The 65,180-nt window shown below is 51.9% G+C and overlaps 1 protein-coding gene and 1 pseudogene across 2 annotated transcripts; both read left to right on the plus strand.

The window, feature by feature from the left end:
- Positions 1–10,242: 10,242 nt before the first annotated feature.
- On the plus strand, positions 10,243–60,405 carry SLC12A3 (solute carrier family 12 member 3). 2 transcript variants are annotated; one of them, XM_024233020.2, is made up of 26 exons: positions 10,243–11,387; positions 12,931–13,074; positions 14,139–14,214; positions 15,536–15,631; positions 15,903–16,042; positions 16,432–16,542; positions 18,180–18,291; positions 18,485–18,615; positions 23,887–23,971; positions 24,873–25,027; positions 25,342–25,449; positions 25,929–26,052; positions 28,189–28,290; positions 29,841–29,996; positions 31,058–31,157; positions 32,157–32,268; positions 32,744–32,884; positions 33,842–33,948; positions 35,866–35,948; positions 37,690–37,767; positions 38,560–38,661; positions 40,109–40,220; positions 45,512–45,598; positions 48,352–48,487; positions 50,374–50,441; positions 59,150–59,291. In XM_024233020.2, the coding sequence occupies exons 1-26, from the start codon at positions 10,947–10,949 to the stop codon at positions 59,289–59,291; spliced, it is 3,249 nt and encodes a 1,082-aa protein (XP_024088788.2). In that variant the 5' UTR covers positions 10,243–10,946.
- Positions 51,880–52,930, plus strand: LOC103892681 (small ribosomal subunit protein eS24-like; annotated as a pseudogene).
- Positions 60,406–65,180: the final 4,775 nt, after the last annotated feature.

Consider the following 65,180-nt stretch of genomic DNA (forward strand, 5'->3'; position numbering starts at 1 on the left):
GGTAGCCAGTTTATGTATTCCCGTATCTAACCAGGAGAGAAAAAGCTCTTTAAAAAAGCCTTTTACAACATGAAAGCTAACTTTTTAAAAAAAACTTGAGATCAGCAATCCCTTTATCAAGAAGAGCCAGATTCTGTGCTGCACACAGCTTTAGTTAACGTCTTCTTTCCTCTAGCTCACAGCGCCAGCCCTGCAATTCACAGCCCTGGCTTAATCTTAGAATCACCCAAGGAGTTCTTGCCGCTACTGATTTCCTAGCCCCTGCCCCCTGAGCTTCCCACTTAACTGGCCTGGGGAGGGGCCGAGGCACTGATTCTTGTTTTTTAGAAGTTTCCCAAGTGATTTTCATGCCCTGCTAGGGTCAGGAACCATTGCTGTGACTGAAGCAGGGAGTGATGAAGTAGGCCTGTGGATCTTTCTAAATGTGGAAATCCCCCAAATCCCTTCCCCAACACAGATTTTCATACAATGTCTGAGATGTACTAAATAAAAAGATACAAATTCTATCTGGTTAGGGAAAAACATGCACCACCCCAAGTCCCATTGGGTCAGCTTGCCAACTCTATACCCATCAAGGTCAAAGCCAGCCTAGCCGTCCAACATGGTTTTTAATGTTGGGAAGTTAACCGTTAAAAATGGCATCAGAGGCCAGGCGCAGTGGCTCACGCCTGTAATCCCAGCACTTTGGGAGGCCTAGGCAGGTGGATCACTTGAGGTCAGGAGATCGAGGCCAGCCCGGCCAACATGGTGAAACCTCGTCTCTACCAAAATACAAAAAAATTAGCCGGATGTGGTGGCACGCGCCTGTAATCTCAGCTACTCGGGAGGCTGAGACAGGAGAATGGCTTTAGAGGTTGCAGTGAGCCAAGATTGCACCACTGCACTCCAGCCTGGGCAACAGAGTGAGACTCCCTCTCAAAAAAAAAAAAAAAAAAAAAAAACACATTAAAGAGCATCATTGTGTGTGAGGGGCTCAGGGAGCACATTTTTCAGGAGATCACAAGTGAATGAGCACTTGACAGCTCTGGTTGGAGCCCGGGGACCCTGATCAAAGATGCTCTTTCCCAGTGTCCGGCTGCCCCTGGCCTTCCTGCATTCACCACTGGCAGGCACGTGCCCTGAATGGGCTTGTCCCGAGCCTCTTCAGCGCACAGTGCTGCCGCTAACTGCAAGCTCCTTCGGGGTAAGGAGCCGACTTCTGTTCTCCAGACCACCCCTCAAACTTCCCGCTGTGGGGCTCCATACCCTGCAGGACCTGCACCGAGCCAGAGCATGAAGGTCCACCGTGGCCCCAGCCTGGAGTGCAGACTCCCCTTGGAGGCCAGCCCCAGTGTCTTCTTACATCTGAACCCTGGGGTGCTGGGTGACCACTGGCAGAAGATCCTTTACAGCTCTGCTGGGGGATGGTAAGGAAGTCAGCCGCTTATTTCAGGTATCTGGCGGAGAGTCAACCAGATGATGTTGGAGAGCCTCTGGACACTGAGCTTCTAGGACGCTGAACGTTCTCTGCTTTTACATGCATGCAATGCCTGTCAAGGCCTGGGCTCTGATGACTCTAAAAGCCAACTCTCTGCGTTTCTGCTTTTGGACCTGAGCTCCTCCTCTTCCCACTCCTCCCTCTGCCTCAACTTTTAAAATTAAAAACAAACCAACAAATAAAAACATGTAGCAGCTGCCCTTACCAAAGAGCACTGCCTTAAACAAGTAGAGGATGAGTACATTTTCTCCCACCTTTCTTTTCTGGTAGCTTAAGGGCTAGAACCAAAAAAAACCAAAAAGTTTACATTTGCAGAGCATTATTAATATCCTCCAAAATGCTGCTTTCACAGATCACCTCTTAATATCATCGGAAAACCCATGGCTGGGTAGAATTATCTCCATTTGACAAACGGTGACCTAAAAGCACCAGGTCAGAAAGCAGGTGTACAGATCTCAGCCAGGCCTCTCGGCTCACATTCTTCCTCACTCCCTGAACTGGGCCTGGCTTGAGGGAGTGGGTCGGGGAGCTTAGCTTTCAAACGCAGCTCTGAGATTCTAGGCCTCCTGGTTCTGGTCGCAGGAGCAAGTCATAGGCCCCTAGACTCCAAAAATATCCATTAAAGAGTGTTCTGATTAGAAGTCTACCTGTGGAATTCAAAATGGAACAGAATGATCATGTTTCCCCTATTGCTTTCAAGAAAAAAAGAAAAGGTTTCCAATGAAATTTGAAAATGAAAGGCTGGCCAGGCACGGTGGCTCACGCCTGTAATCCCAGCACTTTGGGAGGCCAAGGCAGGTAAATAACTTGAGCTCAGGAGTTCGAAACCAGCCTGGGCAACAAGAACCTGTCTCTACAAAAAATGTTTAAAAAATTAGTTGGGTGTAGTGTAGTCACAGCCTGTAGTCCCAGCTGCTTGGGAGGCTGAAATGGAAGGATCGCTTGAGCCTGGGAGGTGAGGCTGTGGTGAGCTGTAATCGCGCCACTGCACTCCAGCCTGGGTGACAGAGTGAGACCCTGTCTCAGAAAAAAGAAAGGTCAAAGATAGTGAAGACAATGGGTTCGAGTCCTTGGTTTCTTGGAGAGCACGTTGGCAGAGTCATCAGGGTGGAGGAACATATGCTTGTGTCTGTTATTACAGGACTGAATTTTTATTAGAATTACTGCTCCAGTTCATGTTGATGCAGCAGGGCTGAGCACCAGCTAAACCTGCATGGACAGATAAAGAGTTGATGGAGATTTATTTATTTATTTATTTATTTATTTATTTATTTATTTATTTATTTTTAACGAGAAGAGGAAGAAGGGAAGAAAGTAAATCTCATTCTTTCATCAGGTAGTGACTGCTGATCATGATTGTGCTTTCTGCCTTGGCTGCCACGAAGCTCCAGGCTAACATTGGACTTTGTCCTTCTTAAATAATTGCTTATCTTTTTGCTTTCTGTGTCATCTACCTCACTCTACCCTGGTACAAGCCAGAGGAAATCATCCTCTCTCTGAACCCGTGTAGCATTTTATCCAGGGATTTATGTCTTCCTGCCTCGCCTTGTGGCTATTTGTTGGCTTTACCTCCTCTGATGAACTGTATGCTCCTGAGGATGATGACCATGCCTTATCCTTCTGTGTGTCCTTCAAAATAGCCAGATTGTGTTTAATGCATTATTAATATCTACAAGTGTGGAATGAATGTTGGCTAAATAGGGTTTTGTTTTGTTTTTTTTTAGTCTGTCCATGAAGAAAAAGGAACTAGGAGTACTCCTTTCTGTTTTTGTTTTTTGTTTGTTTGTTTTTTTTTTTTTGAGACAAGATCTCAGATTGGAGCCAGGCAAACACAGTTCACTGCAGCCTCAACCTCCTGGGCTCAAGTGGTCTTCCCACTTCAGCCTCCCAAGTAGCTGGAAACACAGGTGTGCACCACCATGCCTGGCTAATTTTTAAAATTTTTTTGTAGAGACGGGATCTCTCTATGTTGCCCACGCTGATCTTGAACTTCTGGGCTCAAGCAATCCTCCCGCCTCAGCCTCCCAAAGCACTGGGATTACAGGCGTGAGCCACCACACCTGGCTGGGAGTCCTTCCTTTAACAATGAAAATGTCTTAACTCATCATATATGTTTCCTTTTTTGCTTTAGCTATCAATAGCTTCAAGTACCTTAGTGTCCAACTGCTATAACATTGTCCAGGTAGAGGACCAGGACTGCAATAGACACACCTGTGTGCTCCTCAAGGCTCAATTTCTTTCTTTTTTTTTTTTTTGAGACAAAGTCTCACTCTGTCGCCCAGGCTGGAGTGCAGTGACGCAATCTTGGCTCACTGCAACCTCCACCTCCTGGGTTCAAGCGATTCTCCTGCCTCAGCCTCCTGAGTAGCTGGCATTACAGGTACCTGCCACTGCGCCTGGCTACTTTTGGTATTTTTAGTAGAGACGAGGTTTCATCATCTTGGCCAGGCTGGTCTTGATCTCCTGACCTCATGATCCACCCGCCTCAGCCTCCCAAAGTGTTGGGATTACAGGCGTGAGCCCCTGCACCTGTCCTCAAGGCTCAATTTCTTGGTCCTGGTTGCTGGAGAGGTTGCAGTCCAGCCTCTGGCTTCCCAGGCCTTCCCAGTGCTCAGTACCTCCATTGTTTCTCTGCACCCCCTGCATTGTACAGGTTTTTTTAAATGTCTGTTCCCCTCTTCCCCATGAACATCAAGTCTGTGAGCCCCTTGCGGGCAGGGACCCAGATTCCACCATATACACCCCTGAGCCCTGGTGCCATACTGGCCTGGGGCAGCCATTGGTTGGGGAAGATGTTGTATGGGTTCATCACTGTTTCAAAACCGGAGGAGCCACAGCCTAGAGGAAGCCGGCGGAGTTCTGGTATCGTTGCTGCAGCTGGTGTTGTGAATCAGGCCGACGAGCAGCGCATCCTCTTACCCGGCTATTTCACGACACCAGGGTTGCATCATACCCATCCTCTCCAGGCGAGCCTCGTGGGACCGGGCCGGACACAAGGACCTGGGGATGGGGTTGGGGTGGGAGTCTGTGTGTGAAAGCTTGTCCTCTGTAGCTCACTGGATCTCAGCCCAGACTGCTCAGAAGCACCTGGCAGCTTTCAAAAAACTCTGATGTCTGCCCCTCACCTCCTCTTGCCCAGGTCCACAGAATCTCCAGGGTGGGGCCCTGGAATCAGCATTTGTTAGAGGTTCCAGTGTGATGCCGAAGTCTGTGAGTAGTCAAGAGTGGGCCCTGGAACTCATAGCCAGGGTCATTGTCTGTTCCAGCCTGACTGTTGCCATAGCCTTCACCTGGCCCTCCCTGGCCCCATTTCTTGTACTGTTCACCACACCACTGCTGCCCTGGGCCGGCTTTTCAGAAACAGATGGGGCCTGAGACCCCAGGACAAAGGCCAGGCTTCTTACCCTGGCCTTCAAGGCCTTCCCATCAGGGTTCTCTACTTGGAAACAATACAATAATTTCCCCCATGGAGCTCTCCCGGGTCCCCCCTTCCTTTGAACCCTGCCCCACACAAATCCATGTGCTGGTTCTGTTGGCTCTGCCTTCAGAATCTATCTCAGCTCCCAACCCTTCTCACCATCCTGCCATCCCACAGCCATTCCCCAAGTCTGGCCATCACTGTCCTGTACCTGCAATGGCCCCTGACTAGTTTTTTTTTTTTTTTTTTTTTTTTTTTTTTGAGACTGTGTCTTACTCTGTCACCCAGGCTGGAGTGCAATGGGGAGATCTCGGCTCACTGCAACCTCTGCCTCCCGGGTTCAAGCAATTGTCCCACCTCAGCCTCCTGAGTAGCTGGGATTAAAAGCACCTGCCATCATGCCCAGCTAATGTTTGTATTTTTGTAGAGACGGGGTTTCATTGTGTTGGTCAAGCTGGTCTTGAACTCCTGACTTCAGGTGATCTGCTTGCCTCAGCCTCCCAAAGTGCTGGGATTACAGGTGTGAGCCACCATGCCCACTGACTAGTCTTACCTAGCCCTTCTCCCTCAGCCCATTCTCCAGACAACAGCCAAAATAAGCTTGTAAAAATAAACCTGACCATTGTAGAACAGAATAGGACACTTCTAACCCTGGCCTATAAGGCTAGATGTTCCCTTTTACATGTCTCGAATGCCAACAGCTTGGTCCCTCTGCTCTAGCCACACAGGCCTCTTTGCCAGTCTCGAAGCCCATACCACAGTCCTGCCACAGGGCCTTTGCACATGCTTTGCCCTCATCTGGAACCCCTGTGCTCATACCTGCTCACATGTGGGTGGCTCCTTCTCATTGTTGGAGCTTGGCTCGAATTTCTCAAAGAGGCCTAATGTACTCTTCCTAAGAAAAAAAAATTTGTTTTCTTAACAGCACTTATCACTAAATGTATTCTAATACTTGCTTGTTTATTTACTGTCTCTCCCATTAGAACGTGAGCTCTAGGAGGGCAGGGTCTCTGTCTTGTTCCCTGTGGTGCCTCCCTGGCCTAGCACAGGGCATGGTATGCAGTGGGCACTCAATAAATGCAGTGGAATGAAGAAACAATTGGATCCCTTTTAGCCTCATCTCCCACTATTTCTTCCCTCCTTTCCCCACCCCACAGCACTATGTGGGCCTCAGTCCCACTGCCTCTCCTCCTGCACTGACCACACCCCTCCTGAGCTCCTTTCCCTCCTCTTCCCTGTCCTCATCTCCCCTCCATCCTCACCCACATACCTCCCTTCCTCTTTCCCCTCTCCTTCCTCTGGACAGCCTTCCTCCTTTGCTGTAAAGTTGCATGATCTCCTTGCTGGTCTGTCTGCCAAGTTAGGCTGTGAGGTCCAGTGCTTGGTACACAGGAGGAGCACAATAAATGCTGAGTTGCCTCTGTAGCCGCAAAGACAGGAGGCCCTAAGATTCTGAGGTTGCAGCAGGGCCTTCTGTCCTCACCATTTCAGGACCTGCATCTGGGGTTTCTGCTTCTCTGGGGTTTCCGCATCTCTGGTTTCCTGACGGCTGAAAGTTTCAGTTTCTTCACTGCTCCTGTTCTGTCTGAGAGCCAGGAGATCCGAGGGGCCCACTGCACTCAGCCAGGGATGAGGGATGCCTGGTAGAAGTGTCGTTTGCATTTTGCTGCTGCAAAGCCGATGTTCACCCAGGTCAGTTTCACGCTCAAAGTCATACAGAAACGGCCAGAACTGAGACTCTCTGCGGCCCAATCAAGGACTTTGCTCCAGCTACATAGAACCTCAGATCAGAAAGGCCTGGCCCATGGGTTCTCCTGGAAGCTAGAGTCCTGAAAGGCAGGGACTGTGTGTGACCTAGCACTGTGTCCCCACCAACCATCAAAAAGAGTGCCTCTGTAAACATTTCTGAAATTGATTAAATTCCATCCAAATGCAGGCTTCCCCTGCTTGGGGGTCTGTGCTTTGGGACAAGGTGTCTGACAGTCTCTTGGCATGTCCTGTTGATGAGTCCTTCCAGGGACCTGCTAAAACCCTCTCTTACCACATAGAGAGGCAGAGGGGCAGAAGAGATTTCTTGAAGCAGCAAATGTACCCCTCCAGAGCAGAAAGGGACTTTGGAGCTGACCAGGCCAGGGTTTTCTGGAGGGAGGAGCAAGTGACTTGCCCAAGGTCACCCTTGGCAAGCACAGTCAGGGCCCCTCACTCTGCCCAGGACCACAGCGCTGCTGGAAACCAGCCCAGGCCCCTTCAGGCTCCTTCAGGCTCCTTCCTCTGTGAGATCTTAATCAAGAATTTTCCACAGCTGCCCAGGGACAGGGTGTGTAGGAATGGTGTGAGCAGATAAAGGGCAGCTGTGATTTTCGCCAGTCAAATGGCAGTTTAAGAGGGAGACCAGTGATAAGATCTGCCCCGAGGGCCCAATGGGAGGTAATGAGCAGAGAGAGGCCTGCACAAATCCTCTCCCCTAACAAAGCCAGGGTGGGGCCCTAAAGCCTTCAGCCCCACTGGCAGATGCCTCTCTGAGGAGGGGCTGGGAATCCAGGGAAGTGGGTAGGGAGGCCTGTGGGTCATTAAGAGGCACCCCGAGAAGATTTAAAAATTAACACATATGGTAAATGTATAAGCTTTGCAAAAAAAAAAAAGTGCACAGTGATCGTAACCTTTAGGGTTTGTCATTGAGGTCCTGTTATCCTCAGCTCACCTCTAGATGCGAAACTAGAGGCCGAATGCTGAGCTGGGAGGGCCTGTGGAGTGGCCACTTTCATCAGCCCCGCTTGGGGACATTCTGTCAGCCAAGGATTTCCATGGAACCACCCTTTGCCCTCTTTGCTTCTGCGTCCCCTTCATAATTCAACAAGCGTTTGTTGAATACCCACTCTGTACTATTTTGTTGCTTGGGATTATCATCACTGAACAAAACAGGGTCAGATCCCTGCCCTTGTGAGTCTAACAAGGTGGATGAAATTTCTGTCTCCTCCCTAGAAAAGTGCACTGACGTATGAAAACCTCTCCATGATTTTGTGGGACTCATAGACCCTCATTTTGAGGTGGATTCCCCAACAGTGTTTGCTGCCCTAACACAGGCTGAGCATTTCATCTACCCCTTCTGCCTGGCCCTACAGCTGGGTGGGTACACCTGTCCCCAGCACCTCTGGACGAGGAGTAAGAGGTTAGCAAGAGGGACAGAGTGAGCCCGCCAGGCCTTCCTGTGAGTTCTCAATCATCCAGTGCTGACTTGCTGTTGGGGGTCATGGAGCCCTAAGGATTTCGAGCACCATGGAGCCAGTCCTCTGGGGGACCTGTGTGAACTCTGTGAGCCCAAGCCTGAGAGGCAGGGCTAGGGAGGGAGAGGAAGTTTGTCCCTCCATGTCCCTCCCAAGGATGACCAGAGCTAGAGCATAAGCCAAGCTCAGATGTCTAGAGCTGGCGATAGCCTTTCTATCCCCTGCCTCCAGGAAGAGCAACTTATTCTCTAAGAATCAGGTCAGGGTCCCCTCCTCCAGAAGCCTTCCCTGGTTGTCCCTGACCCTCCTCCAGGGACATCTCTCCTATTGCTACCCTCACTACACAGCTGGGCTGATCTGTTTCCACGCTGATTTCCCAAATGAACTCAGCAGCATCGTGAGCACAGACACAGTACCTACCATGTGTGTCCTTGGCTCCTATCGCCACCTATGGCGTGGTGGGTGGTCAGTAAAAGTTTGTTGGGTGAATGGCTGCAAGATGGAGAACTCAGCAGAGGTGACAAAGAGATCAGTGATTTTTCTGGTCAGCTGCTAGATCACCCCACTCCTGAGTAGCAGACTCCAAGAATAAGGGAGTGTGTGCAGGGCATTCAACAGGGGCCTCTTGTGGTCAATACTTGTGGGTAGAAGGGAAGGAAGCAGAGCTGGGCAGAGGGAGAAGTGAGCTTCGGTGTATACCCAAAGCCTCAGCTAGGGCAGGGTGTCAGCTCTTTATACCCACATCCATCAGTCATTGAATGCTAGCCTCTTGGAGGAAAGGTGACAACAGGTGAGGCCAGCACCATAGGGGCTGACACTGAGAGCCCTCACAACAGCTGGGAAAATACGCCCTCCATTTCTGGTGACACATCAAGTGTGCACCCACTAACTCATCTCTCCAGACCCTAACTCACCTCTTTCATCCCCTGACAGCTCAAATTTCAACCACTGCCTCCCTGCAATGGCTTAGGCACCTCTGGTAACAAGAGTGCTGCTCCCATGCCACCTGCATGCAAGGTGTGGCCTCAGAGTGCTGGCAAAATCGGGTCCTGATCTGGTCCAGCACTGGTAGGGTGACTGCTCCTATGGGAGCTGGGGTGCCTTGTCTGGGATGGCTTCAGGAGCCAGGAAAGGCGCTGGCTCCCCAAGCTTTATAACCCAATGGCCCTGCAGGCAGGGCCCAGGGAAACATGGCCCACACTTTGGGTGATGCCTAGGGGCCCTGGAGGCCACCAGCTGGTCCCAAGCCCCAGGGCTTGTCAGTCTATTGGTGGATATGGATTGCAATTCTGATCTGCTGAGCTCTGGTTTGGAGTTATTTGTAGATGTCTCTGGAGGGACACATAGACATTGGGAGACAGGTTGGAGCTAGAGAGACTAACTTGTGTGTGTGTGTGTGAGAGTGTGTGTGTGTGTGTGTGTGTATATATATATATATATATATATATATATATATATATATATACATCTTTTTAAATGTTATACCAGCTAAGCGCAGTGGCTCACGCCTGCAATCCCAACACTTTGGGAGGTGGGAGGCTGAGGTAGGAGACTTACTTGAGTCCAGGAGTTTGAGACCAGCCTGGGCAACCAGGGTCAGGTGGCTGGGGTGACTTGAGACCCCATCTCTACAAAAAGTAAAAACAAATTAGCCAAACATGATGGTGTATGCCTGTGGCCCCAGCTACTTGGGAGGCTGAGGTGGGAGGATTCTTGAACTCTGGTGGTTGAGGCTTCAGTGAGCTGTGATTGTGCCACTGCACTCCAGCCTTGGTGACAGAGCAAGAACCTGTCTCAAAAAAAAAAAAAATTATATAATTCATCTATTCAAAACTACTAAATAATTTTTTTTTTTTTTTTTTTGGAGACAGAGTCTCACTCTGTTGCCCAGGCTGGAGTACAATGGCGCGATCTGGGCTCACTGCAACCTCTGCCTCCTGGGTTCAAGCAATTCTCCTGCCCGGCCTCCCAAGTAGCTGGGACTACAGGTGCGCACCACCATGCCCAGCTAATTTTTGTATTTGTAGTAGAGACGGGGTTTCACCATGTTGGCCAGGCTGGTGATCTATCCACCTCAGCCTCCCAATACTAAATAAATTTTTTAAAACCAAATACTAATATGAGAGGTTTTTGAACTCTCATAGAGTAGGACCCAGAGTGTGTCCTCAGGCTAAGGGAGGAGACCACCCCTCATATTGCCTTATGCCCAATTTCTGCCTCCAAAGAAAGAAAGAGTAAAAACTAAAAGGCAGAAATGAAATCCACAAGCAGACAGCCCGGCACCACACCCTGGGCCTGGTAGTTAAAGATCGACCCCTGACCTAATCGGTTATGTTATCTATAGATTACAGACATTTTATAGAAATGCACTGTGAAAATCCCTGTCCTGTTTTGTTCCGATCTAATTACCGGTGCATGCAGCCCCCAGTCACATACCCCCTGCTTGCTCAATCGATCACGACCCTCTCACATGCACCCCCTTAGAGTTGTGAGCCCTTAAAAGGGACAGAAGTTGCTCACTCGGGGAGCTCGGCTCTTGAGACAGGAGTCTTGCCGATGCCCCCCGGCCGAATAAACCCCTTCCTTCTTTGACTCAGTGTCTGAGGAGTTTTGTCTGCGGCTGGTCCTGCTACAAGGCCACCAGGCTATCTCTAGGATCCCTTATAGGGCCCCTCAGGGTCCTCTCTGACAACTCCTTCTTGGGTCCTAGCTGAAGATCTCTGCTGCCCCGAGGCTCAGAAGAGCCACTCCAGGACTCAGGGAGTGGCAGGCTTTGGGCCAGCCCAGCCCTCCAGATCCAAGGCTGGTCTCCTATCTCCACAATCAAATGGTGTTCTCTGCCTCCCGCCCTGTCCGGGGATCCTGCTCACCAGCCACGGGCGGTTTAGGCCAACCTCCCTGCCTCCTCCCCAGTGCAGACGCAGCCTATAAAACCACCCAGTGTGTCCTTGCCGACCCTGGCCCCTCCCTGGACACCCAGGCGACAATGGCAGAACTGCCCACAACAGAGACGCCTGGGGACGCCACTTTGTGCAGCGGGCGCTTCACCATCAGCACACTGCTGAGCAGTGATGAGCCCTCTCCACCAGCTGCCTATGACAGCAGCCACCCCAGCCACCTGACCCACGGCAGCACCTTCTGCATGCGCACCTTTGGCTACAACACGATCGATGTGGTGCCCGCATATGAGCACTATGCCAACAGCACCCAGCCTGGTGAGCCCCGGAAGGTCCGGCCCACACTGGCCGACCTGCACTCCTTCCTCAAGGTAAGTGCTGTCTCAGAAGACTGGCCACTTCCCTGCTGTGTGACCTCGACCCAGCTACCTAACCTCTCTGAGCCTCAGTTCTGTCATCTGTACCATGGGGATGGAGGAGCGTCTTCTTCCTGCGTTGAGAGGCCCTAGTGAAATAGTGGAGCTGCAGAAGTCTGGGCACATGTTGGAATGTATATTAGCCAATCACTAGCAACCCAAAGCTAGAGTGGGAAGCCTAGAGAGGTAATGAGCTTCCAGTGAGTAGAAGCATGCAAGCAGGTTGCACACCCCTGAAAGAGAGAGGGAAAGAAGGGCCTGGGAAGGTTCACCTCAGAGAAGGGGCTCGCCGGGTTTGCTGCCCGGGAGGCTGGACTGTGAAGAGTGGAAGGTGGATTGTCATGACTCCTGTCTGGCCTCACTTTTCCCGTATGACAATTGGGCCGAATTGTTCTTTTTTCTTTTCTCTTTTCTTTTCTTTTTTTTTTTGAGACGGAGTCTGGCTCTGTCGCCCAGGCTGGAGTGCAGTGGTGTGATCTCGGCTCACTGCAACCTCCACCTCCTGGGTTCAAGTGATTCTCCTGCCTCAGCCTCCTGAGTAGCTGGGATTACAGGAGCGCACCACCACACCCAGCTGATTTTTGTATTTTTAGTGGAGACAGGGTTTTGCCATGTTGGCCAGGCTGCTCTTGAACTCCTGACCTCAAAGGATCCACCCACCTTGGCCTCCCAATGTGCTGGAATTACAGGCATGAGCCACCACGCCCAGCCCAGAATTGTTCTTGATTCTGAGGCTAAGACTTACTAAATTCGCAGGACTTTTCTCCACCCCAGAGCAAACCAAGACATGGCCCTTGGCTCCATACTGAGATGAAGTGCCAGAAAGAAAGCCCCAGAGGAGGGCATCAGTCACTTGGGGCACAAACCAGGAGACCTCCCAGTGCCCCAGAGGTAGAGGCCTGGTTTCAAGACCCAGCCCTCCAGGGACCAACTATGTGGCCTTGGACAAGCTTTCACCTCTCCAGGGTGATAATAATCCTATCCCCCGTTACGAGGCTGGGCAACTGCCTAATCACTTCTAAGGCCACTGCTCTCCCAGGGGGAGGACGTGTTATGAGCAGGAGCGCCCAGGACTCCCAGTCTCCCATGGCATCTGATCTTAGATCACTGCAACCTCCACCTTCTGGCTTCAAGAGATCCTCCTATGTCAGCCTCCTGAGTAGCTGGGACTACAGGTGCACGCCACCATGCCCAGCTAATTTTTGTATTTCTTAGTAGAGACAGGGTTTTACCTTGTTGCCCAGGCCGGTCTTGAACTCCTGAGCTCAAGCAATCCACTCACCTTGGCCTCCCAAAGTGCTTTTACTACAGGCGTGAGCCACCGCTCCTGGCCTAGGGAGCATTTTAAAAGTCCCTCAAGCAGCTCAACACCCAGTGGGCTGAGGGGTCGGGTTGTGCTCGGTATGGGGCGCAGTGGTGCAGGTCAGTGGGCTGGATGCAAAGACGCCGTCCCTAGCACCCCTACCTGCCTGACTTGTGGTCTCTGGGCTGCCAGCAGGAAGGCAGACACCTGCATGCTCTGGCCCTTGACAGCCGGCCCAGCCACGAGATGACTGATGGGCTGGTGGAGGACGAGGCAGGCACCAGCAGCGAGAAGAACCCCGAGGAGCCCGTGCGCTTTGGCTGGGTCAAGGGGGTGATGGTGAGTGGGGTGTGGATGGTGCTTGATGTCCAGAAATGGGGATGGGATGGCAGAGCTCCATCCAGGCTCAGCTCTGACTCTCAGGCCCTGGTGGGGCTTCAGTTTCCCCATCTGTACAATGAATTCAATGAGTTAATAGATCAATAGACAATAGATTAATGCCTGCCGGGGAGTAATTAGAAGAAACTGTGTTTCCCTAAAAAGCCACCAGGGGGCTGCACTAAACACACAAATCCGTAAATGTGTTTTTCTCCTCCATGAAGGGAAAGAAAAGGTTTGCTGTAGTGAGGAGCAGGATTAAGTTTCCAGACAGTAGAGAATCAAGTACACTTGGCTTTGGAGACATTATGGGACTTTACAGAGGGGATCTTATGGGATGTAGAAGGCTTTAGCCCTGTTCTGGGAGGCAGGAGGCTGGGGTTCTGATCTTAACGCTGCTAGCTGGCTGTGCCTCCGTTTCTCCATCTGAACCACGGGCCCTCCCCGACCCCCAGATGCTCATATTCAGAGCTGGGATCTCCCTCCTGGGCTGTGTTGCCAGAGCCGGGAACAGCCCTGCAACTCAGTGGAGCCAGCGACCACACCAGCCTTCAGCCTCCATCTTGGCCTCTGGCTTTGCTTTAAATTTGGAAGCTGAAGTCACAGCCACCTGAGCTCTGATATCTGCTCGTACGTGGGGCGCTGGCTCACCTGGCATTTGCTGAGCTCCCTGTAAATGCCAGGCTCTGGATCAACTGCTGACCACTGGGGCCGTGGTCGGGACTGGCAGACACAGGATTCTGGGCTTGGGATGGATACAGGGAGGGGAAACAGTGCTCGTAGCCCAGCGTCAGGCCTCAACGGGAGGGCGGGAAAATAGGTGGGAGGGATAGGTGGGTTTCTGGGTGCCTCTCACCCTCTTGCCCCATAGAACCAGACTCGGAACCTACTGAAGTGGGTGAAGAAGGGACCCAGGTGTCCCCAGGGCCTAGGTGCTCGATACCCTGCCATAGCAAGGGACAGGGACTTGTCATTTGGCCTTGGGATGTCCACCCAGGCGGCCTCTGACCCCCCTGTCCTCCCAGATTCGTTGCATGCTCAACATTTGGGGCGTGATCCTCTACCTGCGGCTGCCCTGGATTACGGCCCAGGCAGGCATCGGTGAGTGCCCCTCTGGGGAAGAGGAGGGAGGGCTTGCCTGAATCCTATTCTTGCCAGGCCCCGAGGTTGCAGGATTAAACTTGAGCTGCAGAGACCAAAGGGCCAGGCCTTCTCCTCCCTGGTTCAGTCTCGGGCCCCTGCAGTGACAGGGGTCAGAGTGGTGTGGCAGAGGCACGCTGGACATGGGGTCAGCAGGCCTAAGGGCTATTTGCCCTCAGTAAGCCACTTAACCTCTCAGAGCCCATTTCTACCTCAAAGCATGCCGGTTAGAAAGCTGCACTCTGGCCGGGAGCAGTGGCTCACGCTTTGGGAGGCTGTAATCCCAGCACTTTAGGAGGCTGAGGCGGGTGGATCATGAGGTCAGGAGTTCAAGACCAGCCTGGCCAACATGGTGAAAGCTTGTCTCTACTAAAAATATAAAAAAATTAGACAGGCGTGGTTGGCAGGTGCCTGTAATCCCAGCTACTCAGGAGGCTGAGTCAGAGAATTGCTTGAACCTGGGAGGCAGAGGTTGCAGTGAGCCGAGATCGTGCCACTGCATTCCAGCCTGGGCGACAGAGCGTGAAATTCCATCTCAAAAAAAAAAAAAAAAAAAGAAAGCTGCACTCTGGACAGAACAGGACTCAGATGCTAGCTCTGTAGCCTGCTATGTGACTTTGGGCAAGTTTCTTAACCTCTCTGAGCCTTGGATTCCTCATTAGGAAAATGAGGGTGATAACAGAACCTACCTCATGGAGCCGTTTTGGGGTTTACAGGATGCAAGTAAAAACACAGCACAGATGTGGCTCCCAGAGGTGATCACAGAGTGGTAACTGCTACTTTATTTTTTATTATTAAACGAGGGTAGCTTCACCTCCATACCTAACAATCCAATAAATGCTGGCTCAAGGGCTCCCTGGCTATTCAGAGTATGGCAGAGACCCTTTTTTTTTTTTTTTTGAGACAAAGTCTCACTCTGTCACCCAGGCTGGAGTGCAGTGGCGTGGTCTTGGCTCACTGCAACGTCCGCCTCCTAGGTTCAAGCGATTCTCCTGCCTCAGCCTCCCAAGTAGCTGGGATTACAGGCATGTGCCAGCATGCCCGACTAATTTTTGTATGTTTAGTAGAGACGGGGTTTCACCATATTGGCCAGGCTGGTCTTGAGCTCCTGACCTTGTGATCTGCCCACCTCGGCCTCCCAAAGTGACAGAGTCCCATTTTTCAGATGAGAAAACTGAAGCTCAGAGAAGGGAGATGAACGTAGGTCACATGGTGAATGAGTAGGCAAACTGGGGTCCTCCCCCGGGAAATGCCCTGCCTAAGCTTTGGGTGCCCCCTGCAGTCCTGACCTGGATCATCATCCTGCTGTCGGTCACGGTGACCTCCATCACAGGCCTCTCCATCTCGGCCATCTCCACCAATGGCAAGGTCAAGTCAGGTGGGCCATCCCCCTTCCCACCAAGGCCCTCCTCTCCTGGGCTCCTAATCCTGGGAACAGGACTCCCAACTTCCCCAACCCCATGGGACACCCAGCCGCTCCTGTGGTTCTGGGAGAGGGCTCTAGGCAGGCTGTCTACACCACCAGATGGCCTCAGCTATCTGCTGCCCCGTGGGTCCCATGGCCACCCTCTCCTGGCCTCTGCCTGCCCTGAGTCCACCCCAGCCAACCGACTCATCTGGTTTCATGGTTCCCGGCTCTGCCCTGATAGGTGGCACCTACTTCCTCATCTCCCGGAGTCTGGGCCCAGAGCTTGGGGGCTCCATCGGCCTCATTTTCGCTTTCGCCAATGCCGTGGGTGTGGCCATGCACACTGTGGGCTTTGCAGAGACCGTCCGGGACCTGCTCCAGGTGAGGCCGGGGGCTGGACCTTGGGTAGAGGGATCAGGGCAGCCCACTGCGCTCTCCTCCGCCCCATCTGGGCTGGGCCCTCCTGCTGCTCTGCCTGACTTCACCCATCAGGAACCACATCCTGATCACTGTGGGTGAGAGTGACAATCTCATCGAATAAAGGCCATTCCTTTCCCACAAGTCCCCTTTGGGAGTGTGTGTGGCCTTTAGGGCCACACTGTCCAGGCCCGTGCAGCAGCTGCTTTGGGGACTCAATGGCAGGAGTGGTGCTTGAGTTAACATCGTCCTAGCGGAGTGCACCCCACAGGAGGTGCCTCCTAGGTGGGTGGAGTCTGGGGGATGGGGAGTTCAGAGGGTGGCTTGCAGCCTGGCCCATTTTCCCTCCCCAGGAGTATGGGGCACCCATCGTGGACCCCATTAACGACATCCGCATCATCGGCGTGGTCTCGGTCACTGTGCTGCTGGCCATCTCCCTGGCTGGCATGGAGTGGGAGTCCAAGGTGAGGAGGCCATGGAGGAGGGGGACATGGAGGTGATCACGTGGAGAAGTGGGGGTAGCCAGGCCTGGGCCCTCCCTGGTCCTCTGCCTTTTCTTTTTCTTTTTCTTTTCTTTTTTCTTTCTTTTTTGAGGCAGAATCTTGCTCGATGTCCATGCTGGAGTGCAGTGGTACCATCTCAGCTCACTGCAACCTCTACCTCCCGGGTTCAAACGATTCTCCTGCCTCAGCCTCCCTAGTAGCTGGGATTACAGGCACCTGCCACCACACCTGGCTAATTTTTGTATTGTTTGTAGAAATGGGGTTTCACCATGTTGGTCAGGCTGGTCTCAAACTCTTGACCTCAAGTGATCTGCCCTCCTTGGCCTCCCAAAGTGCTGGGATTACAGGTGTGAGCCACTGTGCCCTGCTGCTTTGTATCTCTTTTGTGTGACAACCTAGGTCCACATGGCCCAGGGTGGGCATGGTGGCTCCAAGGGGCCAGGCACCCAGACTCCTTCCGTCTTGTGCTCCCTCCATCCCTGCGCCGTGGCCTTTGTCCACCTGGTCCACCATGCCCACATCCCCTCCAGTCAGAGGGAAAGCAAAGAAGGGGGAAATGAAAGGGAGGGAATTCCCTTTTCTCTTTCTTTTTATGGCACCATCTGGAAGTTGCGCTATCGCTGTCACACATGGCTGCGAGGGAGCCTGGGGAGGTGTGGCCTTCAACTGAATCATGGATCTTGCTGGCAGACTCAGCCGGACAGGCCCTAAAGGCAGGGCAGGACCTGGCCCCTGCAGCCTGTCCTCTCCCCGCATTCTCTGACCTGCAGCTGTCAGAGGGTGGCCTCCTCGCTCTTCCTCAGATGCCCTGAGCTGAATTCCCTGGACAGTTCTCTCTGGCTTGTTCGTTCTCCCTCTTAAGATGAATGCCAAACACCTTCTCTCTGGTGACACCGTCCCAGGTCATCCTGCTAAATGAGCTCCACCGAGTCCCCATCACACTCCCTCTTCTTACTTTATTTATTTATTTGTTTATTTATTTATTTTTGAGATGGAGTCTCATTCTGTCGCCTAGGCTGGGGTGCAGAGGCGTGATCTCGGCTCACTGCAACCTCTGCCTCCTGGTCTCAAGCGATTCTCCTGCCTCAGCCTCCCAAGTAGCTGGGATTACAGACACCCACCACCATGCCTGGCTAATTTTTGTATTTTTAGTATAGATGGGGTTTCACCATGTTGGCCAGGCTGATCTCAAACTCCTGACCTCAGGTGATCCGCCCGCCTCGGTCTCCCAAAGTGCTGAGATTACAGGTTTGAGCCACTGTTTCCGGCCTGTATTTTTAGTAGAGACAGGGTTTCCCCATGTTGGCCAGGCTGGTCTCAAACTCCTGACCTCAGGTGATCCGCCCACCTCAGCCTCTCAAACCTCTTCTTACTTTAAATTCATCTTCCTTATTTATCAGCCAAGACAAGAGGCTTTGGCGGTCTTGTTCACTGCTATATTCCCAACTCCTTGAATAGATCCTGCTGCATAATTGGTATTGAATGAATGAGTGAGTGAATAATGGAGAAATGGGCCCTGGGCAAATCATTTTCTGGCGGGGCTTCCCAGAGAGGTAGAACCAGACTATCTGACCTCTGGGGTCCTTTGTTCCCCCCAGGCCCAGGTGCTGTTCTTCCTTGTCATCATGGTCTCCTTTGCCAACTATTTAGTGGGGACGCTGATCCCCCCATCTGAGGACAAAGCCTCCAAAGGCTTCTTCAGCTACCGGGGTATGTGCTGATCGAGGCCCTGACCATGGCTCTGGGGACAGGGACTCTCTACCCAGGAATCTGGCCCATTGTGTGGACACTGGGAGGATGGGATTATCCAATCCCATGGTCAGGGGCTGCCTGCCCAGCAGGTCCCAGTGAGGAGGGTCAAGCCCTCCAGGTGAGCCTTACTCATCAGCCCTTGCTTTTCCAGCGGACATTTTTGTCCAGAACTTGGTGCCCGACTGGCGGGGTCCAGATGGCACCTTCTTCGGAATGTTCTCCATCTTCTTCCCCTCGGCCACAGGCATCCTGGCAGGGGCCAACATATCCGGTGACCTCAAGGTGAGCAGAATACTTGCCCCTCCTGTGTCCTGGCACCGCACAGGGGCTATGAGCAGAATCCTGCTCACTGCTCTAGTGGCATCTGCCGCTGGGCACTGAGACCTGGGAGGCAGGGCTTCTAAAATCCAGTCCAGTCCAACTCAGCTCAGTTCAACCCAATCCAACCAATTCCATTCCATTCTGCGGTTGTTTATGAAGACCAGCTGCGTTCTAGGCTTGAGGGACACCACAGAATGGCTAGGTTCCTCCCTAGTTCCCAGAACTCTCAGCCTTAGGGGAAGACTGGCCCAGCTGTGACCTTAAGAGCTCAGCCTTGCTCATGCACATCTTTGCTGGGCTGACATCCTCCCAGGGCTCCCCACTGCCTTGCTGCAGGCAGGCTTCTTGGCTCGGCATTCAAGTCTCCAGCCCGCCTGTCTAGCCTCATACCTGACCAGTGCCATCCTTCCCATGAGCCTGCTCCAGCCCTGAGGCTCTACTGCTTTGCCCATGTTACCTTGTCCCTTCTCCACACCTTTGCCTGTGCTGCGCTCTCTACCTGCATCTCTGTATGCTTGCTTTTTTACCCTGAAAATCTGTTCTGTTTCTCTTTCTTTCTTTCTTTCTTTCTTTTTTTTTTGAGATGGAGTTTTGCTCTTGTTGCCCAGGCTGGAGTGCAATGGCACGATCTTGGCTCACTGCAACCTCCGCCTCCTGGGTTCAAGCGATTCTCCTGCCTCAGCCTCCTGAGTAGCTGGTATTACAGGTGCTTGCCACCACACCCAGTTAATATTTGTATTTTTTAGTAGAGACGGGGTTTTGCTGTGTTGGCCAGGCTGGTCTCAAACTCCTGACCTCAGGTGATCCACTCGCCTGGGCCTCCCAAAGTGCTAGGATTATAGGGGTGAGCCACCATGCCTAGCCTCTTTTATTTTATTTTATTTTATTTTTTTTGAGATGAAGTCTCGCTCTGTCACCCAGGCTAGAAGGCTGGAGTGCAGTGGCGCAATCTCAGCTCACTGCAACCTCCGCCTCCTGGGTTCAAGTGATTCTCGTGCCTCAGCCTCCAGAGTAGTTGAGACTACAGGCACCTGCCACCACGCCTGACTAATTTTTGTATTTTTAGTAGAGACAGGGTTTCGCCATGTTGGCCAGGCTGGTCTCGATCTCCTGACCTCAAGTGAGCCACCCGATTTGTCTTCCCAAAGTGCTGGGATTACAGGAGTGAGCCACTGCTCCTGGCCTCTTTCTCTTTCAAATACCTCCTTCAACTATCATCTCTCCCAGCCCTTCCATCAGAGTCATGGTTCCCCCAGCATAATGATGTCGGACCAAACGTGTATCTGTTGCCCCAGCATCTGGAGAATGGAGACTTGCCTCTATCTCCCTATCCCCTCCCAGCTCAGAGCCTGGCACATACTAGGTGCTCTGTACATGTTTGTTGACTGAATCATGGTGAAATGCAGTGTTTGAGCAGTAGCACAATGTGCTGCACCATCGGGGAGAAGGAGAGACTAATGTTGGCAGGGGTTCCAGCAGAATTTCTGGGTGCAGGAGGCGCCAGAGCTGGGCTTTGAAAGGTGAGAAGCTGGCGGAGCCTTTGCTCAAAGGAGGTGGCAGGCAAGAGGGGGTGATGAATGGGGAGCTAGCCCCATGCTGGAAATCACAGCTAACCCCTACCCCAAACCTCCAGTCTCATTTGGAAGGTGCTCCTTGATGCATTTTCTTAAGCAAATTAAGAGCTGTGCATTGAGCCAGGCACAGTGGCTCATGCCTGTAATCCCAGCACTTTGGGAGGCCAGAGCAGGTGGATCACTTGAGGTCAGGAGTTTGAGACCAGCCTGGCCAACATGATGAAACTATGTTTTAGTCTCCACTAAAAACATAAAAATTAGCCAGGTGTGGTGGTGGGCTCCTGTAATCCCAGCTACTCGGGAGGCTGAGGCAGAAGAATTGCTAGAACCCGGGAGGCGGAGGTTGCAGTGAGCCAAGATCGCACCACTACACTCCAGCCTGGGTGACAGAGTGGAACTCCATCTCAAAACCCCACCTCCCCAAAAAAAGGACTGTACATGGAGTCGACTGTGAAGCCAGCCTGGCTTTAACCAGCTATGCACCAGGTGGTGTTGGGCAGGGCCTGGAAATTGGAGAACGGCCGTTGGTTTGGCTCCTCTCCTTTGTCTGGGGAATGGCCAGCAGAGGCCTGGTCTGCCTGCCCTGAGGTCCCGCAGAGGTTGGGCCTGTGCTCAGACAGCCTGGATTCCATGCAGCCTCATTAGATTGTTGTCTGGGAATTTATCTCGATGCCTCATCAAGCTTTTTAGGTTACCAACCAGCAGGCGTCAGCTGTCTCGAAGCTGGGTGAGGCGCGGGCGCCTGCACTATGTCCTAAATGCCCTCAAGCTTTAAGGGGCTCTTGGATGGCCTCCACCCATCCTGTGGGACAGCATCCTCAGCAGCAGAGCCACTGTTTGTCGAGCCTTCACTGTGACATTTTGGGCAAGTCCCTTTAAAATTCCCTGGGCCTCAGCTTCCCCAGTTCTAAAATGTGACGAGTACAGCCCCCACCTTGCAGGGCAGTGGGGAGGACTCCATGTGCTAATTCATGTAAAGTGCTTAGAATAGTGCCTGGCTCAGAGCAGGAGCTAAGAGCTTCTTGTCATCATTGTCATTTTTACCATTATATAGACAAGCAAGCCAAGGTCAGAGAGGTTCGGGGCCTGCCCAGGACTACACAGGTGGCAGAGGAGCCAGAATGCCAGTTCCTAAAACAGAGAGGCCTCAACTACATCATGATTTCATCATCCAACAAATATGTTTTGTGCTGCCTCAGGGCATGCCCCTGTGCACAATCCTGCCCCCACCCCAACAGCTCACATTTATGGGTACTTGTCACCTGCCAAGTTACTTTCTGATTTCACAGATGGGGAAACTGAGGCTCAGGGTTGTTAAGGGGCTTCTCCCAGTGCACATAGCAGGGAAGAGGTGGGCTGAGATGTGGACCTGGATGTGCCTAACTTTGTTAAATCCCCAGGCAACAATCTCAAAGTTAGGCACATCCAGGTCCACATCTCAGCCCACCTCTACCCAGCTCACCTCTTCTCTGCCTGCCTCTTCCCAGCACATCCAGGGGCTGAGATCTCAGATCTAGATGCAGGAGGCAGGATGGGGGTTGATGGCTGGCGTATTTGTGTTTTCACCACAAATTGGGTGGCTTAAAAACAGACCTATATTCCCTCCCAGTTCAGGAGGCTAAAAGTCCGGGATCCAGGTGTCAGGAGGACCAAGCTCCCCCTGAAAACCCAGGGGAGAATCCTGCCTTGCCTCTTCCTAATTTCTGGTGGCTGCTGACAGTGACTTTCCTTGGCTGGCAACTGCATCACTCCAATCTCTGTCCCTGTGTCACGTGGCCTTCTTTCATCTGTGAGTCCTTTCCTTGTAAGGACACCAGTCATTGCATTTGGGGCCCACCCTAATCCAGTATGACCTCATCTTCACTAACTGCACCTGCAAAGACCCTGTTTCCAAATAAGGCCACATTCTGAGGTTCTGGGTGGATGTGAATTTTGGGGGACACTATTCAATCCACTAGAGGCAGGGTGGGAGGCTGGCGTGTTCTGTTGGCTTTGGGGCTGGGAACCCCATGTGCATGGCTCAGTTGAGTCAAACAGGTTTGCCGGGCAGGGCTGGCAAGTCCATGCCTGCAGGGGCCCCGCAGAGCCCTGGGGTGGAGACTCCACCCAAAGCCCTGGGAGACCGAGGCAGAGCGAAGAAATTCAACAGCTCCACGTCTGGGCCACAGAGGGCACTTGGTCAAGGCTTGGAGATCCCAGCACACCTGGGCTCCAGAGACTCCAGCTCTACACCTCTGTTCCCATTTTTCTCAGGCCTGCCACATCCTCCCTCCCACCTCCTCCTGGCAGCCCTCCAACACACTTTGATTTGCTCCTAATCTGTGGTACCATCTGCTAACTGGATGGTGAGCAGAACAGCCCAGGGAAGGCTGGGGGGTTTTATAAATTGACTTCCCGTGGCAGGCCTGGCCTTTGCCTCCAGGTTGGGTTCTGTGTCTGGAGGGTGAGCAGGTCTTGGGTCTTGAACTTACTGTAAAAATCCCAGCCTGTGTTGCTGCACCCAGGATCAGTCCTTGGAGCCCGAGGCTGTTGACCTTGGTGTGGTCAGGCCCAGATCTAGGTCCTCCTCACAGCTCTCTGCCCTCAGTTTCCCCACCAGCTGAGCAGGAGTGCCCAGGCCACTTCTCAGGAAATTACATTTGAGAAAGTGCTTAGAAGAGTGGAACACACGCTGTGTTCGTGAAGGCTTGTTATCACTGTTAAGAAAATACGAGCGGCCAGGCACGGGGGCTCACACCTGTAATCCCAGCACTTTGGGAGGCTGAGGTGGGTGGATCACTTGAGGTCAGGAGTTCAAGACCAGCCTGGCCATCATGGTGAAACCCCGTCTCTACTAAAAATACAAAAATTAGGGCGCCTATAGTGGTGGTACATGCCTGTAGTCCCAGTTACTTGGGAGGCTAAGGCAGGAGAATCGCTTGAACCCAGAAGGTGGAGGTTGCAGTGAGCCGAGATTGTGCCACTGCACTCCAATCTGGGTGACAGAGCAAGACTCTGTCTCAAAAAAAAAATAAATAAATAAATAAAAAGTAAAAAAAAAAAGAAAGCAAGAAAATACGAGCAGAGATTTATTTCTTAGAACGGAAGGAGAAAGTTCGGGGTGTATCCTATTTATGGTTGAGGAACCAGACAAATCAATTGGTGCGTAATGATTGAACATGCCGTAAGGGCTGGCGGGGAGGGGAGTCCTGGTCTAGGATGTCAATGTGGATTAATTTATTTCACCAACATCCCTGACAGATGAGGGGCCGGGGTGTGAGAGCACAGCCCCCTACCCAGCTGGCCACCTAGAACTGAACCCGGGCAGGCCGACTCCAGAGCCCACCACCCTGCCCCCGCCCTCACCACCCTCAAAGCAAGCCCTGGCCAAGTGCCCTCTGTGGCCCAGGCGTGGAGCTGTTGAATTTCTTCTCTCTGCCTCCATCTCCCAGGGCCTTGGGTGGAGTCTCTGCCCTGTGATCTTGGTTGTGTTCATCCCTCTCTGGGGGTCCTCAGTCATGAGGCTCCTTCCTCTCTGTGCTGGAATGGGGGCTCTGAGGGGCCAAGGTCAGAGGTTGCTGCCCTCAGCCTCAGCCCTAGACAAGGAGGACAGGCCTGGAAGGAGGCCCAGGGGCTGCCTAATGCCCTCCGTCCCTCCCTCTCTCCCTCCCTCCTGCAGGACCCTGCTATAGCCATCCCCAAGGGGACCCTCATGGCCATTTTCTGGACGACCATTTCCTACCTGGCCATCTCAGCCACCATTGGTAAGTGGCCGGCCCAGCCAGTCAGGAAGGGGAGGGACCTGGCCTCCACCCTGCAGTGTCCCAAAACCCTGACCACTGGAAGGGATCAGAGGGTGGGGTTCGACTCTCTAACAACAGGGAGAGCTGGGCTGGGAAGGTGTGGCGACCTCAGGATGTGAAGCCTTGAACCTATCTCTGGGGTATCTTGGCAATGATCAGAGCGTCTTCATGGAGTGGGCATGGCGGGGTCAGACCAGGCTCCTTGGGTCCCTTGAAGGCCCAGATTCATGAGTGTGAAGATCCTACAGGACAAATCTAGGAGTGATGACGATGATGATGATAATACCAGCAACTGACTTCCCACGTGCCCCGCCCTTTGCATGCCAATCCTATCAATGTCATTTTCCCTATTTCACCAAGGAGAAAATGGGGGCTCAGAGACGTTAAGTGACCTGCCCAGGGTCACACAGCCACTGAATGGTGGAGCCGGGCTTTGAGCCCAGGCCTGGGCTGTTAACACCTGCCTTGAACTGAGATCCTCACAGGTGCACTTCCTCCCAGTGGCCCCGTTTGAGGCAAGCTGTTCACAAATGACCAAGGGACTTGGTCCAGCTCACAGCCACTCGAGGCTTGAGATCCAGGTTTCTGATCCAAGGAGGACATTGTGATCTTGGTCACTTAAGCTCTCTGCGCCTCTGTAAAATGGCAACGACAACAAAAATAATAGTAATGCCTGCTCGTAGGTTGTTGTAAAGTACTTATCATGGCTCCGGGCACACCTCCATTGTCATCATTATCATTGCATAATGAAGGGACAGCTGCCCATCATCTGCAGCACCTCGCCCTCTACAGAGGTGGGGCTGGAAGAGGACAGAGGAAGGAGGGAAAGCAGACCTCCCCATGCTCTCCTTCCTCCTCTCAGGCTCCTGCGTGGTGCGTGATGCCTCTGGGGTCCTGAATGACACGGTGACCCCTGGCTGGGGTGCCTGCGAGGGGCTGGCCTGCAGCTATGGCTGGAACTTCACTGAGTGCACCCAGCAGCACAGCTGCCACTATGGCCTCATCAACTATTACCAGGTACCGCCAGGAGGGCTGACCCACCAGACACAGTGGGGGCTGGGTGGAGGCTGCAGGGCCCCTTGCAGGCCTGGAAGTTTGTTGGGGGGACATAGTTTTGGGGATTGAGGCCTAGGCTTAGGAGAGAGGGGTTCAGAGCCCAGGTCTGTCCAGTCCCGACCTGTGGGTGGACACTGGGATCTCCAGGGGTGGGTTGTGGACTCAGGTGGAGGCTCAGGACCCAGCCCCTGCCCGCAGTAGGGAATGAGGTGCCACAGATGGGGGCTCCCGGCTCAGCCCCCACCGTGGAGTCCCTGAGCCCCAAATCCCCACAGACCATGAGCATGGTGTCAGGCTTCGCGCCCCTGATCACGGCTGGCATCTTCGGGGCCACCCTCTCCTCCGCCCTGGCCTGCCTTGTCTCTGCTGCCAAAGTCTTCCAGGTGAGGCCGCAGAAAGGGGTTGAAATGACAGGGGGTGGGGAGCCTGGGCTAGAGGCACAACAGGGCGGGTCCCTGGGTGACTGCTACAAACACCTGAAGGTGTCATTAGACCAGGGACTCTAGCCAGAAGGGAAAAGGAGCTATCAGCAAACTCTTGAAGGAAGCAGCCCCCTCTGACTTGACAAACACCTGCAGTCCCCACCCCAAACTCCCACCTGTACCACCTGCATCCTGTCCGCAACTCCACCGTTCAAGCTCTACCCGAAGCCATCCAGCCCCCAGTCATGCTCTTTCACTGTCTTTATGGTAGGGCGGGGAGGGTGGAGGGGGTGATCATCCCTGTTTAATAGAAACAGACACCAGGACCCAGGTTGGGGAGGTCACAGAGGGCACCGAGCCGGGGCTGGAGCTCAGGTGGCCCCAGGGGAGGGGAAGTGGCAGGTCCCAGCCTGGGGGTGAGTGCGGCATCTGGTCTGCAGTGCCTTTGCAAGGACCAGCTGTACCCACTGATCGGCTTCTTCGGCAAAGGCTACGGCAAGAACAAGGAGCCCGTGCGTGGCTACCTGCTGGCCTACGCCATCGCCGTGGCCTTCATCATCATCGGTAAGGCTCTGCCACGGCTCACAGGGCCTGGCCTCCTGTTCCCCTGGCTGGCCATGAGGGTCTTGGGGGCCGGGCTCTTCTCCTGCCTCCTCATCTCCCCGCCGGGCCTGACAGTTAGTGGGCGCTAAGAGGCTAAGTCTTGAGGGGTGAGGCCCCACCTGGGAGGAGACATCGGGAGGCCATGTGATCCTTCCCCTTCCCACCTCCAGGCAGGGTGGCTCTCAAACCATGTCAGGCAGCAGAGCCTTCTGCTTTGTTAGGAGAGAACTTTGCTGTTCCCCTGGTCTGCATTCACGTGTCTTGGCAGCTAGCATCCCCCTCCCCAGGCCTAAATGAACCCCAGAACACCTTTGGAGCATAGGACAAGCTGACTGGTCCCTCCTTGGGATGGGATACCAATGGCTGGTCAGTATCGTCATAGGTATATAAACTAGACAAACCCAGTTCCTCAGGCCTAGGGCTTCTGGACTCCTTGGGCTTCAAGATGGTAGATGTCTTAAGAGAAAAGAGCCCAGGTAATCGGTTCATTAGATCAACTTCCTATCCAGGCTTTGCCATGTGCCAGCTGTGTGACCTTAGACAAGTTACTTCACCTCTCTGAGCCTCATTTTTCTCATCTGCAGAATGGGAGCAATAGAGCCTAACAGGTGTGTCTCAGATGGGCAGGAGGAGACCACGTGTGCAGGAAGACCTATGTGCATTCATATATGCACATGCACTCATATGTGCACACATACTCACATGTGCACACGCCTGATACTTGCCTAATTTACTTAGCCATGGAGGCAGAACTCACGAGGAGAGAGGTGGCCACACTAAGCACGGGCAGTGGCCATGCTGCAACATGATGTCCCCTGGCCCCTGCTCCCTATGCAGGAGTGGGGTGGGGGTAGACTACTGGCCAGCCTCCCTGGGCTCATGGGCACCCTCCTGCCAACAGTGAATCCATGCTGTTCAGGCTGGCATCACAGTCCGTGAGATTTGCCCTGATAGCCTAGTCACTATTACCCAAGGGAAGCTTTCTAGACACTGGGCACTACTGGGTCCTGAACCACATGAAGAGGTGGCAGGGATGGAAAAGTCTGGTTAGACTTGATGTTCCCCGGCCCCGTCTCTGCTTCCTGCTCACCAGGGCCCAGAAACACATTTCCCTGCAATGTACCCTGATTCAGATTCGATGTCCTTTCATCTGGGTGGGTCTGACTTGACTTCAGACTGAGGACCATGATCTCAGATGCTCTGGGGCAGGGTTTTTAGGTGATTACATGAAATCATGGACGGAGGACCTGGCACATTGGTGCACGTCGTGTTTTGGGATCCCCAGAAGCAGGCCCCGAGACAAGGATTCATATGTAAAAGTTTATCTGGGGTGCTGGGAGCAGTAGCAGGGGAGGGGAACAGGGAGACAGGGAAGAGGAAGCAGTTCTTGAGTGGTTAACACTGGGCTACCAGTGGGGTGGAGCTGTGTTACGGCCTTAGGTGTCCTGGGCCACATTGCAAAATGTATTTCTGGCCGGGCGCAATGGCTCACACCTGTAATCCCAGCACTTTAGGAGGCCGAGGCAGGCAGATCATTTGAGGTCAGGAGTTCGAGACCAGCCTGGCCAACATGGTGAAATCCTGTTTCTACTAAAAATACAAAAATTAGCTGGGTGTGGTGGTACACGCCTGTAATCCAAGCTACTCAGGAGGCTGAGGCAGGAGAATTGCTTGAGCCCAGGAGGCAGAAGTTGCAGTGAGCCGAGATCACGCCACTGCACTCTAGTCTGGGTGACAGAGCGAGACTCCGTCTCAAAAAAAAAAAAAAAAGTATTTCTTGCTGTCATTTGTGGTCAAAACAGTGTGACAGCCACTACCCTTGGTCATCCCATAGCCTGATGGGGTCTACTCTCACACTGACCCCCACTGTCTTAAAAGCTGGGCGCTTACGGTTTACAAGATACCATCCCTTTGAGCTTCACAAAAGGATGGACCCATCTCACAGATGAGGTGGACCCCTTTCACAGATGAGAAGGTTGAGACTGACTGAGCCTTGGTGACCTGTCTGGGGTCCCCCACCCTGGGAAGGAGGGTGCCAAGCCAATCCTTGGCAGAGTTGCCCAACAAGCTGTCCTCTCTCTCCCTGGGTCCCCGAAGCTGAGCTCAACACCATAGCCCCCATCATTTCCAACTTCTTCCTCTGCTCCTATGCCCTCATCAACTTCAGCTGCTTCCACGCCTCCATCACCAACTCACCTGGTAAGCAAACCCTTCACCCACCTCAGGAGGAGGCACCCAGGGGGCAGGGAGAACTGGGGCATGGGGTCGGAGTGGGAGGCATGGGTGGAGGTCGGCAGCCCAAGGTCACCTCTCAATTTAAAACCATTGAAAGGGCACATTAATATAATAATAGCAGCTCCCGGCTGGGCTCGGTGGCTGGTGCCTGTAATCCTAGCATTTTTGGGAGGCTGAGGTGGGCGGATCACTTGAGGTCAAGAGTTTGTGACCAGCCCGGCTAACTTGTTGAAACCCTGTCTCTACAAAAATACAAAAATTAGCTGGATGTGGTGGCGGTCACCTGTAATCCAAGCTATTCGGGAGGCTGAGGCAGGAGAATCACTTGAACTGGGAGAGGGGAGGTTACAGTGAGCCAAGATCGCGCCATTGCACTCCAGCCTGGGTGACAGAGCAAGACTCTGTCTCAAATAATAGTAATAATAATAATGATAATAATAATAGCGGCTCTCCTTTCTCACGCACTGACAGTGTGCACTTTACATGGATTCATACATTGTTTACCATCTGTAGGGGTTTTCCAGTCTTTTCCTTCCCCAGTTTTACAGGAATCAGGAGCCTGGTTCCTCAGAGAAAGAGAATTGCCCAAAGTCACAGCTAGGGCTGTCACAGACAGTGCTGCAGGGTGCACACTGCATAACTCTCGGAGGCACCATTCATATCATAGATTTCATACATTTGCATGTTTATGATGGAAAACTTCTGGCAGATAGCAATAAAGAGTCTTGAGGAAGACTTTTTCTTTTCTTTTTTTTTTTTTTTTTGAGATGGAGTCTGGCTCTGTTGCCCAGGCTGCAGTGCAGTTGCACGATCTCGGCTCACTGCAAGTTCCGCCTCCTGGGTTCATGCCATTCTCCCACCTCAGCCTCCCCAGTAGCTGGGATTACAGGCGCCCGCCACCACGCCCAGCTAATTTTTTGTATTTTTAGTAGAGACGGGGTTTCGGCGTGTTAGCCAGGATGGTCTCGATCTCCTGACCTCATGATCCACCCGCCTCAGCCTCCCAAAGTGCTGGGATTACAGCCGTGCCTGGCTGAGGAAGACTTTTTCTAACCAGCTCCAAATTGCCATTGTCTTTTACCAGGCCACCTTTTACATAGATCCCGATGTGTATGATGGCCCTGGAGTTGCACCATGAGGCAGCTGTCACTAGTGGCAGCCCTGCCTTGGCCTGCTGGTGGGGAGCCAGGCAGAATCATGTCCTTCCCCCTCCATCTCACCCCCTTGGCGCCATGGGAGCTGGTGCTGTTGCTGACATGGGAAGTCCTGTGGCTGTATTTGGCCAGAGCTGGATGCTCCTGGTGAAATGCCAGCCAAAGCAGGCGTGTGGTTTGCCCCAGAGCCTGTAGACCCAGCCCAGGAGGCAGGGTGGGTGGTGCTCATGGCTGGTGGGTACAGGCTGGGACCCCAGCTCTGGGCACTGCTGGCATTACTGCCAGGCCCTGCCCGGCAGCTCTGGCCTAGAAAGAGGCTCGACTGCCAGGCGTGCCCACTGACTGGTGCCCTCGGCGCAGGGTGGAGACCTTCATTCCAATACTACAACAAGTGGGCGGCGCTGTTTGGGGCTATCATCTCCGTGGTCATCATGTTCCTCCTCACCTGGTGGGCGGCCCTCATCGCCATCGGTGTGGTGCTCTTCCTCCTGCTCTATGTGATCTACAAGAAGCCAGGTGCTCATCTCAGCTGCGGGGCTGCGGCCCTCCTCCACTAGGGTAGCCATGCAGGCGGCCCTGCCCTCCGCCCCAGTTGGAGGGCCCTGAGTCGGGCTCTGTGCTGTCCAGGGCCCCTCTCTGCCCCTCCCCTTTATCCCCCCCAATGTGGCAAGGAACCCCAGGGGATGTCCCCACTCAGGGCCTATGCCTCGACCTCTAAGCCACGCCTGGGCACCCAGGACCCTGGAATCCCCTGTCCGAAGGACCCTGAGTGAGCTTCCAGGGCGTGCTTCGGCCTCTTCCCTAGGGCTGTCCCCCAAGAGGGGCCAGCAGGCTGCTGTGCACACCTAGGCCTCAGAGGTAGCTGAGGGCTGGTTGTGTGGATGGCAGGCAGACAAAGCTTGGACTCCGGGCACGGTCTCTACTTGGCTGCAGGCAGGGACCCTGGGGTGGCAGCGACCTGAGGGCAGGAAACAGGACTCTGAGAAAGCCTGGGATTCTAAGTCTCAACCTGGGCTTCTAGGCCATTGCAAATGTTTGGCAAGGCAGGAAGATATCGTGTGGAGCTTGATGTGTAACTATTTTTGGGGGGGTACTGGGGTGCAGTGTCTCATTCTGTCACCCAGGCTGGAGTGCAGCAGCACAATCTCAGCTCACTGCAACCTCCACCTCCCGGGTTCAAGCAATTCTCCTGCCTCAGCCTCGCGAGTAGCTGGGATTACAGGTGCATGCTACCATACCCGGCTAACTTTCGTATTTTTAGTAGAGACAGGGTTTCACTATGTTGGCCAGGCTGGTCTTGAACTCCTGACCTCAGGTGATTCGCCCGCCTCGGCCTCCCAAAGTGCTGGGATTACAGGTGTGAACCACCGCGCCTGGCCTTGGTGTGTAACTTTTCAACGTGCGGCCACACGGTCTGCAGGCCTTCACCCTACAGGCTGCCCATCCCAGGTGGCCCTGCTCCCACAGGTGCCCGGTGCCTAGAGAAGGCCGACATTGCCTCTGTCCCTCCACATGTCTGGTTTCTTCTAGTGATTCCTAACACTGCTCTCACCCCCGCTGCTCCCTTGCTCCCCCAGAGGTAAACTGGGGCTCCTCGGTACAGGCTGGCTCCTACAACCTGGCCCTCAGCTACTCAGCGGGCCTCAATGAGGTGGAAGACCACATCAAGAACTACCGGTGAGCAGAGCTGCCAGGACCCACCTGGGACCCCGGGGCCAGGGATGGCTCCACCCTGGGAGTTTCCAAGCCTAGACCTGTCACCTGACCCGGGCAGACCCAGGGTGTGTGCAGCCTCCACTCAGAGAGGGAACAGACGTGGAGGAGCCACCCAGCCACCACAAGACAGGGGTGGACATATCCTGATGGGGACCAAGCAAGTCAAGGGGCCTCTCCATGCCTCGGTTTCCACAGTGGAAATGTGCTTTGTTGTCGAGGAGATTGTTGCTGCAGCTCCCATCACAGTATCCCCAGAGCCAATGGTGACGAACCTCCCCTGGGTACCCTTCAAAGCTGATTCCCCTCTTTGTAGAGGAGGTTTATGCACCTGCCATCGTCTTCCCACCAGATCCTCATAATTATTGGTAATATCTATTTATGTCATGCTTACTATGAGCCAGGCGCTTGCAAAGTGCCTTACACAGCCTTACAAGAACCGGCTGAGGTTCAGGAAATTACTAACCCAGTCCCAAGAACACTGAGGCACAGAGAGGTTAAGTAACTGGTCCCAGGTCACACAGCTGGAGAGTGGCCAATTAAGTCTGGCTCCAGTTGACTCAGGTCGTGGCCCTTGACCACTGCCCTCTGCTGCCTCTCGACGCAGAGGCTGAGTCACCTTCCTGGGTAACTGATGAGTTTGTAAGTGATGGGCTTCCTCACTCCCAGGCTTTGTTCTTTCCCCTACCATGCTGGGCTAGGCAGGGCAGGGGACATGCATGGGGGGTAGCATTTGGTGGCCTGAGCAGGAAGGACCAGGGAGACTAGTGTGGAGGTCACCAAAAGAGCAGGAAGGGCCCCAAAAGTCACCCTGGATTTATAGGTGGGAAGCCAAGGCCCCAAGCATGTAGGGTCATGCTGGTGGCCACACCACCATTCAGGGAGCCTGGGAGGTGCCTTTCGCACCCAGACCCCCGTGGGCTCTCTCCTGATGGCTCCTGCCCTTTTCCCTTCCCTCCTCAGCCCCCAGTGCCTGGTGCTCACGGGGCCCCCCAACTTCCGCCCAGCCCTGGTGGACTTTGTGGGCACCTTTACCCGGAACCTCAGCCTGATGATCTGTGGCCACGTGCTCATCGTGAGTGGCCCCTGGAGGGGCACAGGGGACCAGGCATGGTGGCTCATGCCTGTAAACCCAGAACTCTGGGGGGCCAAGACAGGTGGATCACCCGAGGTCAGGAGTTTGAGACCAGCCTGGCCAACACGGCTCCTGGGGGAGCCGCCTGGGTGTGATGTCCACTCACAGAGTGGGGGCCGAGGGGATGCGGAGCAAGGGGCACCCAGCCAGGCACCCCCATGGACCCCATTCTCTCCCCTTCCTGGCCCTTTTTGTTGGCTTCTCCCCCAGCTGCCCTGCCTCTTTTCTGCCCCCTCCCTCTCCCTTCCTCCCCACTTTCTCCCCCACTCCTTGTGTTTCCCTTATCTGGGCAAAAGAAAAGGGCACCATGGGTGCTGCCAAGCCCCTGGGGCAGCCTCCAGGGCAGGAGAGGGGTTGAATCTCAGGCTGGAGGGTGAAGGCAGCCAGTGATGTCCCCTGCCCCTCCCACCCACAGGGACCCCACAAGCAGAGGATGCCTGAGCTCCAGCTCATCGCCAACGGGCACACCAAGTGGCTGAACAAGAGGAAGATCAAGGCCTTCTACTCGGATGTCATTGCCGAGGACCTCCGCAGAGGTGTCCAGATCCTCATGCAGGTGCCATGGACTGGGGGCTCCCCTACAGGACTTATGGCTTGGTGGCAAACCTGGAAGGCAGAAAGTCTTGGGGGCCCCCCTACAGGACTTATGGCTTGGTGGCAAACCTGGAAGGCAGAAAGTCTTGGGGGCCCCCCTACAGGACTTATGGCTTGGTGGCAAACCTGGAAGGCAGAAAGTCTTGGGGGCCCCTTTGCTTAAGCCCCTTTTGCTGCAGAAGGAACCCCAGCTTTTTTTTTTTTTTTTTTTTTGAGACTTGTTTTGCTCGTCACCCAGGCTAGAGTGCAATGGTGCGATCTCAGCTCACTGCAATAACCTCCGCCTCCTGGGTTCAAGCGATTCTCCTGCCTCAGCCTCCTGAGTAACCAGGATTACAGGCACCCACCACCACACCCGGCTAGTTTTTTTGTGTTTTTAGTAGAGTTGGGGTTTCACCGTGTTGGCCAGGCTGGTCTCTAACTCCTGACCTCAGGTGATCCACCTATCTCGGCCCCCCAGAGTGCTGGGTTTACAGGCATGAGACACCATGCCTGGCCAGAGCCCCAACTTTCTTATGTCTCCAGATGTGCTGGTTCTGGGCACTTTCTCGGAATGCCTAGGACCTGGGAAACTGACTTGGAAGCCTGTGGGGGCTGGTGTCACCTTGGCCAATTCTAACTCAGGGGCCCTGGGAGGGATGTAGGGTGTTGGTGACCAAGCGAGAACTAGAATCGAGGATTCTGGAATTCAGATATTTCCTCCCATCAGTCATCTTTCTCCCAATAAAGTTTTGTTTTGTGCAAAACAAAAATTTTTAAGATTATATATATATATATATATATATATCTATATATATATATATTTTTTTTTTTGAGAATCAGCACATCTGGAGACATAAGAAAGTTGGGGCTCTGGCCAGGTGGATCACCAACTCTGCCCCTCTGATGGGTTCCCCATCTCACCCCTATCCCCTGGCAGGCCGCAGGTCTCGGGAGAATGAAGCCCAACATTCTGGTGGTCGGGTTCAAGAAGAACTGGCAGTCGGCTCACCCGGCCACAGTGGAAGACTACATTGGCATCCTCCAGTGAGTCGGGGGAGAGGAAGGGGCTTGGGATCTGTTAATTTGGGCCCACTGGGCCTTGAGAAGTGGAAAAGAAGTAGTGGGTGCTTAAAAAGTTGAGTCCTGCTGGGCAAAGTGGCTGGCATCTGTAGTCCCAGCTACTTGGGAGGCTGAGGCAGGAAGCTCACTTGAGCCCAGGAGTTGGAGGCTGCAGTGAGGGAAGATTGCACTGCTGCACTCCAGCCTAGGCAAAAGAGCAAGACCCCATCTTTGAAAAAGAAGTTGAGTCCATTTGCTCAAAGCTAAAGAAGAAACAGGCTGAGGCTGAAGATGCCCGCCTCTGACCTATGAGTCATGGATACCAAAGCCAGCCGGGGCCAGGCAGGTAGCACCATGAGTGAAGTGGGCCAGGCATGGGGTGATAGGGAGCAGTGGAGACTGTGGTAACCCAGCGAGAGTGGCTCCTATTTGGCTCGTGTCTATGCAGAATGGGCTCTACTGCCCGTGCAGAAATGTGGGCCCAATGTTGCCAGATCTTTTAATTTTTCAGAGTAACTGCAAACGTGAGTTTTTAGGTGAGAACCTCATGCCTCCCTGTGGGCTCCAGAAGGTGCACAGGGAGCCAGCTCAAGAGCTCTGAGGCGGTGCCCCTGAACAGGGAAGTGGAACCAGGCTCTGAGGATGGAACTCCCTGGGGATTTCAGGGCTGACTCCAAACTCTTCATCAGTGCTTGCTGTGTGAGGTCCAGAGATGCCTCCCTGAGTGGCTTTTCTGTGTTGATGTTGTTGTATGCGGTATCACTGAACAACACGAGGCTAAGGGTTGGGGCCCTGGGACCTGCTTCCAGGTATGCTGTTAACCAGCTGTAGGACTCGGAGCAATCCTCTCAGCAGGTGCTAACAGAATTACAGCAGCAACTGATAGAATGCCTGATCTCCAGCCTCCCTCCAGCTCCAATATTCCAAACCTTCAAAAAGCAGGGCCTGAAAGATCCTTGTCCTGGAGATATGTGATCTAAGGAGCCCAGGGAGGGCAGTGCTTAGCCCATTGGCCCAAACCCCAGTGGTGGGTGGGCTCTTGGGCACTGTGTCAATCAGGCAGTACATACACCTTTCGAACAAGAGTCTTCCAGACATCTTTAATTATTTTATTTTATTTATTTTTGAGACAGTGTCTCATTCTGTCACCCAGGCTGGAGTGCGATGGTGCAATCTTGGCTCACCACAACCTCTGCCTCCCAGGTTCAAGCGATTCTCTCGCTGCAGTCTCCCAAGTAGCTACTATTACAGGTGCACTCCACCATGCCCAGCTAATTTTTGTACTTTTTAGTAGAAACGGGGTTTTGCCATGTTGGCCAGGCTGGTCTCGAACTCCTGACCTCAGGTGATCCGCCTGCCTTGACCTCCCAAAGTGCTGGGATTCAGGCGTGAATCACTGCGCCCGGCCTCCAGACATCTTTATAGACAGCCTATTGCAGGAGTAAAGCTCCTCTCATGAGCATGTCTGTCCTTTGGTCTACAGTCTCAGCCATGTGATTCTAATCCCAGCTGCTTACTCCCTTAGCTGTGTGATCATGAGCAAGTTACTCTCCAAAACTCAGTTTCTGCATCCATAGAATGGAGGTAATAATTACCATCGCCAGCTCCATGGGCAGAGTTGTGGGGGATTATCCAAATGTATCAGGAGGACAGGGCTGACTTGGTTCCCCCGAGTACTGGATCTGCAGGATCCACAGAGCCACAGACTGTAGAGCCGAAGGAGTCCTGGGGTACTCTCCAATGCTGCCTGTACAGGATACAGATAGGGAAACTGAGGCCCAGAGAACAGAAAGGGCGTGGTAGGAGGCAGAGCCAACTCTAGACATCTGGTCTCCTGGGTGCCAGGTCACCTCCCCGGTGGGAGCTGGGGGAGAAGCTGGACCTCACCTCCTCTCTTTCCAGCGATGCCTTTGATTTCAACTATGGCGTGTGTGTCATGAGGATGCGGGAGGGACTCAACGTGTCCAAGATGATGCAGGCGCACAGTGAGTACATGCCCCACCCACTCCCAGAAAGTTCTAGAATCCATTTTTTTTTTTAAATGGCAGAGGGAAAAATGAGTAAGAAATAAAAGGTTACAGACTCATAGAAAGTCACCTTTTAATGGTCCCTTAGAGCCCATCAGGTTTCCCAGAAAGGGAAAGCAACGCGTTCAAGGTCATGCTTCCCAGCTGGGGTAGAGCCAGGACTGGAACTCAGAGTTCCCCGAATCGCAATCGGGTTGGGGCAAAAAGATCTAATATAGGCTGGACATGGTGGCTCACGCCTGTAATCCCAGCACTTTGGGAGGCCAAGGCGGGTGGATCACCTGAGGTCAGGAGTTCAAGACCAGCCTGGCTAACATGGTGAAACCCTGTCACTACTAAAAATACACAAATTAGCTGGGCGTAGGGGTGGTGCACACCTATAATCCCAGCTACTTGGGAGGCTGAGGCAGGAGAATCACTTGAACCCAGGAGGTGGATGTTGCAGTGAGCCGAGATCGCGCCATTGCACTCCAGCCTGGGTGACAAAAGCAAGACTCCACCTCAAAAAAAAAAAAAGGGTGTGGTAGAAAACCGGGAAAGAAAGAGGGGAGAGGAAAATGCCTGCAGGAAGATGCCGGAATATGAAAATACATAATGACCATGGGAACCGGGCATTTTGGTCCACTGAGTAGGGATGTGTTTTGCATTTTAAAGTCATATATGACTGCAGACTCTGAATTAGAAATATTTAGAGAGGCTGGGTGTGGTGGCTTGTGTCTGTAATCCCAGCACTTTGGAAGGCTGAGGCAGGTGGATCGCTTGAGTCTAGGAGTTCAAGACCAGCCTGGGTAACATAGCAAGACCCCGTCTCCACTAAAAATAAAAAATTAACCAGGTGTGGTGGCATGTATCTGGAGTCCCAGCTACTTGGGAAGCTGAGGTGGGAGGATCGCTTGAGCCCAGGAGTTTGAGGCTGCAGTGAGCCGTGATTGCACCACTGCACTCCAGCCTGGGTGACAGAGCAAGACCCTGTCTCAAAAAAAAAAAAAAAAAGGAAATATCTAGAGGTGTGAAAACAATAATGTGTATGGCAACAAATGAGAGGCAGTGCTGGAGAGACTGGGAGCTTGGAGTCAGCGTCTCTTGCAGCCAGAGGCTAGGTCCACTCATTTGTGCCATTGCTGAGGGCATGCCTGGCACACGGCAGCTGGTCAATAACTATTTATGCCACCAATATTTACAGAGCAGTAACTCCACTCCTGACCAACGCTGCTCTTGGTGCTGGGGTTACAGGCACACCAAAAGCCAAAAAGCCTCTGCTCTTGAGAAGCTGACACTCCAGAGGGAAAAGCAGACACTTCCCAGTGGACCCATAAGTCATTTCAGACTGTGAGAGTGTCTGGAGAAAACGGGTGTGGGTGTAGTGGCCAGGGAAGTCCTCCCTCAGGAGGGGGCCTTTTGCTGAGGAGGCCAGGGCTAGGGGAAGTATGTTCCAGCTCAGGGCGCACCCACCACCACGGCCCAAGGTGGGGATGAACGTGGCCTGTTTGAGGGGCAAGAGGAGGCCAGGCGCGACTGGAGTATGAGGAGCTGCTGGAGGCAGGTCAGAGGGAGGCCAGGGCCAGGTGCAGTGGGGCTGTGGAGGCCAGGCGGGGCGTCGGGACTTTCTTCCTAGCATTAAGGGAGCCCTGTCAAGGAGGAACCCACGGTGCCCTCAGACAAGGACAGCCTGTGAACAAAGCTGCCTCTTCTTTTGCAGTTAACCCCGTGTTTGACCCAGCAGAGGACGCGAAGGAAGCCAGCGCCAGAGGTGCCAGGCCATCAGTCTCTGGCGCTTGTCAGTGTTCTCACTCAGAGCTCAGGGCACTCTCGCCCTGTGGGGCAGCTAGGGGTGGGCCACATGGGAACTTGGTCGAGGATAGGTGGTTTTTTCTTGTGACAGTGGTGCCTGAGTAACTGGAGTTGGGAACTGGAGGGGCTTGGCCATGTCAAAGATTGCCAGCAGCCAGGCGCAGTGGCTCACGACTGTAGTCCCAGCACTGTGGGAGGCTGAGGAAGGAGTTCCAGGCTGCAGTGAGCTGTGACCGCACCACTACATGCCAGCCTGGGTGACAGAGTGAGACTCTGTCTCAAAAAAAGAAAAAATATTGCCAGGAGGTGGAGAATTCAGGGTCATGGCATCAGGGGGACTCACCTAGCAGGCTCTGGAGCCCTTATCCCACCCCTGCCAAGGCCCCTCTAGCCATGCAGGGTGGGGTGGGATTTTCCTTCGTCCTCTCCCACTGTCACTCCGGGAGACAGGGGGCCTGCAGTGCAGGCGGGAGGGCTGCTGTGGGCATTTGTGAAGGGTGCAGGGGGGTGTTTAAGGGAATGGAGAGTGCACTTCCCTACCTACCCAGAGGGCTCTGGGACTGCCCCCACCCCCAGTACTCACCAGAATCACAGGAGAGAGACACAGAGAGCAGGGCAGGGGCACATCACAGCACTGAGCGTCCTGGGCCCCAGTTCCTGTTCCACCTGCCAGAGAACCCGTGTTCAACAGCAGAAGGGGCGTTGGTGGGGCCCTGGGCCAGGCCTGCCCAGATGCGCAGCAGCTGGCTCTGCTCTGACTCCCCCCAACCTCCTGCAGTGGACCCCAAGGCCCTGGTGCAGGAGGAGCAGGCCACCACCATCTTCCAGTCGGAGCAGGGCAAGAAGACCATAGACATCTACTGGCTCTTTGATGACGGAGGTCAGTGCCCCCCTTGGATCAGCCCTCCTGCCCAGCAGGCGCGGGGTGGTGGTGGTCTCCTTCCTGGCCTGCTCTCAAAGGGGACAGGGGCTCCTGGGCCCACCAGTGAGCTCAGGGGAGCCTGGAGGGACCCCTCTGTCTGGCCTCTAGTTTTTTGGTTATAAAATGGGAAGCTTTGAGAGAAGAGCTGAAGTTGCCACGAGATGGAATCTTCTGACTGGATGGCCTTTAGGGACACAGGCAGGTGATATAAATGGGGAGATGGGTGGTGCCCAGGAAAGCTGGAGGAATATTTTTCACTTCACAATGAAATATACTGTCTCCCATTTAAAAAAAAAAAGTGACTTTCAGCTTTATTGCTCCTACCTTTGATAGAGTCACAGATAGAAAGAAAATGTCTTCGCTCCAATGGAACGAGTCCTATTAATAACTGCCGAAATAGGCTGAGCACTTACTACCTGCCTGACAGGGAATTCCCTACCTAATGCAGTCCCCAGGTAGGAGCTGTCATGATTAACTCCGCTTTATAAATAAGGAAACTGAGGCACAGAGGATTACAAGGTGATATGTGACAGGTGGCCCTTGGTCTTGTGTGGAGAGACAACAGAGAGGGATGAGGGCTCCCACACGCTGGTCAAATATTCACTCTTCAAGAACTGCCAATGACCTCGATTTTTATGTGAAACTCCTCAATTATTAAATGACAACTTTTGTTTTTTATTATTCTTTTTGAGACGGAGTCTCGCTTTGTCGCCCAGGCTGCAGTGCAGTGGCATGATGTTGGCTCACTGCAACCTCTGCCTCCTGGGTTCAAGCGATTCTCCTGCCTCAGCCTCCAGAGTAGCTGGGACTACAGGCGGCTGCCACCGCACCCAGCTAATTTTTGTATTTTTATTTTTATTTATTTATTTATTTATTTATTTATTTATTTATTTATTGGGATGGAGTCTCACTCTGTCACCGAGGCTGGAATGCAATGGTGCGATCTCGGCTCACTGCAACCTCTGCCTCCTGGGTTCAAGCGATTCTCCTGCCTCAGCCTCCTGAATAGCTGGGATTACAGGCGTGCACCATCAGGCCCGGCTAATTTTTTGTGTTATTAATAGAGATAGGGTTCTACCATGTTGGCCAGGTTGGTCTTGAACTCCTGACCTCAGGTGATCTGCCCGCCTCGGCCTCCCATAGTGCTGGGATTATAGGCATGAGCCATGGCGCCCGGCTGCCAGCTTGTTTATTTAAATATGCTGCATAAGCACAAATGAACCCTATCCCACAGAGCACCGTGTGCGACTTGGGTTTAGTCAGGCATGTTCATTATACAGATGGGGCGACTGGGATCCAGCGAGGAGAGGAAGGGGTTTGCTAATGGCAGAGCGGGGCAGGAACCCACATAGTGCTCTGTCCTGAGTGTATTCTTGTCGTGACTCACGGGGACTCTCCTTGCCAGGCCTCACCCTCCTCATTCCCTATCTCCTTGGCCGCAAGAAGAGGTGGAGCAAATGCAAGATCCGTGTGTTCGTAGGCGGCCAGATTAACAGGATGGACCAGGAGCGAAAGGCGTAAGTGTGGAGGGCTGGCCTGGGGGCGACTGCAGGGACCAGTGCCATCTTAGCTCCACCCAAGGCTGTCCCCCACCCCGGATCCTCTACCACCACCCCCAGGTGGGCTCTGAGATTGTCCCAAAGCCCAGCGCCAGCTCTCTCCAGGCCATGGCAGTGGACAGGAGCAGGAGCAGGTTTCTCTCCGTTCCAGAAGTTGTTCTGGTTTCCTGCCCCCTTCAATAAATGCAGATGCCCTAGGCTTTGCTACGACAGGGAGGGGAGTTAGGTTGTAAAGTCACAAATCTCTGGGTTTGGATAACAAGAAGCATAAAAATAAGAAAGAAAAGGAATCCATTTTTTAAATTTAAAGTTAAAAAAAAGACAAGAAACATTAAAAAAAAAAAAGATAAAAAAGAAAAACAAAAAACAAATCTCCTCCAGGAGGAACCTGTATGAAATGAAGGATGGGCTGGGCCAAGGCAGTTGGATCCAGGAGTCCAGGAGTTCGAGACCAACCTGGGTGACGTGGCAAAATCCTGTCTCTATGTTTTAAATTTTTATATATTTTAATTTTTTTTTTCTTTGAGATGGATTCTCGCTCTGTCACCCAGGCTGGAGTTCAGTGATGCGATCACAGCTCATTGCAACCTCTGCCCCCTGGGTTCAAGCAATTCTCCTGCCTCAGCCTCCCTAGTAACTGGGATTAGAGGCGTGGGCTACCATGCCCAGATAGTTTTTTTGTATTTTTAGTAGAGATGGGGTTTCGCCATGTTGGCTAGGCTGGTCTCGAACTCCTGACCTCAAGTGATCTGCCCACCTCAGCCTCCCAAAATGCTGGGATTACAGGTGTGAGCCACTGCCCCCAGCCAATATCTTAAATTTTTATATAAATATTTTATATTTTTATATAAATATTTTATATATATTTAAAAATTTAAATATATATAATTTTTTGAAAAAAGAAAATGAAGGCTGGAGAACATGCCTCCTCCTGAGAGATGGAGTAGGGGCTAGAATCCTTTAGGGCAGCAGTCTCCAACCTTTTTGATACCAGGGACTGGTTTCGTGGAAGACAATTTTTCCACAGGCTTGGGAGAGAGTGGTGGTTTTGGGATGGTTCAAGCTCATTACATTTATTGTGCACTTTATTTCTATTATGATTACATGGTAATATACAATTTAAAAATTATACAACTCACCATAATGTAGAATCAGCGGGAGCCCCAAGCTTGTTTTCCTGCAACTAGATGGTTCCATTTGGGAGTGATGGGAGATAGTGACAGATCATCAGGAGGGTTCATAGCCCTCTAAGATCCTGCAAGAGGGTTCATGGCCCTCTAAGAGTCTAATGCCACTGCTGATCTGACAGGAGGCAGAGGTCAGATGGTAATGCAAGCGATGAGGAGCGGCCGTAAATACAGATGAAGCTGCGTTCACTGCCATGCACCCAGTTCCTAACAGGCCATAGCCAGTATCTGTTGGCAGCCCCGGGGGTCAGGGGCCCCTGCTTTAAGGCAGTGTCCCCAGTGCATGGGATGCAGACTTTGGGTGAGACAAGAGGTGACTTTAGTGGCCAAGGGTTGAGGCAGCAAATACCACTGAGTCTTTTGGTGAGAAGTGCCTTTTAATTCTCCTCCAATTCTGGGGCTGATTCTGCAGAAAGTTCTGGTTTAGCCTTGGCCTGTCCCTCCCTTTGGTAACCGGTGCTTGTCTCTCTGAGCAAGAGGAGTAGGCTGGATGCATGGGCTTGGCAGGCAATGGCATCTGGCCAGAACTTAGTGACCCTGGTTTATCGACATGGGGTTTTATTGGACACCTCTTCCTGGCAAGAGGTGCTGGTTTTCTGTTTAAAATTGTGATGTTGGCTGGGCACAGGGGCTCTGCCTGTAAATCTTGGCACTCTGGCAGCAGGCAAAGGCAGGGGATTGCTTGAGGCCAAGAGTTTGAGACCAGGCTGGGCAACATAGTGAGAGCCCATCTCTACCAAAAAACTTAAAAAAAAAAAAATTAACTGTGAATGGTGGCATATGCCTGTAGTCCTAGCTACTTGAGGCTGAGGCAGGAGGATCACTGAGCCCAGATCAAGGCTGCAGTGAGCTATGATTGCACCACTGCACTCTAGCCTGGGTGATAGAACAGACACTATCTCTATTTTTTAAATAATAATAAAGATAAAATAAAATTTAAACAAATAAATAAAATAATGATATAAAATTTCCCTTTGAAATGTATCTAAGTTTGGGCCAGGCATGGTGGCTTATGCTTACAATCTCAGCACTTTGGGAGCCGAGGTGGGTGAATCAGCTGAGGTCAGGAGTTCAAAATCAGCCTGACCAATATGGTGAAACCCCACCTCTACTAAAAATACAAAAATTAGCTTGGCATGGTGGCATGTGCCTGCAGTCCCAACTACTCAGGAGGCTGAGACAGGAGGATTACTTGAACCTGGGAGGCGAAGGTTGCAGTGAGCCGAGATTGTGCCACTGTACTCCAGCCTGGGTGACAGAGCAAGACTCCATCTCAAAAAAAAAAAAAAAGTATCTAATTCAGAATGTGAGTTGATTTAAACAGAAAAGTAAATAGTAAGGCAGGTGGCACATAAGTATGGAGTTGACAGGTGTCGGCAGGTGGAATTGAGCAGCTGCTGCTTTGAGCAAGTTCAGGTGAGGTGGGAGGTGGTAGGCTGGAGGTTGGCTGGAGGATACAGACAGATGGGGCAGTTTGCCCAAAGTCATCCAATTAATTAGCCAAAGAGGAGAACCCCTGCCCGGTCTCTAGTGCCCTTTGCAACTATCTTGGCTGTGATGCCCCAGGGTCAGAGTAGGAGGGGATCCCCTGGCCTATACCACCCGGTCCTATGCCAGGATGGCCTCCCGTGCTCCATTCTCTATCACCCGCAGTGTGAGTTAAGGGAAACCCAGCAATCCTATCGCTTTGTCCTCACCCCCACTAAGAACTTTCTCCTGGGAAAGCCCCTTTTCAGCAATGCTAAGGAAAGTGTTGCTTGGGAAAAGCAGCATCTGCCTTCTCTGTGATCTCCAAAAAGTAAATAAGATACGAGATTGCTCTGCAGTCTCTGCTTCCTGTCCTGGCTCTGAATGGAAGCTGGGTTCGGTAGGTTTGGTATAGCTCAAGGCTATGGCAGCCTGGGCTAACAGCATGTACTTGGTGGGAAGGTTATGTAACCCTTCCTCTGCCTCCCTCTGTCCCTTGGTGGGCCACATCCTCTGCTCTCTACATAATCCTGGGGCAGGTCTATGCTGCCCTTGCCTAGGCACTGCCCAGGCCTGCCAGCCTGCGCTGCTACTGCACACCAAGACAAATCTGCTCACGGCTCTGCTTTCAAAATTTCACTCCCCAAGGTCAGGGACCAGCAGCGGCTTGCCTGCTGGGTCCCAGCCTGGTCCTCCAGGCTTGTTTCCCATTTCTTCCTCTCTCCCAGCACACTCCATGAATCCCAGCCAGCTCCTCACTGCCCTGTTCCACCCCCTGCACCCCGATGCCTTCCCTCCTTTTGACTGTTCCCCACCAACCAATCCAGTGGTCCCTAACCAGGCTGGCACATCGGAATCACCTGGGGCATTACCAAAAACCATGTCCTTCCCAGGGGTTCTGACTCAATGGTGGGCAAGGGGGTAGGGGAGGGCCCAGGCAGGTGTATTTTTTTGTTGGTTTGATTTGGTTTTGTTTTTCTGTTTGTTTGTTTTTGGTTTTTGGGTTTTTTTTGAGATGGAGTCTTGCTCTGTCACCCAGGCTGGAGTGCAGTCGGCTCACTGTAAGCTCTGCCTCCTGGGTTCACGCCATTATCCTGCCTCAGCCTCCCGAGTAGCTGGGACTACAGGCACCTGCCACCACGGCCGGCTAATCTTTTGTATTTTTAGTAGAGACAGGGTTTCACCATGTTAGTCAGGATGGTCTTGATCTCCTGACCTCGTCCTCCGCCTGCCTCGGCCTCCCAAAGTGCTGGGATTACAGGCATGAGCCACCACGCCCAGCCAGGTGTATTGTTTTTTGTTTTTTTGTTTTGAGACGGAGTCTCACTCTGTCACCCAGGCTGGAGTGCAATGGCACGATCTCAGCTCGCTGCAAGCTCCGCCTCTCGAGTTCAAGCAATTCTCCTACCTCAGCCTCCCGAGTAACTGGAATTATAGGCGCGTGCCACCATGCGTGGCTAATTTTTGTATTTTTAGTAGAGACGGATTTCGTCATGTTGTTCAGGCTGGTCTCGAACTCCTGACCTCAGGTGATCCACTTGCCTCAGCAGGTGTATTCTCAGTTGTAATCTCAGCACCCAAAATGCTGGGATTACAGGCGTGAGCCACCATACCCAGCAGGTATATTGTTTTGAAGGCTCCTTGGATAATTTCAGTGTAGACCCTCCCCTGCCCCATCTGCTTTGGCCTGTAACAATCTTACCCCTCATTCACCATCCAGCCAGACCACCACCTCTGTGAAGTCTTCCCTGACTGCTACAAACCACAGTGGGCTTCTCCTTCCCTGTTAGATGCAAAGTCAGCGCCATCTGTCTTGCTACTCTTGGTTCTGTACCTAGTTTCTTGTGTGTTATCTTTGCTTCCTCAGCCACTCTAGAATTTCCTTTATTCAACTTTCCTATTCCTTAGACCTTTGTTACTCAAAGTGTTGTCTGTGGACCAGCAGCACTGCATCCCCTGGGAGTGTGTTAGAAATGCGGAATCCCAGGCCTCACCCCAGATCAGCCGAATCAGAATCAGCATGGTAACAAGATCCTCAGCAGATGCGTAGACATGCGAAAATTTGGGGTGTGCTAGTACAGAGATGGCCACCAGATACTTGGGAAAGTCTGGTCAATTACTTTTCCGTTTCACTTGTCATCATCTAACCCATTTTACGGGTATTCGTTTCCTGTCTGCCCCTACCCCCATGTGCTACAAGGGCAGGCTTTGATCTATTTTCCTCACTGCTATGTAGTCAAGTAGGTGCTCAGTGAAAATTAGTTGAATGAATAAATACATTTTTAAAATTCTCAGGCTGGGCATGGTGGCTCCAGCCTATAATGCCAGCACTTTGGGAGGCCGAGGCAGGAGGATCACCCGAGGCCAACATGGCGAAACCCTGTCTTTACTAAAAATACAAAAATTAGCCAAGTGTGGTGGCACACATCTGTAATCCCAACTACTTGGGAGGCTGGGGCATGAGAATCGCTTGAACCTGGGAGGCAGAGATTGCAGTGAACCGAGATTGCACCACTGCACTCCAGCCTGGGAGACAGAGCAAGACTCTGTCTCAAGAAAAAGTAATAACAATAAACCTCTCCATGTGTCCTCCAGGATCATTTCTCTGCTGAGCAAGTTCCGGCTGGGATTCCATGAAGTCCACATCCTCCCTGACATCAACCAGAACCCTCGGGCTGAGCAGTAAGTTCTGTTTTGGGGCTTCCAGGCAGAAGGGCCAACTGTGTGCCTGGAGACCCCTCTGCCGGCTGCCCCCTTTTTCCTTGGTAAACTAGGAGCAAGGGGCTCTCCTCCAAGCCCTTCCTAGATGTGTCAGAGGGCACAACTTCTGCAGTGGCTGTGGCCGGGGCATGTCCCCTCCCTGGGGCTGAGGGGACCACAGGGCAAGGCGGCTGCAGCCCCTGACATTGTGTTAACACATTGGTGCTGGGAGGGGGAAAAAGGTGAGTGACCTGAGCAACAACTTCCTTCCTTCTTCCACGCAAGGGCAAGAGCACAGATTTTAAGCAAACCCCTGTGCGAATTTGTAGCAACGACCAATGGTGGGTTCAGCAGGGACTGTTTGCTTTCCAAATGGTATAACTTCATCTTCTTCAAATAAGACATTTACAAACAGGATTTGTATTTTGTCAATCGGTGTGCGTGAGGTTTTCCAGGACTCTCTCCTCACTAAAGTATGTTTCCTCCTGACCTCCTAGCCCTAACTTTTCTCTTATGTCTCCCAGCCATAAGGATGTCCCCCATCTGGACAGGGAAGGAAATCAAGACAAGCAGAAAGGAGCTATGTAATAGTGATGGATACATTGACTCCAACCATTTGTTAGGAGCTGTGCTTGGTGCTGCAGAGGCAGAGATGAGGAATCTGCAGCCCCATCCTCCAAGCATAGCTGCAGGCTGGTGGAAGCCAAGGGCAGTTGCAATGCTGCAGAGACAGATCAGGGTGCCAAGGAGAGTAGGGTTGTCTCTTGGTGGAAAAGCAAAGCCTTGAGAAAGGCTGGCCTTGATGATCAAAAAGAGATGGGGGAGATCTTCCAGGCAGAAGAGACAGCAGGAGCAACATACAGACCCCATCTAGCATCTGATATTTATTTATTTATGAGATAGAGTCTTGCTCTGTCACCCAGGCTGGAGTACAATGGCACAATCCCAGCTCACTGCAACCTCTGCCTCCCAGGTTTAAGCAATTCTCCTGCCTCAGCCTCCCGAGTAGCTGGGATTACAGGCACATGCCACCATGCCTGGCTAAATTTAGTATTTTTAGTAGAGATGGGGTTTCACCATGCTGGCCAGGCTGGTCTCAAACTCCTGACCTCAGGTGACCCACCCGCCTTGGCCTCCCAAAGTGCTGAGATAACAGGCGTGAGCCACTGCGCCCAGCCTAGCATCTTATTTAAAAAATCCCCTCCATTGACCTTTCATCTGCCTCCAGCTCCTGGACCATTTCTCTCCTCCTTGGCACAGCCAGACTCCAAGATGTTTGCACTCTTTGTCGACCCCTCCTCCCCTCCCCTAATCTTCCCACTCCCAACCCACTGCCCCCGCTGTCTGAGACCACTCTTGCCAGCATCATCAGTGACCTCCACGTTGCCACACCCACAGAGTCCTCTCTTTCTACCTTTCAGCTGCACTTGACAGTGATCCTTCTTGAGACTGTTCCTTCTTTTGGCTTCCAAGACACCCCTTCCACTGGTTCCCTCCTGCATCAGAGGCCCTTCCTGCAGTTCCTCTGCTGGTTCTTCCTCCTTGACCTCACTTGCCCTTGCTGGCATCCTTGGGGTTCGGCCCCGACCCTCTTCCCTTCTCTCCCTTTACTCTGTCCCAGGTGAGCTCATCCATCCTTGCGGCTTCAGATAGCAGATAGCATCATCTGAATGCCAATCAGCCCTACATCTCTCTCTCTCTTTTTTTTTTTTTTTTTTGAGACAGTCTCACTCCATCACCCAGGTTGGAGTACAGTGGTACCATCTCAGCTCACTGCAACCTCCACATCCCAGGTTCAAGTGATTCTCCTGCCTCAGCCCTCTGAGTGGCTGGGATTACAGGTGTGTGCCACCACACCCAGCTAATTTTTGTATTTTTAGTAGACACAGTGTTTCATCATGTTGGCCAGGCTGGTCTCGAACTCCTGACCTTAGGTGATCCACCCTCTTCGGCCTCCCAAAGTGCTGGGATTACAGGCGTGAGCCACCGTGCCCGGCCCCAGCCCTAAATCTCTGTCTTTAATGATGTGAATCACATCGCACAGAAGACCACCCCAGCAGCTTCTGGTCTCACTTGGGGCAGATAAGGAAGCCCTGCCCGACTGGGCCCTCTCTGCCTGCCTGTCCTCACCTCCTCCCACCCTTCCCTGCACTCACCTTGCTCCAGCACACAGGATCTTTCACTGCTCCTCATATGAGCCAAACACGCTCTGCCTCAGGGCCTCTGCACTTTCAGTTCTGTTCGCTTCTGCACCCCCTGTCCTGTGCATAGCTGGTTTTGCAAGGACAGACTTCCTTCAGGTCCCAGAAGGGCCTTCCCCACTCATTATTCTCTGTCCCAGTACTTGGTTGTTCCTTCATAAAGCTTCCACTTCATATTTATTTGCTACTTGCTTATCACCGTGGGCTCCATGAGGACTGGGGACACAATCTGATTTGGTCACTGTTGTGTAGCACAGAGCCTGGTACAGAATCATGCTCTGTAAATACCTGCTGGATGGTCGGGTGGGTCACAGGTCAGTGGTTGTGGGCAACTTGTGAAAGTTCAGTTGGATGCCAGACCCAGCCAGCAGAGCTGAATTCAACACGGAAGCCACTTTGTAAATGGCAGTGTTCGATGGGTTTCAGCCTGAAAATGGGAGCTGTGGCAACATCGCCAGCTCCCCGCAGGGACCTGGCACCCCTAGAAATGGGGTTATCATCTCAGCCGGCCTCAACCCACTCTCTCGTCCCCAGCACTAAGAGGTTTGAGGACATGATTGCACCCTTCCGTCTGAATGATGGCTTCAAGGACGAGGCCACTGTCAACGACATGCGGCGGGACTGCCCCTGGAAGATCTCCGATGAGGAGATTACGAAGAACAGAGTCAAGGTGCGGGAGAGGGGTGGGGGTGGGAAACACGACACATCACTGGGTCAGGGACAGGTGTCTTGCATGTCTTGAGCTCCCCCAGCCCCTCCCCTCGATCCTCCACCCTGCCTTCCACTCCAGCCCCTGAGGTATCCTCAAGCCACAGTTGCTCAGGCTGATGGGTAACCCAGCTGTGGAACTCAGTGCTATCCTTGACCTGGGAGCCTGGTCCTCCTGCCCATCTTGAGTGAGCTCCGGCAGTGGGCTTGACTGCCCGGAGTCCTCCTCCTTCTCCTCCACACTTCCTCTATGCCAGATGGAAGAGATTTCTGAGACTTATGGTGATGGCCAAGGTATAATTAGTCCTGTTAGGCCGGGCATGGTGGCTTACCCCTGTAATCCCGGCACTTTGGGAGGCCGAGGCAGGTGGATCACTTGAGGTCAGGAGTTCAAGACCAGCCTGACCAACATGGTGAGACCCCATCTCTACTAAAAATACAAAAAAAAAAATTAGCTGGGCATGGTGGCAGGCACCTGTAATCCTAGCTACTCGGGAGGCTGAGGCAGGAGAATCGCTTGAACCTGGGAGGGGGAGGTTGCAGTGAGCCAAGATTGCGCCATTGCACTCCAGCCTGGGTGACAGAGTGAGACTCTGTCTCAAAAAAAATAAAATAAAATAAATTGTCCTGTGGGCCAACACGCTGCCTGACCTTCCCTGCTTAGCCTCTAGACCCTACCCCTGCCACAGCTCAGAGCCATGGTGCCCCTTCCTGGACAGCACCTTCAGGACTCTAAGGGCTAAGAGAGGGTGTGTGCCTGTAGCCATGCTGTGACTGTGTTAAGGTGGGGCAGGCTCTAGGAGTGCGAGCGAGAGCAATGGGGGCAGGGGCTGGGTCCTACTTCTACCCCCAGTGTCAGTCATTCTCCACCATGAGTGATTTTACCCCCTGGGGGACATTTGGCAACCTCTGGAGACATTTTTGTTTGTCACAACTCGGGGGCAGGGCTGCTACTGTCAGGCAGTGAGGAGAGACCTGCGATGCTGCCAAACATCCTATGATGTGCAGGACACTTCCCACAGCAAGGACTTGTATGCCCCAAATAACTACAGTGCAAGGTCCAGAATCCCTTACCCAAGTTAACTCCCTTCCCCTCGGTCTCCTGGTCTCCAGGATAGGGCATCCGTCCACGATCAGTTCCTGAGTGTCAATCATTTCTGAATAATTTGAGATAGGCCTTGGGTTGGAAGAAGTCTCCCACCCCCCAACCGAGTCCCATGCAAGTTTTGGGGACTTCCCTAATCTGTCAGCCCGGAGACCCTGCCCCAAAGGGCCCATGCAGCCATCTGGCTCTTTGGAAAATGCTGAATAAAACCTCTTGTCCGAAGAAGACCTTCCAATACTCTGTTACAGAAGAAGTGGGGCAACCTCTCTTTTATAGATAGAGTATTTTTCGTGTACCAGGCCCTCTGCCGGGTGCTTTTGCATAGGTTGTCTCATTTGATCCTCCCCAAATTCCCCTGGAGAAGGTATCATCATAGCCATTTTACAGATGAAGATGGTGAAGGTCAGGGCTGACTTGCTCAAGTTCTCTCTGCTACAAAATGTGAGAGCTGAGATCTGAACCTAGTAAGGTGTTCTCTCTTCCCCCTCCCTGCTGGTTATGGTCATAAAGTCAGGCAAGGAAAAGCCATAGAATGTTTCTTGGAGGAGGTGAGCTTGGTGCTCCATTACTCTGAGGGTCTCCTTCTTCCTGGAGGCAGGAGACTCTATAAGAATTTATGAGGCAGCAGAGTCTACAAGTAAATCATGAATCCAGTTGAAAATGTTAATGAGGCCATGGACGTGGTGAAGGATTGAGTGACCTCGATGATATGGGAAGTGACCACTCGGCTTTCTCCCGCCCAGTCCCTTCGGCAGGTGAGGCTGAATGAGATTCTGCTGGATTACTCCCGAGACGCTGCTCTCATCGTCATGTAAGTAGTGCCTGGCTGGTGGGAGGACCAGTCTGTCCAGAGTCAGGTGTCTCAGCTCTGGGAAGGGGCTCAGCAGGGGCACCATGGAGGACCCAAGCCTTCCCCTGGGAAGCAGAAGGGCCAAAGTTCCCATAAACATAGCCCTGGTGATGCTCAGCGTGTGGCTGGGCCTGAGACTGCCCCACACCTGAGCTCTAGCTGGTAGGGGTCGAGGGCCTCACGTATCCCAGGCATCAGTGACCTCCCCTTGCCATTGCTTTTTCCTGTTGGCTGCCTTTTCCTACCAAATTCCACTTGGCAAAGAGGGAACCCAGCTCTTTCCAGAAGGACATTGACTCCTGGTTGTTCAGGAATCATTTGGCCCTCCTTGGCTGTTGGCCATTCCCAACTGATGTTGGTTCCAAGCCTGAGCAACAGAAACAGAGGCCTGTCCTAGCCTTGGCTGTTCCTACTGGACCCACGTCCAGTTCTGAGCCACCCCTGGGTATGTTAGCCAGGGCTGAGCAAGCAGAATGTGGGATGGAAGGTGACAGCTATGCAGCAAAGGTCTCAGGGTGGCTCTGCTCTCTGTGAGGCCTGTAAGAAGAACATGATCGGCCGGGCATGGTGGCTCACGCCTGTAATCCCAGCACTTTGGGAGGCTGAGGCGGGCAGATCACCTGAGGTCGGGAGGTCGAGACTAGCCTGACCAACAGGGAGAAACCCCGTCTCTACTAAAAATACAAAATTAGCTGGGTGTGGTGGTGCATACCTGTAATCCCAGCTACTCAGGCGGCTGAGGCAGGAGAATTGCTTGAACCTGGGAGGCAGAGGCTGCGGTGAGCCGAGGTTGCACCATTTCACTCCAGCCTAGGCAACAAGAGCGAAACTCCGTCTCAAAAAAAAAAAAAAGGAAGAAGAACATGATCAGCCAAGCCCTCAGCTCAGGGGACAAGGGGTCTTTGCCAAGGCAAGTAACTGGTCTCTCCTACATTTCCTGGGGGCCAACCACCTGGGAATCAGACAGAAGGGATCTTTCAGCTCTGGTGTTGCAACCCACTCCCAGACCTGTCACCATCTGACCTGGACTGCAGATGCCAGGTTCTGCAGGACAGCCGAAACGTCCATGGAATCTGCTTGCTCATAGCCTGAAGCCAGGACCAACTACACAATTTGCAAGGCCTAGGAGAAAACGAAAATGTGGGGCACCTTGCTCAGAAAATATTAAGAAGTTCTGTGGTCTTCCCTTTCAAAGCAATCTCCCTTACATTCTCACATAGGATGTATGGAATTTGTTTTTCAAAAAAATCTCACAGTGGTGGAAAGGAGGAGGGGGTGGGGTTCAACACAACTGATCATAGGTTGATCATTGATGTAGACAGATGATGACGTGGGCATGAAACATCAGGGTATCATTTTTCAACGTTCACCTGTTTGAACGTTTCCATAAATCTGCAAAATGCATCCTGCCTTGGAGAGCAACGACAAGTGCCTCATCAAGCCTGCTTTCTCTGGCAAGAAGCTCCCCAAAAACCTAGCACCACACACTGTTCTAGGAAGATGTGCTCAGATAGGAAGGATCCTTCAGCTCTGGTGATACAACCCATTCCCAGGCTTGTCACCATCTGACCTGGACTGCAGATGCCAGGATCTAAGGATATTAGAGTCATGAGAGGAGACCTCAGAACAAGTGGTCCATTGAGGGTGATAAAAGCAACTCAAACTATTTTCCCACTACTTCTGTTGTTTGAGTACTATATAAGTTGTATGCATCCCTTACTGCTGTGTCTGCAATACCCTGTTTCAGGAGAGCACCAGCAATATTTCTTTTATGTAGTATAAGTGCCCCTTTGAGAAAATCAAAACAGCAAATGGGTTCAGATTGAAAATGGCCAATGGCTTCTAGCAGATAAGTAGATGAAGCCTGAGGATACGCATCCTCCTAGGTCTCATCAAAGGCTAGAAGCTGAGCAACCAGTTTGGAGACCTGACCTGAATGTTTCTGGACCTCCAGTCTGTCTTAAGATGTCCATAAGGGTTTTTCCTCCCTGGATGTCTGAGGATTGACTGCCAACCTGAATGAATCAGTAAGTATCCAAACTAGGAAGGTCATGACCAACTGACTACTTCAGAGGAAACAAATGGTCATCTCTGTCCTTCACCCTGGGAAGGCAACAGTACCTAAGATAGAAATTCAGGACCAACTAGCCAAAATATACAAGACCACACTGGATATCATCTTTGCATTTGGATTTAGAACTAATTTTGATGGTGGCAAGACAACTAGCTTTGGCATGATTTATGATTCCTTGGATTATGCAAAGAAAAGTGAACCCAAACACGGACTTGCAAGATATGGCCTGTATGAGAAGAAAAAGACCTCAAGAAAGCAATGAAAGGAATGCAAGAACAGAATGAAGGAAGTCAGGGGGACTGTAAAGGCCACGTTGGTGCTGGCAAAAGGTGCTGGAGATTGGATCACAGCCAAAGGAGTAAAGGGGCGGCAGTGATGTTATCTGTGGCCATTGTGGATTTTTTAAAAGAAGATTAATAAACTAAAAACTCTCACATGAAAAAAAGATGCCCAGGAGAATTCAAAAGGCACCAGTACCAGTTACTCTTCATTGACAGGACAGAGGTAAAATTTTTGCTTTTACCAAGTAGCGGAATTTTGTCACCAGGAGAGTGGTTCAGGCAATTAGAAATGTGCTTGGGCCTGGGCACGGTGGCTCACGCCTGTAATCCCAGCACTTTGGGAGGCCAAGGTGGGTGGATCACTTGAGGTCAGGAGTTTGAGACCGGCCTGGCCAACATGGTGAAACCCCATCTCTACTAAAAATACAAAAAAATTAGCCAGGCATGGTGATGCACACCTGTAATCCCAGCTACTTGGGAGGCTGAGACAGGAGAATTGCTTGAACCTGGGAGGCAGAGGTTGCCGTGAGCCAAGATCATGCCACTGCACTCCAGCCTGGATGACAGAGCTAGAAATGTGCTTGGATAATACTCAAATGCTACTTCCATACACGAAAGCAGTTTTCAGAAATCATGTCTTAGAACATTCAGGCTGCTATAGCAAAATACCATAGACTGGGCTTATCAATAACAGAAATTTATTTCTCATGGTTCTAGAGGCTGGGAAGTCCTAGATCAAAGCATGGTAAATTCAGAGTCAGAGGCAGGGCTCCTTTCCTGACTCATGGATGGGCCTTCTTGCTGTGTCCTCACTTGGTGGAGGGAGCCAGGGAGCTCTCTGGGGCCTCTTTATAAGAGCACTAATCCTATTCATAGGTCATAGGGCTCTACTCTCATAACCTCATCATCTCCCAAAGGCCCCACCTCCTAAAACCATCACCCTGGGGATATGGATTTCAACGTGTGAATTTTGGGGGGACATGAATATTCAGACTGTCGCAAATGGTTCTGACTTATAGTTTCTCTTCTTCCCAATCACTTCCTATGTGCCAGTAGACAGTAGAGCATGTAGAATTCTTCATGATTCCTAATATCCTATGCAGTGTGCAAACCCTTCTTAGCAGATAAGTGTAAGAGCACAGAAGTCTAACAACAAACCAGAAGCAGACCATTGTCAGTCTGCCCCTGGGACTCAGTATTCCTCATGCCCCGATGTCCCCAATGCCAGTGTGTGCTTTATTTTTTTTTTTTAAAGAATGATTGTATTTATTTCTCAGATAGTGATATAACTTTTTTTTTTTTTTTTTTTTTTTTTTTGAGGCAGAGTCACTCTGTCGCCCAGGCTGGAGTGCAGTGGGGAGATCTCAGCTCACTGCAACCTCCGCCTCCTGGGTTCAAGTGATTCTCCTGCCTCAGCCTCCTGAATACCACCACCTCGCCTGGCTAATTTTTTGTATTTTTAGTAGAGATGGGGTTTCACCATGGTGGCCAGGCTGATCTTGAACTCCTGACCTCAGGTGATCCACCCACCTCAGCCTCCCACAGTGCTGGGATTACAGGCGTGAGCCACAGTGCCCAGCTGCAGATAGTGATATAATTTATAGTGTAGTCAATTGGGTTGAACTGCCACTTGCAACATTTTCTTGTGTGACTTAAGGCATTAGAAAAAAAGAAGAAGAATGTCAAGATGGTGACAGCAGGGCATTAGACAAACAAGGGACCCTCCTGAGCAGAAGGCCCCATGTGACTGTGCTGGTTGCACACCCAGGAAGCTGGCTCTGCCCAGAACAATGCTTTCTGGGGCTTTAGGAACATGATTTTTTTGTACAAAGAAAGTGCCCCGTGTTTCCTTGGAGAACAGTGATAAGGAAAGGGGCTGGGCTTATCTCCAGACCTCTTGCCAACACCTAGCAGAGAATGTTCCTAGGGCAAGGTTGGTCCAGGGTGAGCGCTGGGTCCAAGCGCAAGACAGTGGAAATGGCTTTGTCCTGGGACACCTCCCCAGACTCTTCCTTGGGTATGGTGCCTGGTGGGTGTGCATGGGTGTGCCAGACCACGGCTTAACGAGTGCCGCCTCTGTTCAGAGAGGCATGTGTGCATTTTGTCTACACCATTAGCCCACTGTGTGGCCTTGGGTAAGACCCCATGTCTCTCTAGCCTCAGTTTCCCTAATTATAAAGAGTTAACAAAAGTATTCCCAAGATTCTCTTTCATGCTAACATGCTGTGATTCTAAGTTTATTTGTCATTAAAATGAGTCAGTCTCAGCTGGGCATAGTGGCTCATGCCTGTAATCCCAGCACTTTGGGAGGCTGAGGCTGAAGGATTGATCGAGCCCAGGAGTTGGACACCAGCCTGGGCAACATAGTGAGACCCTGTCACTACCAAAAAAAAAAGAAAGAAAGAAAAGAATCAGTCTCTCAGTCTCTTAAGCCATAAGATGAAGAATTTCATCCCGGGAGGTGACCACCTGTTGGAATCTCTCCCTTCCCACCCCCCATCCCTACCACCATCCCCCAAACTCACAGGGTAAACCAATCCCCCACCCACCAGCCTTTGTGGGATTTGCCAACACAAGTAATTATAAATCCAGTGACCCAAGAGAAGACCCCTGCCCAGGGCTTCCCACCCCATGCCAGTAGCTACAGCTGTTGCCCAAAGAGGCCCCAGCTATTGGGCCAAGTCCACCAGGAGGACAGAGCAGCTGCATCTCTCCATCACTAATCTCCAACCTGGAGCCACGCCTAGTGCTTCTCTACAAGTTCAGTCAGAGAGTCCGCTTCATCAGAACCACCAGGGGACTGTGGAAAATGCAAGTTCCTCAGTGCCTTCCAGACCAGGCTCTAGGGTGGAGCCCAGAAATTCTGAGGAAGGGAAAAAAAAAATCTCCCAAGCCTCTGTGAAATGATTAGATCACATTGTCTAGCATTTGGGAGAGCGTGCTTGGAGCATTTTCTAGAGCCGGTTTGAGGCAGCACTTGGTTGATTGCTGTTCACTAATCAGTGGGTTATCAAATGGCCCCAGGTTTGAGCTCAGCTACCCCAGCACAGCTGATAAACCAGCCTCATAAAGAGCCCAGCAAGCTTTGACCAGTCTAGCAACATATTCCTGTTGGGTCCAGACGCCTCTTTTTTTCTAAAAACATTCCCTCCTCAAAGCCAAACAGCAATAATCAAAATAGCAATAATCAACATTGCATTTTATGGCTTGGGCCTCTATATGGTACTCAAGGCATCAGGCCTTATGAATTTGCAAAGCCCTAATTTTAAGACAGCATCTCACTCTGTCACCCAGGCTGGAGTGCAGTGGCAGGATCTCAGCTCACTGCAACCTCTTTGTTTTTTTGTTGTTGTTGTTGTTTCTCTTTTTGTAACCTGTGACTCATCTTTGGGCCTCTTTGGTCCTATAATTTTCTTTGTTTTGGGGGCGGGGTCTTACTCTGTCACCCAGGCTAGAGAGCAGTAGTGAGATCTCAGCTCACTGCAACCCCCACCTCCCGGGACTCAATCCTCCTACCTCAGCCTCCCAAGTAGCTGGGACTACAGGCACATGCCACCAGATCTGGCTAGTTTTTTGTATTTTTTTATGGAGACAGGGTTTTACCATGTTGGCCCAGGCTGGTCTCCAACTCCTGAGCTCAAGCAATCCACCTGCCTTGGCCTCCCAAAGTGCTGGGATTACAGGCATGAGCCACTGTGCCTGGCCTCAAAACTCTATTATAATCACCCCCTCACTCCCACTTTAGAGATGAGGAAGCCGCTTCAGAGGAGTTAAGCAACGTGGCCAGGGTCTTGCAGACAGGAAGTGGGAATTGCATCTGGAGCCTGTGACTGTGTTCTGATGCAGGGCTGTCTTTCACATCTAGGTTAGATCTGAAGTCGCCTTTCTTTGTGGCTAAGAGATGTAATTCTGAAAAAATGTTCCTTTGTTCTGGAACAGCTTTATTTCTGAAGATTAGTAGCTCAAGGCATGCACATCCTGTGAGCAGGAATAGAGCACGTCATTGATTGGTGTGGGGGCGGGGGTGATTTTAAAGACAGCTGTCTCTCGGACAGGTGGACAGGCTGTGTTGGGGGAGGGAACTCCATGCTGAAGCTTGAAAGTCTGCCACAGGTGTGATGGATGTTCCCCACCCCCATGGTGCAGGCACCATTTCTCTCATGGCCTTTGAAGTTTCTGAATTCAGTCCCTGAAATCATGTACTATTTCCTGGATGGTGTTGTCCGCCTCTTGCATAACTGCTCAGTCAGGAGAGTTTGGTCTCAGTACTCCTATGTCCCTTTCTCCTGGAAAGTCACTAAATATTTGAACTCAGATGACTATAGCTTAATGAAATGGCCTTGGTCCAACCCACCTTCCCTAATTTTTGAGACCTTTTTTTGTTTGTTTGTTTTGAGACAGAGTCTAACTCTGTTGCCCAGGCTGCAGTAAAGTGGCGCAATCACGCTCACTGCAGCCTCGACCTCCCAGGCTCAAACAATCCTCCCGCCTCAGCATCCTGAGGAGCTGAGACCACAGGCATGTGCCATCATGCCCAGCTAATTTTTGTATTTTTTGTAAAGACAGGGTCTCACCATGTTGCCCAGGCTGGTCTCAAACTCCTGGGCTCAAGTGATCTGCCCACCTCAGCCTCCCAAAGTGCTGGGATTACAGGTGTGACCACGCCTGGCCCGGGACATTGCTTTTTAAAGGAGAGTAGGGCTTGTCCCAGGTGAAGCTTTGTGGATGGAACTTCAAGTATGACATAGCTGTTTAGGATCCCAGTTACCCTTCTCAGAGGAGGTTGGAGTTGCTGTGAGCAGAGGCTGCTGCGGAGGGAAGATGCCAAGACCTCGGTTCGAATTCCAGCTTTGCCACCGCTGGCTTAGCTGTCGCGTGCTGGTCAGTACTAAGTGATGATGACAGCTGCTGACCTTACGGAGCGCTCGCTGTGTGCCAGACATTGTGCTGTGCCTGCGTGTGCTTTGCCGGCTTTAGCATCAGAAACATCCTGCGAGGGAGGTTTTTGTGTTCTTGCTTTAGGGAAGAGAAACTCTGCAAAGGTCATCTGGCTGAGGAAGTGGGAAAGCCACGACTCAGACACCAGAGCCTGGCTCTGACCTCAGCGCTCCAGCATCCTCCTCCCGCCCCGGTTCTCCCACCTCTGAAGGAGCGCAGTGCTTCGGGCCCTGCCCATTCCCCAGGGGGATGTACTTGGGGAAAACAGACATTCAAGTGAGTCCCATGGAAGGGGCTAGTGCCCCAGCTTCATGTGGCACCAGCTGGACCTGTGAGACACTGCTGGAGCCCACAGACCCTCCTGGATCCCAGAGCTGGGCAGCTGTGGCCATCCCAATGCGTTTTTGGAATTCTCCAGATAGTAGAAAAGTCACTTCCTGAAATAGTTGGAAGACATGGCTGGACAGCATTCCCAGGGCATCTTTTTATTCACACAGCATTGCACAGTTAAGACAAGGGGCCTCCCCATAGGCAGCGGTGGAGTCTTGCTCCCAGGGCCTCCTGCACAGGGCAGGAGGCAGGACAAAGACGCTGAGCTGGACAATGAATGAAGAGGAACATATCACATTGCTGTGGCCACAGGCCAACACAGGGCTGGAGAGGCAAGCCTGGCATGAAGCGGGTGGCCCGATAGGGAAGGGTCACCCACTTAACAAATATATACTGAGCCTGACTGTATCAGACTGTGCTCTAGGCACTGGGAAAAGGGGGGTGAATAAGACAGATCTGGCCTGCTTGTGAGCGAACATTCTAATGTGGGGAGACAAGCACATAAATCAGAAGATGCTGTTGGGACTGTGGAGGGCTCTGAAGGCAGTAAAGTGGGGTGATGTGAGGAAGAGGCGTGGGCAGCCTGCCCTGAAGGAGTGATCAGGGAAGGAGGTGGGTGCACTTGCCTGACTCAAAGGAAGTGACCAGGTGCAGAGCTGGGGCCGCTCCTTTCCCGGTGGGTGGGGAGAACGTCAAGTGCAAAGGTTGGAGGCAGGAGTGAGCTTGGCATTTTTTTAGGAATGGAAAGAAAGCCACAGGGCATCGGGGGTGAGCAAGGCGAGGGTGGGAGGAAGTGAGGTCGTGGGCTTGGCAAGGACTAGATCCCACAGGGCTTGTGGGCAATGGCTTTGTTTAGAAACGCTTCATGGCAGAAGGTCCATTCTGGGTCATGTTTGTGCGGAAAGTGGGGAGGTCATTCTTAGGGTGGGTGGAAGGAGCTCTGAGGGACAGTAAACAGACTCGCTGTTCTGAAAACAAACCGGGAGCTGGGCATGTGGAGAGGCCCCGTGGTAATCTCTCTTCTGCCACTTTTTCATGCCTTGCAGCACTTTGCCCATAGGGAGGAAGGGGAAGTGCCCCAGCTCACTGTACATGGCCTGGCTGGAGACCCTGTCCCAGGACCTCAGACCTCCAGTCATCCTGATCCGAGGAAACCAGGAAAACGTGCTCACCGTTTACTGCCAGTAACTCCAGGCTTTGCCATCCCTGTCCACAGCTCTGAGTGTGTGGGATGAGTTGGAACTCGATTGCCTCTGGTCCACAGGGATAAGACTCATGTTCTGTTGCACTTTAAGTGACAGCATCTGATGATCTCACCGAAAAAGATGGTAGATTTCCAAATCTGGCTGGACTCCACTTCCATGGGACACATTCCCTGGGTCTTGTTTTTATGGGCTAGAGAAATAGCAGATGGAGCTGCAAGGAAAACTCTCTAAAGGATCCTATTCCTTTTAAAGGATTTCTTTTGATTTTGATGACCATTAATTAAGAGTTCAGTCTTTGATTTGTATGCAAATTGGAGTCCGAATCCTGGGCGTGAATCTTGACCGTTTCTACAGACCTTCCTGGGTGAAAGTTCCTAAACCATGCCCTGCTTCCTCCAATAGGAGAATGGGAGCCTCACCTGTAGGACCTACAGGCTCTCTAAGGAATGCAGGGCTCTCTCTGAGCCTCCACAGCCAGGCAAATATATATATATATTTTTTTTTTGAGATGGAGTTTTTTCTCTTGTTGCCTAGGCTAGGGTGTAATGGCACGATCTCAGGTCACTGCAACCTCCTCCTCCCGGGTTCAAGCATTTCTTCTGTCTCAGCCTCCCGAGTAGCTGGGATTACAGGCGCCTGCCATCACACCCAGCTAATTTTTGCATTTTTAGTAGACACAGAGTTTCACCATGTTGACCAGGCTGGTCTCGAGCTCCTGACCTCAGGTGATCCACCCGCCTCGGTCTCCCAAAGTGCTGGGGTTACAAGCCTGAGCCACTGCGCCCGGCCCAGGCAAATTTCTTGAACCACTTCTCACTCCTGTCACTTTCAATAATGGGTCTTTGATGTCTTCACTGGTTCTTTGGATGAGGGACTTTTTGAACTTTTTTGGTTGCAACATACAATAAGAAATATATTTCACACTGAGACTTGCAGCTCACACACATGAAAACAAAAATGTCACAAAACAATACTTACCCTTCCCTGGGGGACATCCTCCAGTATGTTCTGTTCTGTTTATTTTTCACTGTTGGTTGCAATCCAATAAAATGACTTTGGGATCCACTCATGGGTGGGGACCCACACATTTGAAAGGCATGGCCACCTTTCTCTTGTGCCTTGCATTTGTCCACACACAGGGAGTCCGGCTGAGCTGGGGAAAGGCCACAGCTCGGTGTCATTGCCATTTTCCCAGCTCATCTCACTGGGAAGAAAAGCAGATTGACAGAACACGTGAGGAGGGGTATTGATGGCAGGAGAGTCAAAAAAGAGTTTTAAAGAAGGGGCAAGGTTGAAGGAGTCTAGTGGCAAGGGTAAGATTTCAGGCGTGGTTAAGAACAGAGGACAAGGATGTCAGGAATGAAGATGTGGAGAGGGGTGTAGAGATGGCAAGGTTGGCAAGGAACAGATAGGCAGGAGCAGGTCCAAGCCTAGCCCAAGACCAGGTGAAAGGGGAGGGGAGGAGGAGCCACCTGCAAGAGATGGAAAGAGCAGGCGGCAGAGGGGGCTGGCAGGGAGGGGCTGCTAAGAGTGGGGTTGGAGGTGGGAGAGAAGCTAGGACAAGGGAGATGGAGAAAGGACCTATACCTGGCTCACAGAAAGCACTCAGGTCACTACACGTTGAACATCCCAGTGTTTGAGCCCCCAAAGCTAGGGTGCAAGAGCACTGCCATCGAATGCCAGTGGGTGAGGCCAAGTGAGAGGGTATTTGCAGCTCTAGACATAACCAAGAAGCGTAAAGGTGAGTTGTTTGGTGGTACGACTGCCTGTGCCTTCTTCCGATGGCACTGGGGTGGCTGAAGGAACAGACATCTTTGGGTTTCGTCAGCCTCCTCCAAGACTGCTGCAGTGCCTACACTTTAGGCTTCAGAAGGAGACTAAAGACTTCTAGAATTTAGAAGGAGATCTGAAGTCTCCTTTCTGGAGTTACAACCCAAAGGATGTTAGCATTTCTCAGGTCATCCCACTACAAAGCCCAGAAGGCTTGGGGCTCCCAGGCTGTTCTAAAGCCCCACTGTCTGACTGCTTCAGGGCTTGCTGCAGGGGACTGGGGCATGGCCAAGCTGACTAGGAACAGCTCTCCTGCTCCCGAGGGACCTGGAGGATGGGCCTGCCTCCCAGCCGTTGAGCTGGACCCTGGGATAATTCTTAACTCCAAATAAGGGGAAGAATGTTGGCCTTTCTAGAGCCACATGGAAAACAATTTTCTGGTTCTTCAAACCTCAAAGAGTCCTTGGTCCAAAAAACAGAATGTTTTGGCTTTGGGTATCAAAAAAAAAATTTCACGATGTCAGAAATAGTATGTTTTTAACAATAATAGCTTTGTAAAAAAATAAAAAGCTTTAACAGCGAGGCCATAAACAATGAAATGAATAAAAACTATGGTCACTCAGTCAACAGAACTTATTTGTTTTGGAACACACTGTTTTTCAACTCTGCTGAGTGTTTTGAAAAAATTAACTATTGTTTTTCCAACACTGGATTGAACTCTTCTCGGAGCCCCTACTGGTTCTGCAGGTCATAGTGCCAGATTTCAACATAAATATTTATAGGAGCCATTTATTTTCCCTTTGATTCTCTTCCATGTGTTTGCAGACTCACGGGGAACCATTTTTCTCAGCCTTTATCAAAGTCTCCCAGCATTTCCCATCTTGCCTGACACAGAGAGGAAACAGGTTGAGTGGAAGGAGCCATGGCAAGGCCACCAGGTGACTGGGATTTGAGTTTCAATGTCTCCCCAAAACTGGCTGTGTGACCTCAGATATGCCCCTTCACGTCTCTGGGAGGCTTCCAGTCTATGAAATGAAAGAATTGGACCAGAACAGGTGTCCCCAGCCAACTGACCCGACAGTGACTGTGGTTTGGCCCAGGAGTGGTTGACAAGAATTGTGGCTGCATCAGGAGGTGGGGGTTAAGGGGAAGGGGTACACATCCCTTGGTCACCCCCAACCCACTGCCCTTCCCAGCCCACCACTTCCTACTCCCCTGTGGTGTGAGCCTTTGGATCCAAGGATTTCGAGTTTCTCTAGATCATTATTTGGCCTATTAGCATAAGAGATATAGCGCCACACTGCCTCTCTGTCCCTGCCTTTGGATGACAAAATGCTTCCCATTTAGGAGTTTGTGCAGTAGGAAGTACTATCCATGAAGTCTTCCCTTCCTCTGTGCTGGCAGAGGAGGGAACCATCAGGGCCAGGGCTAGCCTCAGCCCCAGCAGCCACCCCAGCAGGGGCTCCTCCCTTCTCTCCCCTGGGATCCACTGCCCAGTTAGCTCCCAGTTTTGCCCTCAGCATTTCAGCCTTCAGATTTAGTATCCTCCCTCAGTGCCTGCCCAGACTTGCTATGGCTTTGAAGTAATTGCAGTACCACCTATTTTTCACCCAATGGGCTCTCTGCTTACCCAGGCAGAAAGCTGTGGGCCTCCTTAGCACATGGAGAGTCCCCGTGTGGACTGAATTCCCTTCTAGACCCCTGCCTGGACTGTCTAGAGTGGTGAAGGGGAGGAGGGGTTCACAGGGATGAGACCAGCTGGAATGTTCCAGAAGAACTGCCTGGCTGGGAGGCCTTCAGGTACATGCAAAGCAGCCAGGTTTGGCTCATAGCTGTGTACAGCTCAGGATATCAGGGAAAAAATGCTGCCAACTCCAAGAATGTTCACAGAAATGGGGCGCAGGAAAGCCCAGCCACTGGCTTCATTGGTAATTTCCCACTTGAAGTGAGGTTTCATCCTGTGACCGAAAGCAAAAGTACAACATATGCACCCACTTCCTAAAAAGGAGCCATCACAAATACAGTTTCTATAAATACTCTCGAAGAACCACCTGGCTGGGAGGCCAGAGAGCAAAATGTCTGATAGATGAAAGACAGCGGCAAGAAAGGACAAGTGGTTTTATTCTAACTCATAAAAGTTACAAATAAAACATTCTACGTTTGCAAAGGAGGGAGCAAACACAAGGTCAAGGGGATTAGGAAAGTCTTTATAGGGAACATGGTGTACAAAAGGGGTACACAGTCCTTGGTCACCTCCGACCCACTGCCCTTCCCAGCCCACCACTTCCTACTCCCCTGTGGTGTGAGCCTTTGGGTCCAAGGATTTCGAGTTTGTCTAGATCGTTATTTGGCCTAATAGGTTCCAGAGATTGGTGGGATTCAATAGAAAGAGAGAAATGAGATCTGGGGTGGGAAGAAGGATTTCTGGGCAGCAGGGGTAGCTTGAGCAAAAGACAGGTAAGGATTGCCCCGGGCATGTCTGGAGAACAAGAAACAAGCCAGTTTTCCTGGAGTGTGAGGGAAGTGTGCATAGGAAAATAAGACTCGGCCGGGTGCGGTGGCTTATGCCTGTAATCCCAACACTTTGGGAGGCCAAGGCAGGGCGATCACCTGAGCCTACGAGTTTGAGACCAGCCTGGGCAACATGATGAAACCCTTTCTTTACCAAAAAAAAAAAAAAAAAATTAGCTGGATGTGGTGGTGCGCACCTGTGGCTTCAGCTACTCCAGAGGCTGAGGTGGGAGGATCACTTGAGCCTGGGAGGTTGAGGCTGCAGTGCTGTGATTGTGCCACTGCTCTCCAACCTGGGTGACAGAGCAAGACTCTATCTCAAAAAAAAAAAAAAAAAGAAGGAGGAGGAGAAGTAGCAGTCCTGTCATATGAAGGGCAGAATAACAGGCTTAATGCTGAAGGGAAAGAGAAAGCAAATTGATTTGGGTTTGGTACTTTAAGTGTGAGAATGCCCAGGTGGTCAGAACCGTGGTCCTAGAGGCTGGGAAGAGCTCAAGGTGCTCCCCCGTTAGCCTGCAGCTCTTTGAGAGCAGTGACCGTAAATAGATTTGGCAGTCACGCTCATGGTCAGGGACGTGGAAGTCATAGCTTGGGTGAGATCAAGAGAGAAAGTACAAAGAAAGAACAGGGCTAGACCTTGGGAAGGGCTATATTTAGGAGGCAGAATGAAGAAGGGTCAGTGGTGAGGCAGACTTGAAAAGACCATTGGAGGGACAGGAGGAAAACTCAGATCACCGAGGAGGCACCCGAGAAGGGGATCAAAGAAGCTCAGAGTCGACCATGTAGTAGCTGTCTGCAAAGGGGCTGGAGCCGCTGAAGGTGCTGTTGAATTTGGGGTTGAGGCATCATTGGGAGCCTTGCAGTGAATAATTCGGTAAAGCGGCAGGTCAGGGGCCAGGGATTGAGGAATGAATTTGTGGGCAGGAAAAGAAAACAGCAGCCCTGCTTAGGGACTTCATACTTGAGTAAGCCAGCAATGGAGAGATTGAGGGAAATACAGTGGAAACCTGAGGGAATAACAGACTCAAGGAAAGGTGCTTTGACTGTCGTTATCGTAGGGCGTGTATTAGGGTAATGCTAGGCTATGCTGCAGTAACAAATTGCCCTCTTGATGTTAGAGGCTTACAAGACAAAGTTCTGTTTCTGTTACAAATATTCCTACCACAGTCAGGCAGCTCTTTGGGGTTCTTCTTCTCCACATCGGGACTCAACGATCAAAATTACTCCTGTCTTGGGAAGCCACCACCTTGACCAGTAGTTTCCAGCTCACTGAAGAAGGGAAAAGAGAGCTGGAGGGTCACGCACTGGCTTTTAAATGTTTCCACCCAGAAGGGACGTTATTTATTTCCACTCAAAGCCCATTAGCCAAAGCCAAATAGTCACATGGCTCCACCTAACTGCAAGGGTGCTGGGAAATTTGGGGGAAGATATGAATATTCATTGAACAATAAATGTCTCTGTTACAGAGTGAGGGTGAGTAATAGAGACCTGAGTGTATCGATAGGTCAGAGGGGAGAGATTGATGATGCAAGGAAAAGAATAACAGCAGAAAAGGTAGCAATGATGAATCAACAAAACATGGGGACATTTT

Source organism: Pongo abelii, chromosome 18 (assembly GCF_028885655.2).
Source record: "Pongo abelii isolate AG06213 chromosome 18, NHGRI_mPonAbe1-v2.0_pri, whole genome shotgun sequence".
NCBI classification, from domain to species: Eukaryota; Metazoa; Chordata; class Mammalia; order Primates; family Hominidae; genus Pongo; species Pongo abelii.

What these genes read in the sequence shown, in the direction of transcription:
- SLC12A3 (XM_024233020.2), top strand. Translation starts at nt 10,947, where the DNA reads ATGGTGTTCTCTGCCTCCCGCCCTGTCCGGGGATCCTGCTCACCAGCC. An exon ending in TACGGCCCAGGCAGGCATCG is followed by an intron (nt 14,215 to 15,535) that starts GTGAGTGCCCCT and finishes TGCCCCCTGCAG; the next exon opens with TCCTGACCTGGATCATCATC. An exon ending in CAAGATGATGCAGGCGCACA is followed by an intron (nt 35,949 to 37,689) that starts GTGAGTACATGC and finishes CTTCTTTTGCAG; the next exon opens with TTAACCCCGTGTTTGACCCA.